The 72089-nt window shown below is 46.0% G+C and overlaps 1 protein-coding gene across 1 annotated transcript; it reads left to right on the top strand.

Annotated features, from left to right (window-relative positions):
- Positions 1-24077: 24077 nt before the first annotated feature.
- LOC148513614 (claudin-8-like) lies at positions 24078-24782 on the top strand. Its single transcript, XM_088481711.1, has one exon. It carries the CDS (start codon positions 24078-24080, stop codon positions 24780-24782), a length of 705 nt encoding a protein of 234 aa, XP_088337837.1.
- Positions 24783-72089: the final 47307 nt, after the last annotated feature.

Consider the following 72089-nt stretch of genomic DNA (forward strand, 5'->3'; position numbering starts at 1 on the left):
TATATAAAGGGGGTCTTCCTTCAGTGGTTGCTGCAGATGCTGTGTCACTTGTAAAGGGGTGCTGTGTTGTCCATGGGGGGTGCTGTGTCAATCATGGGTGCTCTTCCCCAGTGTAAAAAAAAATAAAGTGCTTTTTGTGTGTGTGTGCGTTAGAAACTTAGCTGCGCTATTATTGTTTAGTGAAACTGCAGGCCAGACCGCAGTTTATCGTCCATGTATTTGTGACTCTGCACTGCAGGTGGTCTGTCCACACTCAGCAGGGATGCTCTGTTGTCCATAAAGAAGGGGTGCTGTCTGTGTTGTTCATCAAGTGGCTGCTGCCTCATTCAGGGGTGCTCTTCCCTAGTGTCAAAAAAATAAAAGTGCTTTTTTTGTGTGTGTGCATTAGCAACCTAGCTGCGCTATTATTGTTTGGTGATACTGCCGGCCACACGACAGTTTATCGTCCACATATTGTGACACTATAAGTCATAGCGCAGTGTGTTATTCTTATTCATAAAAAATATTGTTACACTGTAAGTGGTAGCGCAGTGTTTTACTCATAAAATATATTGTGACACTGTAAGTTGTAGCGCAGTCTAATAATTAACTTTTCACTTCTTTCCTCAATTGTGAATAAATGATTAGTCTACACGCTGACTACAAGACCACAACAAAGTGCTAAATAATATGAGTTATTTATAAAACTTTATGACATCACTGTAAGTAGCAGTGCAGTGTGTTATTCTTTTCTTAAAAAAATCTTGTGACACTGTAAGTGGCAATATTCAACTTTTCACTTCTTTCCTCAATCTTGAATAAATGAAAAGTCTACACACCGACTACAAGACCACAACAAAGTGCTAAATAACATGCATTATATATAAAACATAAACAAAAGTGGCAGCGCAGTGTGTTATTCTTTTCTTATTCATAAAAAATCTTGTGACACTGTAAGTGGCAGCGCAGTGTGTTATCCTTATTCATAAATAATCTTGAGACACTGTAAGTGGCAGCGCAGTGTGTTATCCTTATTCATAAATAATCTTGTGACACTGTAAGTGGCAGCGCAGTGTGTTATCCTTATTCATAAATAATCTTGTGACACTGTAAGTGGTATCGCAGCGTGTTATTCTTTTCTTATTCATAAAAAATCTTGTCACACTGTAGGTCATTGATAGCGCAGTGTAATATTTAAAATTGGTACAAGTTGACATGTGTGTTGTACCCCACTTCATTTGTGATATGGAGAACTATCAGTTGAGAGCAGGAACCACATACTAGTGCTGGAGTTGCTGCCAGTGCCACCAGTCATGATGATACTAGTCCATCTACATCATCTACTAAAGCCGATGCCCTGTTGTTGATGAGGATGTTGTTTGTGTAAATCAGGCACCAGTGGAAGAAACAGTTATTGCTCATGACAATAAAAAGGCCATTGTCATGCCTGGACACAAGTAAAAAAAATCCACTTATTATGTGTGAAATTATGTCTACCTAAATTCGGGCAACAATTGTCAAGTCATCAGTACCCTTTGTAATGCCAGAGTAAGCAGAGGTAGGAACCTTAACCAACTAGGAATCTCCTCCCTGTTACATCATCTGCTGTGCATCCATCCAAAAAGTTTTAAAAAATTCAGAAACTTTGGCTAAAAAAAAGTACCAAAAAGCAGTCCAGCGTCAGTTAGCTCCCTTCTCTCTGCTAGATCCAAGCACCTGCCATCTTCAACCCTAACACTTTCATTAACAATATCAATCATGAAGTAATTTTTTTTGTTTCGGCCCCCACAAAACAAGCTACCAATTGGCAGCTGACATTGCTGGCAATGTTCTCTATGTGCACAAACTGGCTTTACAGAGACAAGATGTTGTCGCAATCATCATCCAATTCCTCATCCTCATCAGTGGGTACATCATCTTCACACAATATTAATTTGTCCCCGCTGGAATCCACCATTACAGGTGCCTCTGTCATTTTGGATGTAATTGGCATAGAATTTGTAGTTCATAAACGGCATTTTGGAGGCCACTAATTACGTTTTTTTATGTCCCTGTACAGGTTGGGAATTGCTTTTCTAGTGAAGTGGAATCTTGATGGGATTTGGTAGCGGGGACACAGGACCTCAATTAACTGTCTAAAACCCACTGCATTAATGGCAGATATTGGATGCACATCTAATACCAGCATAGATGTTATGGCGTCAGTGATCCGCTGTGCAACTGGGTGACTGCTGTCATATTTACTCCCCCTTGCAAAGTATTGTTTAACAGTCAATTGTTTTATAAAGTACTACTAGTAGACCTGGTCCCCTTCTGGAATGAAAATTGACTCCCAGCAGCAGACATAGCGCTCAAGGATTCTTCTGTGGCAAGGACTGATGTGAATGATTTAAATATTTATTGCAAATGCCTCCCCTCCTACCCTACCCTCTTCCCTCATAAATTTGCTTTGGAATAAAAAAATTAAATTAAATTTACTACTGATCAAATCTTCCTTTCCCTGACAACTCCCTCAGTCCTCTTGAATAATAAAAACATTTGTTTCCTGATGTGCCATGTTGGAATTTGAACTGCCACAGCTGCTGCAATCTTTTACATGTGGTTGCTGAATGCCAAACATGTCCAGAAATGTTTATGGCCACAGGCAGCATCTCCTGCATGTCCCTTTAATTAAAAAAAATATTATGAAATACCAAGTTGATTTTGTGGGCAAAACATGGGACATATTGTTCACCCAGCTCTCCCCTCCTCCCTCATAAATTTGCTTCGGAATCAACAAATTTAATTAAATTGACTACCAATCAACCCTTCCTGTCCCTGTCATCAACTACATGCATACTCCAACTCCCTCAGGCCTCTTGATTAATGAAAACATATGTTTCTTTATGTGCCATGTTGGAAGTTAAACTGCCACGTGTCTGTGCCACCTACTGCTATTGCTTAGTTTAGTAAGCCAGCTAGCTTGGTGCAAATGTTGGGCTTAAACCGGATGAAAACAATATTGTGAGCTGTGAGGTGGTCAATGTTATTGAGGTTAAAAATACTGTAGGAACAAAAAAGAGCCCAAATTATGTGATTTTAGCTGTTTTTATGATTTCTTTAGAAAAAATACAGATCCAAAACCAAAACCAAAACACGCAAGGGGCGGTTTTGGCGAAACCAAATCCAGATCCAAAACAAGAGGAAATACAGGCCCTGATTCAGAGCCGGACGCTCTGACCAGAGCGCTCACTCTGAATCAGGGCCCACCTCCATTAATATGGAGCGTACTCCTGGACGCTCGTATAGCTGTGGGTCACCACGCGACCATCGAAACTGCAAGCAAAAGCCTGCGGTTGGGTTTTTCAACCGCAAGGCCAGGAGTGATTTTGGCTCTATCAGAGCCAAAATCACTCCCACTGACATCACTAGTGATGTCAGTGTGGCCAGCTTCAGACGGTAGGCGTTCCCTTGGGAACGCCTCCGTCTGGCAGGCATGCCCCCGGTACGCCCACCAAAGGGGCGTGCTGTCAGTCACCATCGACAGCACGCCCCCATTGATGAGACACTCCGAGCGAAGGAAAGTCCGTCGCTTGTCGGGTCTCGCACATGTGCACGTCGGAGCTCCCTCCGTCGTGCGCATGCGCAGTGGGGACCATCGACCCACTTGCGAGCGGACAGCCGCTCGCGAGTGGGTCTGAGTGAGGGCCACAGATCCAAAACCAAAACACGGGGGTCGGTGCACATCCCTAATAACTGATCCTAGTGTAGTGGATATTTTTTGGGCAACGACCGGACAGTAGAGCCCTCTATTCATGTTACATTATGATGTTACAGTATTTCATAGCAGATGATGAAGCTCTCACCTCATGGACAATCTATGACGGAAGGGCAGGCAAGGGCTGTCTGACGTCACACAGTCCTGCCCCTTATCCAGGTTACATCACAGTAGTGCACCTTATTCACATCTTGTCGGTAACTACAGTAGGTACAGTATGCACAAGCGGTGCCCCCTCACGGCCTGTCCTTCTGGCTTGCTGAGTGCCAGGAACGGCACCCTGCATCCAGAATTGCTGCAGTAGTGCCGCCCTTAACGTCTTTTGGCTGCTATAGGCACACTCTGCCGTTTACAGCTTGCTGTAGTATTTTTAAGACTCTCTGGGCACTGCAGTAGTTTCCTGGAAAGGCGAACCCGCCACCTACGCGTGGCATCATAATGTCACATGTAAACGGTGCAGGACCGGCACAGGGCACCGTGAGCCCTAGCTACAGCACTGATTCACATTACTGCACGTCACACAGTAGTGTCCCTTACGCAGGTTACTGTAGTGCTTATTCACATCATGTCACAAGGTACTGTAGTGCACCTTATTCACGTTACAGTATGTCTCTGGGTTTCGGGCTTTAGATAAACAGTGTCTACAGTAGGTCGACATGAATTAGGTGGACACCACATGGTGGACAGACATTAGGTCGACTGGAACAAAAGGTTGACTGGGACTCATGATCGATACATTATTTGCCGACATGGCACAAGATATCAATGGATGAAATGTCAACAAAATACTTTTGCCGACACAATACAGTAATTATTGGCACACATTCTTATTATATTAACACTTATTGATTATCTTGACACATCTATACTTTACACTTCACTATCACCTTTCTTCCATTTGTGTGATGCCCTGGGGATGGTCCTTGGCTGGATTCTTTTGGTCAGCTCTGCGCCTTGGACGTGAACCCCTTAATGTTAGGGACGCCGTTATAGAGTAGCCTTGATGTTGGCCCGGTGCTTAATCATATATTTGCAAATGTATGCAACCAATACCTCTGAATTTCTATTATCATGTAGGATTCAAGTACTTTTGCTAATATTGCTGCAGTGTGCTGGAGGGAATCTCCTTTTTTTTCTGTGGTTCAGTGTGAACCCCGCTCTTTACAAGCACCTGAGCAATATCATTAAGCTGATGTGAGCGACCACCATACTTTCTATTTGCAGTTTTGAGAGGCATGAAAGGAGCCAGCATTGGGAGGATGTGCTGGTCCATATAGTGCCATTTGGAGGTTTTTGGGGTACCTCGTAGGTGAGTCAGCTCTCAGCTTATATATGTGCTGTTATTATGCAGTACATTATTTGTAATTATATGACCTAGAGTGGGTGCTACTATTTTGTAGCAATAATTATTTTGGGGTGAGCGTTTGGGCATGAGGCCCCCGGAGTGGCTCTGGCTGGGCCTTTTTCAGGGCATCACCACTTAATTCACATAGATTTTTTTTTTTATTTCCATTTGTTTGTTTATTATTTATGTAATTTTAATTCTTTCTTATTGTATTAACACTTATTGATTATCTTGACACATCTATACTTTACATTTCACTATCACCTTTCTTCCATTTTTCGTGTGATGCCCTGGGAGTGGTCCTTGGCTGGATTCATTTGGGCTGTTCTGTGCCTCGGACATGAACCCCTTAATGTTAGGGGCGCAGGTATAGAGGAGCCTTGACGTTGGCCCGGCGCTTAATCATATATTTGCAAATGTATGCAACCAATACCTCTGAATTTCTATTATCATGTAGGATTCAAGTATTTTTGCTAATATTGCTGCAGTGTGCTGGAGGGAATCTCCTTTTTTTTCTGTGGTTCAGTGTAAACCCCGCCCTTTACAAGCACCTGAGCAATATCATTAAGCTGACCACCATACTTTCTATTCACACATATAGTGAGTCAACTTGCCTTTGTTTGGGTTTACTGTAGGTTTGTTATGTTAGGTTAGGCACTTATCGCATGGTTAGGGTTAGGCACTAGAAGGGGCAGTTAGGGTTAGACAACAAGGGCAGGGTTAGGGTTCTGTAGAGGGTCATACTGTATTACAAATTGTGACCACGTCGACCATTTTTGTGTTGACCGTTACTACTTTATGTTGACCTAATGAATTTAAATGTGACCATGGCAAACAAGCCCCACGTCGACCAATAGTGTGTCGGCCATGAGTCCATGTCAACCTAATGTCTGTTGACCATGTGGGTACGACATAACGACTGTCAGTCATTGTCTGTCAGTTATCCCATACCCTACAGTACAGTATGTCACAGTAGTGCATTATATTTATGTTACTGTACTGTATACTGTAGTTACTATTCAGGAGGCGCCTTCTCAGCCTCTCTAGCCGCGGGGCGTCCCTGTGACCATCCTCTGATACTGTGCCTCTATGAGTCCCTGAACCACAATACCTGTGAGTACGTGTGACCGGTCTGACCCCCTGACGCTGAAAGTACATCTGAAACCCTATGGGTACATGTCAGTGCAGGGTGTGGGGGAGTTGTGGAGCAATGTACATACAGTAGTGTCATCAGTACAGTACTGCAATATTATTGAACAGGAAATCATGTGCTCTTATTTAAAACCGAGGTTGTGTTTGAAACCCTGAGACCCCAATACCTATATGTATGGCTAAAACTCCATTGGTGCGCATGGACCCTCCCCACCTCTCTACTTTATAAAAAATATATATATGAATCTAAAATATTCAGGATTACGAAATAATAACAGGTTGGGTGGTAATTGAACCCTGGTCCACAGCAATGTAACACCTCCACTCTACCACTAGGCCAAGAAAGCTAACCCATCCATCTACTGTATCCTTATGCTCTCCACCCACCTGCCATTATTCTTTTCAGCTTACTGAAGGTGGAGGGCGCAGTGAGGGAAGGGCCGAATGGAAAGCACGGTACGGCGCTGGCTGCCGAGATACCTACAGAGGATGGGGGAGGGTATTATTGGTGTGGTGTGTGTGGGGTGGTGAGGGAAGTGCAAAGCCAACCCTGAAGTTACACGATATGTAGCCTATTGTAAATGGATCTGAGAAGCGCCTGGGGTGAGGGTGGGGGAAGATTAAAAAAAATGTACCTACAATACAGATACTTTTATTAAAAAATATATATATTTGCATCCCTTTTACAGCAAGTTACAGTATTATACTGTACGTACACTTCTGTAAATGAATCGCCATTTTGTGTTGTGACGCACTAATGTAAACTCATTAGCTGCTGATGTATCGGTTATAGCAACACACCATGACAATTACAGTATGTACACTATTGCACAGTCCTGCAATGTGTGTTGATTTGCGTCCCGTGCAACGAGCTTCTGCAATATTATCAATAAGATTGGTTATGCGAACATGATTGGCCCGCTTGTCAGGGATATCCATCTACTTCTACAGTATGGATCGACAGGTACAACTTGGCCAATTTGGTCAAATGGTCAACAGAAAAATGAATGACTCTAAAATGGTCGACACATGATAAAAAATTTTGCAGTTATTTTTATTCAGTTAGGGATTGATCAAAATGTTGACAGAAAAATGGTTGACACATGATTATTCTTTTATTAGTATTTTTACAGTTAGTATTTGGTCAAAAGGTCAACACAAAAATGGTTAACGCATCACACATTTCCAAAAATAATTTTTATTAGGTTAGGGATTGGTCAAAATGTCGACAGAAACATTTTTTAAGCACTTTTTTTTTCCTTTCATTATTATTACTTTTAGGGTTATGGTTTGGACAAAAGGTCGACACATAAATGGTTGACACATGATTATTTTTTAAATTAGTACTGTATCTGTATTTTTCACAGTTAGTGTTTGGTCACAAGGTTGACACAAAAATGGTCGACAGAAAAAATTGTCGACACAAGGTACTTTTTTTTTCTTTAGGGCTTGGGTTATGGTTTAAGGACAATTCACCTCATTAGAAGCTGTGCGTGCCCCTCTATCCCAACAGGCTATACAGTAGGTGCATCTGATACCTTTTTGAGTCCCTGAACCCCAATAATTGTGGGAGTGTCTGACCCGGCTGAATCCCTGACGCTGAGGATGCATCTGAAACCCGATGCTGACGCCCATGCACCCGATGACTGTATGGGTGTGTCATTGGAGCTCATGTGGTCTTATTTAAAACTGAGGGTGCATTTGAGTTCCGGATCCTCAACACATATGTGCATCTGAAAACTGATTGGTGCGAATGGACTCACTCCACCACTGTACTGTATTAGAAAAAAAATATATATATAGAGGAATGAATCTAAAGTAATCATGATTAATAATATTGGGTTGTGGTGGGATTTGAACTCTGTACCTTGACAATGTAAAACCAATGCTCTACCACTAGGCCAAAAAAGATTCCTTGGGTGCTCTACCCACCCGCTGGCATTAGGGAGGGAGCAGTGAGGGAAGCATAATAATAATAAAAATGTGTCTACCGTTCAAAATATTATACTAGTACATGTAAACACATACTGTAACCTCACCATTAGTGAATAATAATTCACCCCATCTCATTGAAAGGTGTGTGTGCGTCTCGTTAATGTATCGGTTATACCATCATAAGAACAAGGCAATTACACAACTGTAGTTATGTATGTGTACTGATTTGCATCCTGTTCAAAGAGCTTCTGCAATATTATCAAAAGATTGGTTGTGCGAACATGCAACATGCAAATATACTGTGTGAATGTGATTGGCCCGCTCGTCAGGGATATCTAATCACTTCTACAGCATGGCATTCAGTAGTACAAATTTCATCAGTGGCGCACTCACCACCCAGAGGTTTCGTTATAGAACGCCACGGTGCGCCACAGTACAGCCATCACGCAACGTTCCAAGGCGCGACTCAGAAGCCTGAATGTCGTGCTATGAGCAACAAACTAGCTGGGCCCATCTGTGCTACTGTGATCTCGTACGTAGAAAACGTGGCACCAGTGTCTCAGTTCCCTTGGCCATTCTCCCAGACCACAGGGTTACTCAGATGATTGGTGAGGCTTTTAGACAAAGGAAGGGGGTTGGGTATGATATCCCGGCAGTGACAATTCCGATGGTCACAATACCGACAGCAGAATCCTGATGATCAAAATGCAGACAAATTTTAGTGAGTATTCTAACCCTAACCCACCCATCCTGCAGCCTAACCCTAACCTCGTCCATCGACAGTCTAACCGTAACTGTCTCCTACCGTAGCCTACCCCTATCCCTCCCCCTAGTGCCTAACCCTAATACACACCATCGGGATTTGTCTGTATTTTGACCATCGAGATTCTGCTGCCAGAATTGTGACAGTCGGGATGATCACCACCGGGATCCTGACTACATCCTACAGAAGGCTATAAATCCGTGCATGCCATAGAACTGTAAGGATATGGATAATAACTATCATTCATGTTGGGCAAGAGTTTTCCTTCCTTTACGACATTGGTTGGTGGATCCCAAGATACCTGGCAGTCAGACAAGTGCAAGAGTGTCTGTTGGTCCTATAATGAAGATCAGTGTAATCAGGTCTCTCTCATCACTTCTGGTGGAGTCTCCATTCTGCAGGGATATCGTCACTTGCTTCCAGGCCTTTGGGGCCTATTCATCATTACTAAAAATTCTCTGGAGGTAATTAGGTTTAGAGCTTGCATGGAGTTCTACCTAATTACCGGAGGAATTTATCATTCCTCCTCCCCATCAGTATCTATTCCAAAAAGCTGTAATTTTTGCGATGACCGCTTTTCAGGAAATAGATATTTTTCCCCATCTACTCTAACATACCGCATTTGTAATCAAAATAAGACAAAAACGAGTGGTCCAAAGAGCGCTGTCCCTCTTATATCCAATCTTCTCTTATCCAATCATGAATGATACAGTGATCCCAACATGAGGAGAGAAGATAATATATAGTTATGTTCCAAATGATGAATAATATATCCAATAATCAACAGCAGATGATAACGCCACTCACCTAAAATAGGTGGGATGCGTTCACATATAGGTATCTTTTGACACTTTTATTCTTGTTATAGACAGAACACTTCTCAGCACTTGTTCCCCTCTGGGAGTACACTCACCTGAAATCAGGTATAGGCGTTCACATAAAGGTATCTTTTTCCACAAGACAATTAACCTCCATCCTCAGCGGGGATAACTTTGGTAATAATCAGAACCAAAAACTAATAATCCAACTTCCAAGGGATAAAATAGTACTTGTTTTTAATCCAAAAATAAAAGTATATGTCCTTGGGTTACATACAACCCAATAGTAGTGATGAGCGGTTCGGATTCTGAGGAATCCGAACCGCTCCGAACAGGTGGAATCCGAGTCCACCCGAACGCAAGTTCGGGTGTTCCCGCCTGACTCGGATTCCACCTCGAGGCCGAACGTCACCCGTCCGGCGTCGGATTCTCGCGAGAGCCGAGTGACGTTCGGCCTCTATAAAAAGGCGCAGCACCCGGCAGTCGGAGCCATTTCTCGCGTGACGCGTAGTTAGGTAGTTAGCTAGTGCGCTGTCTGTTCTAGTGTTAGATAGATTAGAGTAGGCAGTGCTCTGTGACTTTACTGGGCATAAGCCCTTGTGTGTACTCCGTGACTGGGCATAATAAGCCCACTGTGTGTATGTGTACTCTACTACTCACTGTATTATACAAGCTCCGTGACAACTGACAGGGCATAAGCCCACTGAGTGTATTATACAAGCTCCGTGACTGGGCTTAGCCCACTGAGTGTATACAAGCTCCGTGACAGGGCATAGCCCACTGAGTGTTTTGTACAAGCTCCGTGACAGGGCATAAGCCCACTGTGTCTATTATACAAGCTCTGTGACAGGGCATAGCCCACTGTGTCTATTATACAAGCTCCGTGACAGGGCATAAGCCCACTGAGTGTATTATACAAGCTCCGTGACAGGGCATAAGCCCACTGAGTATTATACAAGCTCCGTGACAGGGCATAGCCCACTGGGTCTATTATACAAGCTCCGTGACAGGGCATAGCCCACTGAGTGAATTATACAAGCTCCGTGACAGGGCATAGCCCACTGTGTCTATTATACAAGCTCCGTGACAGGGTATAAGCCCACTGAGTATTATACAAGCTCCGTGACAGGGCATAGCCTACTGTGTCTATTATACAAGCTCCGTGACAGGGCATAGCCCACTGAGTGTATTATACAAGCTCCGTAACAGGGCATAAGCCCACTGAGTATTATACAAGCTCCGTGACAGGGCATAAGCCCACTGAGTATTATACAAGCTCCGTGACAGGGCATAAGCCCACTGTGTCTATTATACAAGCTCTGTGACAGGGCATAAGCCCACTGTGTCTATTATACAAGCTCCGTGACAGGGCATAGCCCACTGAGTCTATTATACAAGCTCCGTGACAGGGCATAAGCCCACTGAGTATTATACAAGCTTCGTGACAGGGCATAGCCCACTGAGTGTATTATACAAGCTCCGTGAAAGGGCATAGCCCACTGTGTCTATTATACAAGCTCCGTGACAGGGCATAAGCCCACTGAGTATTATACAAGCTCCGTGACAGGGCATAGCCCACTGAGTGTATTATACAAGCTCCGTGACAGGGCATAGCCCACTGTGTCTATTATACAAGCTCCGTGACAGGGCATAAGCCCACTGAGTATTATACAAGCTCCGTGACAGGGCATAAGCCCACTGTGTCTATTATACAAGCTCTGTGACAGGGCATAAGCCCACTGTGTCTATTATACAAGCTCCGTGACAGGGCATAGCCCACTGAGTCTATTATACAAGCTCCGTGACAGGGCATAAGCCCACTGAATATTATACAAGCTTCGTGACAGGGCATAGCCCACTGTGTGTATTATACAAGCTCCGTGACAGGGCATAAGCCCACTGAGTATTATACAAGCTTCGTGACAGGGCATAGCCCACTGAGTGTATTATACAAGCTCCGTGACAGGGCATAGCCCACTGTGTCTATTATACAAGCTCCGTGACAGGGCATAAGCCCACTGAGTATTATACAAGCTCCGTGACAGGGCATAGCCCACTGAGTGTATTATACAAGCTCCGTGACAGGGCATAGCCCACTGTGTCTATTATACAAGCTTCGTAACAGGGCATAAGCCCACTGAGTATTATACAAGCTCCGTGACAGGGCATAGCCTACTGTGTCTATTATACAAGCTCCGTGACAGGGCATAGCCCACTGAGTGTATTATACAAGCTCCGTGACAGGGCATAAGCCCACTGAGTATTATACAAGCTCCGTGACAGGGCATAAGCCCACTGTGTCTATTATACAAGCTCTGTGACAGGGCATAAGCCCACTGTGTCTATTATACAAGCTCCATGACAGGGCATAGCCCACTGAGTCTATTATACAAGCTCCGTGACAGGGCATAGCCCACTGTGTCTATTATACAAGCTCCGTGACAGGGCATAGCCCACTGAGTGTATTATACAAGCTCCGTGACAGGGCATAGCCCACTGTGTCTATTATACAAGCTCCGTGACAGGGCATAGCCCACTGAGTGTATTATACAAGCTCCGTGACAGGCTATAGCCCACTGAGTGTATTATAGAAGCTCCGTGACAGGGCATAGCCCACTGAGTGTATTATACAAGCTCCGTGACAGGGCATAAGCCCACTGAGTGTATTATACAAGCTCCGTGACAGGCTATAGCCCACTGTGTGTATTATACAAGCTCCGTGACAGGGCATAGCCCACTGAGTGTATTATACAAGCTCCGTGACAGGGCATAAGCCCACTGTGTCTATTATACAAGCTCTGCGACAGGGCATAAGCCCACTGTGTGTATTATACAAGCTTCGTGACAGGGCATAGCCCACTGAGTGTATTATACAAGCTCCGTGACAGGGCATAAGCCCACTGAGTATTATACAAGCTCCGTGACAGGGCATAGCCCACTGTGTCTATTATACAAGCTCCGTGAAAGGGCATAGCCCACTGTGTGTATACAAGCTCTGTGACTCCACTTCATAGTGATAAAGTAATATGGATCACGAGAATGAACTGAGAGGAGAGCAGAAACAACATGTAAATGCTAGCATTGCAGCGGCTGGAAGTCCATCACTTTTATCTAAAGCTGATGCTCAAGGGCGTAGAGGCTTTCAAACCTTAGGGAACCTGAAATCAAAAAATGTAGATTTTACAGGGGTAAAGACAAAAAAAACCCTCTAAAGACTACTACTATTGCAGAGAAACAGAAAATTGGCAACATACCATTCACCACACGTAGCGGCAAGGAAAGACTCAGGCTTTGCCCTTTATTTCTGAGTGGTGGTTCTGCAGCTGTCAGTGAGGCATCTTGTGCCTCTCGTGATGATAAAAGACCTTTTCAATCAGACTATAGAAGTGTGAAAAAATTTAAAACCAATAAGGCAGTCGAACAAACTGTGTTTTTTGAAACACAAATGTCAGAAATCCCTGAGGAGAGTCAAAGTGGGTCCACAAGTGGCATTTCTATGTGTAAGCCTGACCTTTCAGAGAAGCCGCCCTCCACAGTTTCTTTTCCATCTGTAGTTGTGGGGATGAGCAGTATTGCCGAGGACATAGAAATTGAGGATGCCACCGTCGAATTGCAAGAGGATGAGAGGAATATATGTGCAGCTGACGCTGGCACTAATGAGGATGTTGAGGATGAGGATATTATTTGTATAAGTCAGGCACCAGTGGAAGCAGCTCTTGGCCAAGATAAGAAGGCCATTGCCATGCCTGGGCATAGAACCAACAAATCCACATCTTTTGTGTGGAATTACTTTTACCCAAACCCTGACAACGTTTGTCAAGCCATTTGTAGCCTCTGTGAGACCACAGTTAGTAGAGGTAGGGACGTTAAACATCTAGGAACCTCTACGCTATTACGTCATCTGCAGCGAGCTCATGACAGGTGTTTGATAACAGAAACTACTGCAAAAAAAATAACAACAAAGCAGTCCAGCATTAGCTAGATGCCTTCTCTCTACTAAATCCCAGCACCTGCAATCTCCGCCGACAACACCTTCCTCCTCAATATCCTCAGGAATGATCAGTGGTAGTACAACATCCAATTTGTTAGTGCTAAGTCACGGTGACTCCTCCAATTTCCAGGACACCTCAGAAGAAACTGAATCTTTGAGCACTAGGCCTGCTGCTGCTGCTGCTGGTGGATCTTCATCCCAGAAGTGGACCAAGAAGACTACTAGTAGTATACCAAAAAAACAATTGACTGTTAAAGAATCTCTTGCAAGGGGAAGCAAGTATGACAGCTCTCACCCTGTCGCACAGCGGATCACTGACGCCATGACAGCTATGCTAATATTAGATCTGCGTCCAATATCCTCAATTAATGCAGTGGGATTTACACAGCTAGTTGAGGTCATGTGTCCCCGGTACCAAATTCCATCTCGGTTTCATTTTACCCGAAAAGCCATTCCTCGGCTGTACCAGGACGTTAAACAGAACCTAATTATTGGTCTGCAAAATGCTATTGTACCCACTGTCCACTTAACCACAGATATGTGGACAAGCGGTAGTGGACAAACTAAAGATTACATGACTGTGACGGCCCACTGGGTGGGTGAATCGCCTTCAGCAGCAGCAGTATCTAACAAACAACACCAGCTCATTCAGAGGCAGGCAACTCTGTGCATCACCGGATTCAATAAGAGGCATACCGCTGACAACCTCTTAGAAAAACTAAGAGATGTCATAGAAACATGGCTTACCCCACTTGGACTCTCCTCAGGATTTGTGATTTCTGACAATGCTACAAATATCGTGAAAGCATTACAGCTGGGTGAATTCCAACACATCCCCTGTTTTGCTCACACAATCAACTTAGTGGTGCAGGGTTTTTTAAAAAACGACAGGGGCGTGCAGGAGATGCTGTCTGTGGCCCGAAAAAATTCGCGACATTTTCGGCATTCAGCAGCAGCGTGCAGGAGATTGCAGCACCTGCAAGAGCAGTTTAATTTGCCCTGCCATCAACTGAAGCAAGAAGTGGTAACGAGGTGGAACTCAACCCTGTATATGCTTCAGCGGATGGAGGAGCAGCAAAAAGCCATCCATAGCTATACGACAAGCCATGACATTGGGAGAGGAGGGGGAATGTACCTTACCCCAGCACAGTGGAGAGTACTTTCTGTCTTGTGCAAGGTGCTCAAACCATTTGAAGTTGCCACTTGTGAAGTGAGTGCTGACACTGCTAGCTTGAGTAAGGTGATTCCCCTGATGATATTAAACAAAGTGATTCCGCAAAGTATGCTGGACTGATAGATCAAGTCCTTTGTTTGCTTCGCCAGGATCCACGGGTGGCCAAGATCTTGAAATCTGATCATTATATTTTAGCAACCATTCTTGATCCTAGGTTCAAGTCATATGCTGTGTTTACAACTGACCCAGATCTTAAAAGAACCAAAGCGCTCCTGGTGAGCAAGTTGGCAGCTGAAGTGACACATGGCACTACGATGACGTCTCCTCCTTCGGTTTCTCCAGCAGCAGCCAGAAAAAAATGCCCCTTTTCCAAAAGACCCAGTGGTGATGCAGATAAGTCAAGTCAACATTTTGACATCTGGTCGGGTCTAAAAGATTTGCCCAACACCAGTGACACCTCTACCGCAACTCCATCTAATACGATTACCATCCAAAGAATGGTGGAGGATTATTTTCAGGACACCGTACACGTAGACATGTCACAGAGTCCCTTCGAATATTGGAAGAAAAAAAAGGCAATTTGGAGACCCTTGTATAAACTGGCTTTGCATTATTTAAGCTGCCCACCCTCCAGTGTGTACTCGGAGAGAGTTTTCAGTACAGCCGGGAAACTTGTGAGTGAACGACGAAGGAGGCTACTTCCACAAAATGTAGAAAAAATGATGTTCATTAAAATGAACTGGAAATTTCACGAGGAAAACCTTTCCCACCAATCACGTCACAGTGCAGATACTTCTGTAATGGTAGATTCCAGCGGGGATGAACTGATATTGTGTGAGGAATCGGATGATGTACACACTGATGAGGGTGAGGATGGCAATGATGGTGACATCATGCCACTGTAGACCTGTTGCCTTTTGTAGATTGGAAGATTTTTTTGTGGGGGCCCAAACAAACCAAGCACTTCAGCCACAAAGTGGCAGTACCTGTCGCTGAAATGCTTCGTTTGTTAAAGTGTGCATGTCCTTTTTAAGATCCAACATAAAGGGTGGGTGGGAGGGCCCAAGGACAATTCCATCTAGCACTACCTTTCATTTCTGCCACTGTTGTGTGGCATAGTTTCATAGATGTGCTTTAAACTGTGGTGTCTGTGCCACTGCGCCGCTGCTCTGACGCTTGGTCACCAGTCAGCTCACTGCAACCTTTGGCCAATAATGGTGAAAACAATAATTTAAGCTGTGAGGTGGTCTAAATTGACTGTAAATTACTGGAAATTAATGTTATTGAGGTAAATAACACTCTAGGAAAAAAAAAAGCCCAATTTATGTAATTTTAGCTTTTTTTGCCAATTTTGGCAAAAAATCCAAATCCAAATCCAAAGCCAGTCACCGCAGTTTGGCAAATCCAAATCCAAATCCAAAGCCGGACGACGAATTAGAACCAAATCCAAATCCGGCAAAAATGGTCCGGCGCACATCCCTACCCAATAAGAATCCCAAACATAAAAATACATACAAAAAATCTACATAAAAACTAAAGAGGGCTCCACAGTGAAAAGGCAAAAATACCAACCCAACCGACACCAAAAATTATCCGGAATAATTAAGGATATTGGTAAGGTGCACCAGCTGTCAAAAGTGACCAGGTAAGTTCCAATCCAACCGTGGAATAACCCTCACTTCAAAGATTGTTTTTTGTACTCTTTGCATTCTGCACATATTAGATTGTTTTTTGTACTCTTTGCATTTGTAATCAGTGCTGTGCATGCGCCCTTACATTCACAAAATCGGCGCATGCGCAGCACTGCCTACAGCTGCGGTAATTCTATGAAAGAGCTCGGCCTCTCGATCTCTTGATTGGCTGTGCCATGTGTTTGTTTTTTTTCCTTTTCAATTGGATTATGGGCCTAATTCAGATGTGGACACAATGGCGATATTATTACGCAGTTGAGCGGTTTTCGGCCCACTGTGCATGTGCCACGGTCGCACTGCGTGCACGCGAAGATACCTTAGCTATGCCTTTCGCAGTGTGTATCTCTTTGCAAAGCGATTGACATTCACAGACCGTTCGGAGGCAGTTACGGACATGTCGCAGCCATTTTTGGGGCATGAGTCAGCATACTTCTGTGATCTCGTAAGCAGAAAACGTGGCACCAGTGTCACCAGTGTCTGCGTTCCCACTCTGCAAGACCATAGGGTTACTCACATGATCGTTGAAGGATCTGCGACCACCGTTGTGTGATTGTACGCACTTGCTTGGATCTCCGAAGCTGCGTGTGGGCATCTCAATAAATTTCCTGGTGGCTACAGCATTAGCATATTTGCGCACAGCAGCTGCATACGGGATCGCATTAGCGCACATCTCTGAATCAGTCCCTACAGTATGTTAGGAGAAGTCAGGAATGAGAAGACGTAATTATTATGGAATATTTTTTTTTTTGTGGCATTTTAAAAAAAAATGCATTTACACCCTTTGCATTGCAACATGGTTTTGCCCAGGTACACAGTTAAGTGCTATCTCTCGCTCTATTCCCAACTCTGAATCAGGCACACAGTGCGGGATACTTTGTGGGTTGGATACAGTGCAGGTTATTATATAGTGTTTGGATACAGTGCAGGTTGGATACAGTGTGGTATACAGTGTGGGTTGGATATAGTGCAGGTTGGATATAGTGTTGGATACAGTGCGGGACACAGTGTGGGTTGGATGCAGTGCGGGTCGGATACAATGCGGGATACTTTGTGGGTTGGATACAGTGCAGGTCGGATATAGTGTTTGGATACAGTGCAGGTTGGATACAGTGTGGTATACAGTGTGGGTTGGATACAGTGCAGGTCGGATTCAGTGTAGGTTACAATGCAGGTTGGATACAGTGTGGGTTGGATACACCAATAGTGCACTTACGGTGCCAGCTGTGTCCATGCCGGTGGTGTCCTCAGTGCAGGGGGTGCTGGCTGTGTTGGCAGTGTGGAGGTGTTGGCAGAGTGGGGTGCCAACGGTGTTCCCTCGGTGCAGGGGTGCTGGTGGTATGGCAGTGCGAGGATGTCGGTGGTGTCCACAGTGCGGTAGTTCTGGCGGTGTCGGCAGTGCGCGAGTGCTGATGGTGTCCTCAGTACATGGGGCGGTGTCTTCAGTGAAGGGTACCAGCAGTGTTGGCAGAGTGGGGATTCTAGCAGTGTCCTCAGTGTGGGGGTGCTGGTGGTGTCAGCAATGCAGGGGTGACAGCGGTGTCCTCAGTGCGCGGGTGCTGGCAGTGTCCTCAGAGCAGGGTGCCAGCGGAGTTGGCAGAGCAAGGGTGCCAGTGGTGTCCTCACTGCGGGGGAGCTGGCGGTGTTGGCAGTGCAGGGGTACCGGTGGTGTCCTCAGTGTGGGGGTGCTGACAGTGTCTTGTGTGGGGGTGCTGACGCTATCCTCAGTACGGAAAGGCGGCAGTGCAGGGGTGCTGGCAGTGTCCTCAGTGCAGGGTGTCACTAGCACAGGGGTGCCGGCGGTGTCGGCAGCAGTGCCAGTGCAGGGAAGCCCTGCATCTTACTTCCTTCCTGTGCCCATTGAAGTCTATGGGCAGGCGCTTATTGGCTGAGAACCCTGACAGACGGCTCTTTCAGCCAATCAGCGGTAAGCCCATTGAAAATTGACGCTTGAGGCAAGACCTTGAGATCAGACAGCAGTATCTGGAGGTTTTGCCTCGAATAGGGATCAGGGGATGGTGTGGCCCGCTCATCTCTAATTTATATATTGTTGTTGAACTGAGAATGTATATAGTTAGTATGATATGGTAGCACCACTGTTTCAGTGTTTCTCATATTTGCTGTGTAAAGTGCTGCGTAATATGTAAAGTTATACAGTAACTTAATACCTGCATGTAATAGTGTCGGAGAGCAGGGAAGTCCTAACAGAATTTCCCTTCACTATAGAACCTCCCCAAGCTTTCAAAAAGTTATAAAAAGTTTTTAAAAGTAATACAAATAAGAAGAATAAATAAAGCCAAGGATTCTTTTTTTTATTTTAAATAAACTCTGAAATTCCTCCCTATAACACCTGGGACCTCATTCAGAGCTGCTAGCAAAATGCGAGCGCTCGCTCTGAATGAGGGCGGCTGCTTCTTCTTTAAAATCCGGCCTCCTAGCCGCTGGCTAAGATGTGGGTGACCACCCACAGCTTTAGCGAATGACCAGGTGATGGTCGCGATGGTCGAGACCATCGCGACCATCGTGGCTTGCGATGAGACCCTTGGGGTCGGGTCTCATTTCCCGCAAGCCCCAGGTATCTTCCTGCTCTAACAGAGCAGGAAGCTACATACTGACATCACTGCTGATGTCAGTAGGGCCGCCTACAAACGGCAGGCGTTCCTTCAGGAACGCCTCCGTTTGCCCGGCCACCCCCCCTCCGCGCTTACAAAACGGGGCGAGCTGTCGATCAACATCGACAGCCGCCCCTTTTGGAACCAGGCCCGGGAGCGAGTGAATTTGTCACTCACTCCGGGGCTAGCGCACGCGCACTGCAGCCGCTGCGTGTGCGCAGGGCCTCACCATCGACCCGCTTGGGAGCGCATAGGCGCTTGTGAGCGGGTCTGAATGAGGTCCTTAGACCATATCGTAAATTTTTGTGTCAGGCACTCTTCCAAAAATGTGTGAATGTCCCAAGAAAGAAGGTAGTTCAAAAACATCCCTAGTTAAAGTGAGACGCAGTTATCTGAGCATTCCATAATCATGACTGTAGGTGTCTCCACATATTTATCCAGTTCGTCTTCACCCCGAGCACATATACAGTATGTCTCTTTTCAGAGCAGGTGACAACTGTCCAGGATTCACTAAACTGAAACTGTGAGGAGATGAGTAGGAAAACAAACGTGCTAGATGACATAAGGCCAGATGATCATTAGTCACCTGAGGACAAAACGTGACAAATCTTCTGCCAGCTAATGATATGTATAATAGTTGTAGATAACTAGCTTCAGCATATCTGGCACCATTTAGCAATGAGTGACTGTATATACAGTATTTATATGATGTTTATTTTCTACAGAAGTGTTCTTATACCCCAAGCCTCAATACGCCACATGGTGCAAGATGCCCATCGCAACTGAACCGCGCAGAGTGGTGTATTGTAGCAACTTTTTCTTAAAATTTGCGCACATATTCATTCGCACACATATGTCAAAATGTCACACATTAAATTGATCCAGGGCTGTAACTAGGGATGTGCGAGTGGTACTGCCGCATAGAGTTCTGTTGGTGGCACCGTCGCTGCCCCATGAACCTTCCTCCTGGCTAGCAGGGGGCCTGGAATGGTACCCTGCAGCCAGGATAGCTGCTGTAGTCCTTTGGATGCACGAGATGGGCACCCTGTAGTCTGAACAGCAAATCGGAGCGTCCTAAGGAGACTCCGGACACTGCTGCTCTTACCGGTGCTTGTGGCCCCACCCCTCTGCACGTCGCAATGATGTAATGTTCGCAAGGTCATTATGCCATATGCTCAAGGGGCGGGTCCAGCACAGGGCGCAGTAGAGCTCGGTCGCGGCACTGGACTGGTCAGTGTAATCTAGAAAAGTAGTTTTGTCACAAGTTGTGTTATTAGTGTGAATAGCTGCACATTTCGAGCTAATAAGATGCTTAGCGAAGTTGCGTGAGACCTGGCACGCTAAGAGGGGCTGTTGCATCAGTGTATGAGGACACATCTGTACAGTATGTTTGTGACCAGTCACCAGACAGTGGAATTTTATAACTGCTTTGTGTATGCTGCTGAATGTTGAATCACCTTTTTGTTGAGACGGATGGGGTATTCTTTTGGTAGCATAGCAAAAATAAAATATATTTTTCTAAGAGCATGACACGGGTAAATTATGCCAAAAAAAGAGATGGACGTTTGAGTGGGGGTGAGAAGCCGTGGCATGACAAATTGGGTCATCAAGACCAGGTCCTGAGTGGATGACGTCACTGGGGTGGTGCTGAAATACATTATTCATTGTGGGAGATGGATTCGGAAGAGTTGCCGGGAGACTCTCCCCCAATTTCATGAGTTTCTGGGAGATAGATGGATCCAACATACTCACTGGATCTATCAGTGCTGACGTGCAGGGAAGATCTAACACAAATCTCCTTTTAAATGAATGAGCTTCATTTACTGATGACGTTCCCCGATGACATTGATAATGTAACATCACATGATCTGTGATAAATGAGTCTACACCTCCCCGGTAACACATGCTGTAGTGAACCATATGTAACATTTTGTTCACCCGGCACCCACATAGCTTTAGAAGAGAATAATGATGATTCTGTAGGTGGGAAGGGGTTAAACACTGACTCTCTCCATTTCCCTAAATAGTTAGGGTTTTAAGTTTTCCTCTTTTTGTAACAAAGGGCTTTAAAAAATATAGAACAGCAAGAGCAGCAAAGTATGAATAATACTACTGAGGCCCCTTATGCCATCGGGAGAAAGTAAACATCACTGAAGCTCAGGAAAAGAGGATTATTATAAGTTGTGAAGTTAGACAGAGAAAAGTATGTAAGTTTTTTTTATGCTTGTGTGTATTTATATATATATATATATATATATATATATATTAGTATGAGTATGACGGACCCAGGTCACCTTAGTATTTGCTCCCAATTGGACTCTCTGCTGTCTACCTTCTCCCCGCGCACGTGCACACACGCTATGTAGCGACTCCATCTCGACACACCTGCCCATCGATCCAACTCCCCTATGGCTTTGTCCTGATCTCCCCTTCCTCGTTCCTATACTTACCCCGATGGGGGGCCCGGCCGCTGGGATGTGCTAGGAAGGGCAGGAGGATCATGGATGAGAGATTTGTATTGCAGCTACCATAAGCATTATCAGCAGCATGTCCCTGGGGCAGGGGTACCTGTGCTACGCAGCCCTCCCCAGCTGCCGAACGTGGCGATAAGCAATGTCCTGTTTGCACAATGTACCCTGTATTTCCTGGGCTTACTGTTGAGCTTTCTCGCCATGGTGCCCCTGTCCGAGAACAGCGCGTTGACTTCCATGAGAGGTACCTTCTGTTCACCGAGGATGTGTGGCTGGAACATCACGCTGGAGAATGAGCATTTCATGGTGGAGGAGTGGTGGCCGGATTCCGCCTGCAGGTTCAGTGTAGGGATGGACATCGGAAACCGAAGGTTACTAACCATCAATGTTTTTGTTCTGATGATAGTGTTTTTACCATTTGATGGTGGCAGTCCGATGTTTACCGCCATCGAATTAAGATCATACATTGGTGTTATGATGGTTGTTGTTTTTTTTATTTTTAAAAAGTCCTTATAGCTATGCCTCCCCTGGCTACTTCCTAGCTACTGTGTCTGCATCAGGGGATCTTCAAGGGTTCGTTGGAGACTGTCTCTCACTCTCTGTCTGTCTCAGACATGACTCTGATCAGTCCATGAATCCCTTCCTTCTCTAGGTTGCTGCAAAGCAACAGGGCACATTGAGACAGTGAGAGCCAATCAGAAATATCAGAGAGACAATCAGAGCGCAGCCCTCGCCCCTGCAGAAACAGCAGTCAGTCACACACACAGCACTTTTTATTTCTATGACTTGCTGCATTCCAAACCTCAATTTCAAATGCTCTATTGCTGTTTCAGCATCATGGCCAGCTCATGTACAGCAGCTTGGTGCAAGATTTATTTTCTGTGACTTGCTTCACTAAAATCGTCACTGCTCAACTCCCACCTGTCATAGATGAATGGTTTATACACCTAAACCTTCCCCGTCCAATGCTGTATAGAATAGTTAAATACCCCATCAAAATCCGTCCAGTGGTTTAAGAGATTAGCCCAAACGAACAGACAGACCCCTAAAGTGGGGACTTTATTTTATATATATATATATGTATATACTTATACAGTATATATACTGTATATATATATATAGAGAGAGAGAGAAAGAGAGAGAGAGAGAGAGATTTGTCTGAGCTATTTAACAAATAACTATCATGATGCTCAGCTCCCTAGGAATACTGCCTGGCACTAGTAAACATAGACTTAGCAATATGTATGTACCAGCTCCCTTCTATACACCTGCACTGCACCTGGAGACTGGATGTGTGCTCTGGGTACTGTTTCATAAAAAAAATATAAATATAAAAACAAACAAATAACTGAAAAAAAATGCTTTAGTGGAATAATAAAGATGTTTTACCATCCTTTGATAGCATAGTAGGACAGTGGTGGTACACAAAGAATGAGAGCCCTCAATACATGTCATCACAGCTCGTGGGGAATGATAACTAGGGTGTGTCCCTATGTCTGGCGAAAACTTACAACACTTGATAGGAAACCCGGGATCTTATGTTTTTTTGGGCCATGAGCCAAATGATGTCTGTAACCTGATGTTCAGCTATTAATTACAATTTGCTACTTTAAATAGATTACTGTTAAAATTATGAAAAGGAAATTGGGGATCCACTCAATAAAGTAGTAGCAAAACATGACTAGTAATTAGTATATTAGTTTATAGTTGTAGTACATATGGAATTGGTAGATTTAATTAGTATGTCTTCCAGGATGATGGTGTTTGGGAAGAAATCTGTAAAAATAATTTAAAATTGTATCGGGAAATCATAGGACTTCTAAAGAAAGATTACATACATAAATATAAATGCATTACTATTATAATGAATGATTAAACTCATGTTGGCAATTCTTAATAGCTTTAGCAAAAAATAGTTACAAAACTTGTCCTCTATGGATGAACTATTTTTTACTAGGGAACTAAAAGTGACATTCTTGTTAATTTATTTTTTATGTTGCCTTAGGCTTTTAGGTGTGGTTATAATAATTACTATACTGATATCAGTAGTACATAGAGACAGAAGATTTTTTTTAACTTATATTTGATGTTCACCATATCCCTGCAGTCAAACCTTATCAATAGCTGCAGGCTAACAACAATATAGATCAAGTAATTTTTTGTTCTGAATTACAAAGCACATTAACTTCCACTGAATGCTATAATTAGTAGCTTCCGTATGTAATTATGACATACTTCAGCCATTCATCCTCGTGTGCAGCACGTGAGTGGATTAATATATATGTCAGCTCTAGGCTGCTCTTCTCACACTGTAACACAACCTGGAGGCCAGTCCTTAGCCTCACATTTGATCAGCAGCAGAGTGCTGGTGCCCTTACTTCTTGGAAGAAACATGGCTTGGTTCCTGGTGCAGATCATTGGGATCATCTGTGGAGGCATCGGTATGATACTGACGTGGATCATCACAATAATGCCTCAGTGGAGGGTGTCCATCTTGGCCGAAAACAATGGGCTTGGACATGGTCGCATTGATGGCCACTGGATCAGTCGCTGGGACGGTTTATGGACCACCTGTGTCAACCACGCCAGGATCTCCTTAGACTGCAAAGGCTACGAATCCATGGTGTCGTTGACCACAGACCTAAAATCTGGGAGGGTTCTGATGAGCTTTGCTCTCTCAATGTCCACCATTGCCTTCATTTTTTCACTCGTGGGTGTCCTGTTGACCAGGTGTCACGAAGAGGGCCGCCAGACACGGCACTGCATGATCGTCACATCTGGAGTCCTGTATGTTATAAGCGCTGTACTCATGATTATCCCTGTGGGCTGGACAACAAGCAACATTCTCCGACAGGCCTACGATGCCTCCGTATGCAGGGGGGCTGTGAGGATAGAGATGGGAGAAGCACTCTTCCTGGCATGGCCCACTCTAGTGTTCATCCTCATCGGAGGAATAATAATGTGCTGGCTATGCTCCTGTAAGTACACCAAGGACAGCTGTTACTATAGGCCACCTCCACCTCTAGAACATGAGATGGTGTGCATGAACCAACCAGAGGAACGGACAAACTGCAGCCGCAGAAGCGAATACATATAAATACATATGAAAGCCAAGGGCTGGCTCTACTCAGTCAAAGGACTTTAATTTTGAGAACAGACTTGACATGTACATATAAAACAAGAAGAAGTTTGAGAATGGACATGATACGCATATTTAATATGAGGTTTGTTTGACCTGAATTTCCATAAAATGTGAACGCGACCAGTTATACAATATACACTTGTTATATATTTAAAATTGTTACTTTGAAATAGGTCTGAATCAATGCTATCCATGTTGACCATGGGGATGAAGGGATTCATATACGTCTGTATTGCTTGTTTATGGTCCAAAAGCTGTGTAAAATGTTCAATTGTATGATACAGTATATTAAATGTAAATATGTTAAACACTGTACAGAATTGTAACTTATAGAGACCAATCAGATGTCCTCTTTAACTAGAGATGAGCAGTTTAGTTTTACTTGGATCTTTCCGCCAAATTTGCGCAATTTCGGATTCATCTTTTTGGCTATCCAAAACACGTGACAGCCGGATAGCCAATAAGATTCGGTTTTCAGATCAGAACTTAACCGAGCCAAAGCCGAACTGCCCATCTCTACCTTTAACTAGCCTAATACTGTAACTGAGGGTTGCTATGGGTTACAGCTATTTGCACCATGTTACTTTTAAATGCACCTTATGATATTGTACATCAGTGTTCAAATTGCATCCGCCTAAGGAGTTAAAAACATTGTTTATAACTGTTCAAAATATTTGTTTGAGATAACTATCAGCAATTTATTTCTTGTATTAAAAACTTGCTTGAATTCAATTAAAAAACTTAGTGTTTTCATTTAATAATTAGGTAATGGCATTCATAGCAGTAATCAGACGGGGAGTGATTAAAAACACAGTGTTAATAAAGGTTGGACAATCTGAAAGGTATCATAAGTGCAAAAAAGATATAAACAATAGGTCACGGGTTCACGGAAACTGCATTACCTAGACATGCGTGAAGTGATGCTAGGCCAGGTGTTCTGGGCAATTAAAACTAAATAAAATAGATTGAACAGCTGGTCTCCTAGTTATAGATAAAGGCTCCTGGGCCCTGATGCCAAGTCTGAGCCAGGACCCCCCAGACATACAGTAAAAAGTGGCGGAGTGAAGAAAATGGCATGAGCGTACTAAAAGGCTGATTCAGAGGTGGACGCTCTGGCGATATCGGCCGTAGGTGGTCGATGGTTTTTGGGTTTGCATATGCACAGGAGCTGCACTGGCACATGTGCAGATCTGGTCCTGCGTCTTCGGACGCAGTGCGACTGCAGAAGTTGGATGAGTAACAGCCTGCAGCTAATTAGGGGTGGGGAGGCTGACTTTTTTCACAAAACTGGGGTGCGTTGACCGATTTGTAAGGCGTGCCGCGGTCACTGTCTGCGACATTCACTCAGGGCTGCCAAGAGCCGTGCCAGGCCCGGGTGAAGGCCTAATCGCGGGAGGCGTGGGCATGCCCCCTTACGAAAAGAAAAAAAGAAAAAGCGGCGCTGTACGCTGGGGAGGGGGCACTGTGAGCCCCTCAGCCCGGCGCATACCCAGGGGGGGCGCGATCAGGATAATCGCTCCCCCACACAGGCAGAGGAGACTGCTGCTACTGCACCTCTGCAGCACCAAGCAATCTCCCTTTGCAGCCTATCACACAGCAGCGTGTGGTGGGCTGATCAGCTGACAGAGAGGTGGGGGCAGCATCAAACATGGGCCCCCATCGAGCCCCTCCAGCAAGCCCCGGCCCGAGTAATAAGTACCCCCTCCCCCATCCCTCTCAGCGCCCCTGAACTCACTGGCCTCAGCAGCTGCACATTCTGAGTAATCCAAAGGTTGGATAGGAGAGGAGGGAGCCCATGTGTAGCCTCCGTGGGGACTCCATCCTCTCTCCGCGAGTAGACTCTATGTCAGAGTCTACAGTGCATGAACAGGTCACCGGGAATGTGGCCTCTCCGCCATGTTCCCGGAGATTTCTGTACTGCACATGCGCTAATCTCTGGGATAATTGTAGCCACGTTATTTTACTGGTGAATTAGGCAGCACCGAAGCCGGAATACTTAGCGTTAAGTATAATTAATGGTTGCAGGGTGTGTGGTGTGTGAGGCCCCCTGGACACAGGGGTCTGGTCTTGCAGCCATTATAGATACGCCACTGGAAGGGGGGGGGGGGGGGGCGGCAAAAAAGCCATTTCCATCAAAGGGTTTTCGCCTTCCCCATGTGACTTACATCGCTGGCATCATCTTTCTGAAGATGTCAATGGAAATATAGCACTTGCGCGGAAGATAGCAAAGGGTCTGACACTGTGCTGGAGCCTTTGGTATATTGTGCGTCTGCGCCAGGCACCATAATAGTGCCCCTGCTGTCACTTTTTTCCATATCCGCCCCTAGCAGTACATCTACCACCGCAATACCTGTTCTGTTACTGCTGCTCAGGCAATATGAGCCAGTGCTGTCTGCTCGCCTGCCATGCTCATTTCCCAGCCAGCCCCTGCTGAAAGCTGCTTGGTGATGACATCACCGCTAATACGAGGGACTTCGCTGACAGTACAGTATGCAGATCATCTCCGCAGGGAGAGGGATAGCGATGGGGCCATAAAATCCATCATGTGATCATAGACAGAGTAATCCCCAACTAACTGTGAAGTAGAGAAGGTCAGTGAGCACTGGCAATGTGTGGATATCCATTACCTGTGAATTATAGCACATGCACTGTATCATTGTTTGGCAGAATAACTATGAAAACTGCTTCACCCCCGCCCCCCTCTGTAAAACTTGTGTCAATGTCTGTCTATAGCTGCTATATCCACCTTTACACCCCCCACACTCTTCCCTCCAACTGGCTATGCACCCCCACATCACAGACGCCATTGCCGGTTCTCCATTGGTCTAAAATGGCCTTTTCCCTCCATCCTCTAATGCCAGACATTTTTCCATTCTAAATGACTTGGGGGTCTATTTACTAAGCAGTGTTAGGAGACAGAGTGAAAAGTGATAAGAAAGTGATAAGATGCCAGCCAATCAGCTCCCAACTGCCATTTTTCAAACACATCCTGTGAGATGGCAGTTGGGAGCTGATTGGCTGGCACCTTATCAGTTTCTTATCACTTTTCACTCTGTCTCCTAAGACTGCTTAGTAAATACACCCCATGATCACAATAGCAGGTCTCCCCCATTCCCACCGGTCCTAATACACTCATGACCTCTCGCGTAAGGGTTTTCATCTGCAGGCCAAGATCCATATTCCTAAATGTGCAACTAACATGGGTGCATGTAATTTCTCATACGTGACTGTAATACGATAGAACTTCTTGATCGACCACCCATGCCAGTTTTAAAAAGCTTCACCGAAACATATGTGGACTACCAGATCTTGCACCTGTCCTTTCTCAGCCCCCTTCTGAGGTAAAGTACAGAAATCCAATCCAAGGTAGCTCTATTCTCTGACACCACTTTCTCACCTCTCTTAGGGGTCTATTTACTAAGCAGTGTTAGGAGGCAGAGTGAAAAGTGATAAGAAAGTGATAAGGTGCCAGCCAATCAGCTCCCAACTGTCATTTTTCAAACACAGCCTATGAGATGACAGTTGGGAGCTGATTGGCTGGCACCTTATCATTTTCTTATCACTTTTCACTCTGTCTCCTAACACTGCTTAGTAAATAGACCCCTTTGGGACCTGCAGTATTTATCATACTACAAAATGGATGTTTTGAAAGGATTTCCCACTTTTTTAGTGTCAGGGCTATTTAACAAGGGAGTACTGTAACAGGTATCGGAGATATCTACCGCATTCACTCTCTTAATGAACGTAAAAACAGTCCCCATAACTGTCTACAGCCACCCTATTTGCCAAGCTCTGAAAAGCTTTCCAGAGCTTGACCCTGTCAGCAGTAGTGGACAGACCCTATTAAATTTAGTAAGCAGAAGAGCATCACGCCCCCCTCCACTTTCTTGGCATAAGATTCAGCAGTAGTATATTGCACCCCCCGCCATCAGCAGCAGTACATCGCTCCCCACTTACTCTGATGCTGAGGGGTGTCCCGAGATCAGCTGGGAGCAGGGTGGAGGGAAAGCCAGGATCCTTCCTCATTGGTCTGTTGGATGTGTGCTCACAGGGGGCTGAGTTGTGGCACGGCCGGGCTGCTTGATCTCTGTGCCCAATGCTGGCTGCCGCTCTACACGCCACAGTAATTTTGATATGGGTCGGGTCGGCCCTGCCTGTTAGCAAACACCATTCCTCTCCGGTAATCACTGCTTCTGCGTGCACAGCTAGATGGCCACGCACAAGCAGTAGCTAAACCGATTCCAAACCCGGAAGTAACGTGATCAAATGAGAACCATTTATTATTTTATGGCTTTATAAATGGTGCACACATCATAAAATAATAAATCTTGCCCTTGTCATAAAAACATTTATACCAATTAACAATCAATTAATACTGTATCACCCCTTTAATATAATAAATAAATAATATTGCTCTCTTAATAAAATGAAATATTAGTTTTGCCCTTTAATATATTAATTAAATAATATTGCCCCAAAAGAGAATTTGTCATGTTATTTGCTTATTTATTCAGTACATAATGATTGCCCTCATTGTAAGTGTACTGTGATGCCTCCCCTCCTGATTGGCCAGGTAGCTCATACAGCTGCTCTTTCAGCTATCTCGCCTGTTGCAACCACCTAAGTTCTTTCAAACAGCGTTTTTCCAAACAGCTTGAAAATTACGGCTTGTAAATTTGGTGGTTTCTATTCTTCACATGTAAAAAAAATAGGGATAGCAATGTGTTTAGTGGGGTTGGGTATGAAATCCCGGCTGTCGGGATGCCGCTGGTCAGAATACTGACAGCGGCCTTCCGACAGCCAGAATCGCTACACCCATAGGAACTAATGGTAAGTTTTTCCTAACCCCTACCCTACCCATAACCTTCCCTCCCCGGTGCCTAACCCTAACCTCCCCCCCAGTGCCTAAGCATAACCTCCCCCTCCCCGCACCCTAAACCTAACACCCCTTCCACGGTGCCTAAACCTAACCTCCCCCCCAAGTGCCTAAACCTAACCACTCCCTCCCCGCACCCAAATCCTAACAATCCCTCCCCGGTACCTAAACCTACCACTTGTGCCTAACCCTAAACCCGCACCCTAACCTCCACCCTAACACCCATATACTTACCTTCAGAATGCCGACGGTCGGGATACTGTTGGGATTTCGGTGCCGGTATTTAGACTGTCAGCATCCCGCACGCTGGGATCCAGACTACATCTTCTAAACTGGTGGTTTTTCAGGCAGATTTGCCTTTTGTAAATGTGATGTTTTAAAAAATGCTGAGAAAAACACCAAAAAACATTTTTTTTTTAATAAAAAAGGACATTTAGTAAATTTAGCCCTTAGTACGTTTTGTTGTTGTTTTTGCCACTTTCTAACATTGTTATATTTTGTATTTACCTCTGCAAATCGTGTTTTAGCTGCAACACATATTTCCTTTGTTAAATAAATAACAATGAAAAAAAAATGAATAAACCTTCAGTCTGACATGTTTAAAGGACATATTCCACTCCCACCCTCAACCCCACATTTACATTACATTAAAAGGTTCCAATTCAAAGCGTTCTAAAAGTTTGCTTTCAGGTTTTGTTACGCTGTAAGTTTCTGATTGTCATGCTGTATGTTTGATACACATTTCAGTAGTTATCCTTATTCTGTATTAATGAATCCCTGAACCGTGAGAGGAATTCTGAGTTTTATGCAAACAGTTATTTAAAATACAGAAATCGGAACAGCGTACACTGGACAGTTCATGTTGAGCTGCGTGGTCTATGTAAGGTCTGTAATGAGAGCTGCATATTATGTATATTAAGGTTCCTCTCCTCAGCAGAAAAAAAATCCACTTTATTTGTGTATGTGCAGCAAAACAACGTGGAATGGAGATATTGGCGTGAATTTCAGTTGTGGTCCCCTGCCCCAGGGGGAGTAGATCAGGGGAGTGGAAGTGCCCCTGACGTACAGTAAGTCAGGGTGTTCAAATGTACGTGTGTCACACCCTCTAGAAACAGGAGCTATGATGAGTACGCTATATATGCAGATATGTCTGTCTCCGAATGTATAACTGCGGGTGCTCGGCCCAAGGTGCTAAGGGTCTGATTCAGAGCCGCTCGCAAAAAACGAGCTCTTGCTCTGAATCAGGGCGGCCGCATTTTTAAAAAAAAACCCCGGCCTCCTGGCCGCTCGCTAAGCTGTGGGTGACCACCCACAGCTTTTGCGAGCGGCCAGGTGATGGTCGTGACCATCGGGCTTGCAACGAGACCCTTGTGGTAGGGTCTCGTCTGCCGCAAGCCCCAGTGAGCTTCCTGCTCTAATAGAGCCGGAAACTCATTACTGACATCACTGCTGATGTCAGTAGGGCTGCCCAAAAACGGCAGGCGTTCCTTCAGGAACGCCTCCGTTTGTCCAGCCACCCCGCCTACAAAAACGGGGCGAGCTGTCGATCAACATCGACAGCCACCTCATTTGTAGCGAACCCCGGAGCGAGTGAATTTCTCACTCGCTACAGGGCTTGCGCACGTGGATTGCGCACACTGCGCATGCGCAATGCACAACCATCGACCCGCTTGCGAACGGGTCTGAATCAGGTCCTAAGTTCTGTGCTTTTGATGGTGACCATTATGATGAAGTCCATAAATGCCGATCTTTCCAATGGTAAGAATAAAAAGAAAAGAAATGATCAGTGTAACTTGATGTGCTTTTGCGTTATCTTTTGGTCAATGGGTTCAACTAGGTAAAAATAAAACACACGTAAACCTTCCTGTACCCCACTTAGCCCATCTCAAATAAAACACACACAATATAGGAGGTAAAGGTGGTTTTGAGTAGAAAAAGGAAACGCTCTTTTTGGGGGCACGCTATTATAAAGATATATGTCAATTAAAAAGTAACTTTTATTTAAATATGTATTAAAAATGATACCCGCCACATTGCTCACATCCAGAGCGGATCATGACAAACAACATCAAAAACAAGAACAAAAACATGAAATTGAAAAAATAAAGATTAATTAAAAGTTATATCACAAGTGTTTAGAAAGCCAAGTGAAATATTATAAGGCGGTACGGAAAATAGCAAATATGCAGTAATGGTGTAATCACCAATTAACTTATTGAATATATCATCATGTGGTATTGTAACCACAACAATGTACAGTTGTCATGGTACAGAGACCAACAAAATACTATTATTAGGGTACAGTGACCAATCCAAGTATCAGCAGACACAGAGGTGTCAGTAATCCCTCTTAATAGTTATATAACAACAAGGATAGGTAATGAGAATTGGTATATATTTATGGAACTCTCCATGTTCACATGATTATTGTTGTGTGTATATGTTAGATAGGTGATGTGAAAAAAGAGAAATCAGCACAGCAATTGTGACATCCAATAATAACGCCGTCATACATATGTGAACATCCTAGTTATGAAAAGCGGAACCTCAGATGGTCGCGTATGTCCAATACCACAGGTACCTATGCTGGGCAGAGAGTATAGGCAGAGATATAAATAAGACTACTCCCTTTTAACTGGTGGCTCAACAGCAGCTGCTGCATGTCATTTTGTAACATCAGTGAATGACATGTGAGCGTGCTGTTGGCTCACCCAAGGGTGGGAATAAGTATACTGAGCATCTGCTGTTAGACCCAGTTCACAAGGGGTCCTGGTATAGATAGAGTAGGAGCCTATTATGACCGGGCTCTAATGAGAGTGCCCATAGATAAGGAGACAATAGGTAGTACATGTAATGAGAGTATATAACACGGTATAAACTCAAGGTCCACGCTGCTGCCAATCACATACCCACAGGTCTGTGGTGAGTGGTGAGAAGCCGAACTCTGTATACAGTGATAGAAAAAGGGTAGAGAAAGCTGGGGATGTAGTTTGGAAGCTGACGGTCTAAATCCAGACCGCCGGCTTCCAGACGTTCTAATCCCGGCGTGGTACTAATGACAAGCGTCTAAATCTAGACGCCTGTCATTAACCAGACGCCGGAAGACCGACGCCCGGCATCCCGATCGAAGTGATGCCGGGCGCGGACAGCTGCGGGGGGGGTTAGGTTTAGGGCTCCCGGGGGGGGACTTAGGGTTATCCACCCCCCTGGGAGGTTAGGGTTAGGCTAGGGGGAGGATGGGTTAGGGTTAGGCACCCCCGGGGGAGGTTAGGGTTAGGCACCCCCCCGGGGGACTTAAGTTTAGGCATTGGGGAAGGGGGGGTTAGGTTTAGTCACTTAGAGGGGGGATTAGGGTTAGGCACTTGGGGGGAGGTTAGGGTTAGGCACCCCTAAGGGAGGGTTAGGGTTAGGGGGGAATTAGGTTAGTGATACTTACCTTAGGGATGATCAGGATTTTCACCCTTGCCGGGCTGCCGCTGTCGGGATTTGAACCGCTGGACATGCATCCAGCGGTAATATCTACTACACCCGAAAGCTGCACTGTAACTGTAACAGGGTGATTAAGCTCTGTGCACTAGCGGGATTTTCATCAGCAGCACACTTTCAAGCTCGCCCTATGGCGAATCTCACTTGATGCTGGTTCAGTGTATGCTTACCCAGGTACCCTCTACTTATCTCCCTTCCTAAGCGCACTCAGCGACTGTATTTGCAGGAGAGAGTACAAGACCCTGCAATACCTGCTGGCAAACAGAGCTTTACTCACCCTATTACAGTTACAGAGCAGCTTTCTCTACCCTTTTTCTATCACTGTATACAGGGTTCAGCTTCTCACCACTCACCACAGACCTGTGGGTATGTGATTGGCAGCAGCACAGACCTTGAGTTATATACTCTCATTACATGTACTACCTATTGTCTCCTTATCTATGGGCACTCTCATTAGAGCCCGGTCATAATAGGCTCCTACTCTATCTATACCAGGACCCCTTGTAAACTGGGTCTAACAGCAGATGCTCAGTATACTTATTCCCACCCTTGGGTGAGCCAACAGCACGCTCACATGTCATTCACTAATGTTACAAAATGACATGCACAGCTGCTGTTGAGCCACCAGCTAAAAGGGAGGTTTTTTTTGTTCTGTTGTGTTTTTGTTCTTGTTTTTGTTGTTTTTGGTCATGATCCGCACTGGATGTGTGCAATGTGGCGGGTATCATTTTTAATACATATTTAAATAAAAGTTACTTTTTAATTGACTTATATCTTTATATTAGAGTGCCCCCAAAAAGAGAGTTTCCTTCTCAAAACCACTGTTACATACACCCATACTCTCAGGGGAGCACCTCCACACCTAGATAGGGTTATACTCTGACAATTGTGGATTGACTCACATACCTTAATATCATCCAATAATATCTTATGATCCTGTGCTCAAATTATATCTCCCGACTCCCCCCTCCCACGTGAGACAAGTAAGGGGGCAGGAACTCCAAATGGGAAAGAGGAAGAGACCTCCTCCTATCAATTATCTAATAGGCTGGCTTGATCACAACAGTCAATCGCAAATACAAGCTAACCCTCCCTCTAGTGCCTAACCCTAAACCTCTTCCTGGTGCCTAACTCTAACCCTCACCCTAGTGCCTAACACTCTTCCTGGTGCCTTACTCTAACCCTCACCCTAGTGCCTAACACTCTTCCTGGTGCTAACTCTAACCCTCCCTCTAGTGCATACCCCTAACCCTCTTCTTGGTGCTTAACTCTAACCCTCACCCTAGTGCCTAACCCTCTTCCTGGTGCCTAACTCTAACCCTCCACCTAGTGCTTAAACCTAACTGTCCCCCTGTTAGCCAAAGTCTAACCCTCCCTCACGTGCTTAACCCTCACTCTAACCCTAACCTTAAAACTTTTGGAAAACCATGGAAAAAAAATATGTGTCGACCGTTTTTTTGAGTTGACAATTTGAAACTATCGAAATGTTAAACCTGTCAATCTTCTGCACTGTCAACCATTTGTTAGTCAACCTTTTGACCCTGCTGACCTGTTCACCATGTCGACCTATTGCATGTCGACCCATTGACTGTCGATCTATTGACTGTCGATATTCCATCCGGATAGCGTCATGCATTATGGTCTTCAGATGTGTTCACCAACATATCGCGGGTACACACTGTCCAACGGGCAGCAGATACATTGGCCAATCAATTGATCGGCCAATGTATCTGTCAGTGTGCACCCAGCTTAAGATGTGACCAGAAGTCTGTGTCCTAATGACTAGTTGTTATTAATAAGGTACCATGATGATAATGACACATCTCTAAAGGGTTTAGGCCCTTATTCAGAGATGGACGGATTTGCAGAGCCGCACACAAGCGGTGGTGCAAATCCGTCCATCTCTCATGCAAATGCAGAAGGAGGTGGGGAGCTGGATGGCGTGCCAGGTCACTGTTCTCTGGAAATGGAGACATGTCGCCCTCGTTTTCCGGGAGGGACAATGCCAGGGTCTGCTACACGCCTCCACTTCCGGGAACAGCGACCAGGCACGCCCTGGGTCTGGTAGAAATATGTCAATCATACTGCGGTTTAGAGGGGTCTGCGAGCGTAATCATAGGACGCGTTCTGCACATGCATAGATTGGACCAGCACGGGCGCAGACCTGGAAACATCGGAGATGTACGTTCGTCATTAGATGAACGTACATCTCTAAATCAGGCCCTTAATGCTAATGTATAAGATGTGCTACAGTCAGACTTTTAAATCCCTGCTGCGCTGATACACTTTCATTTAATTCAGCAGCTAAAGTCTGCACACAGTTTGTACAATATATAACTAATCAGTAGATATTGCAATGTACATGATTGCCTGAAAGTCAATTACAGAAGTGGTGGAACACTGCTTCTGATTCAGTGCTGTGGATTCTCCAAGCATGATTAGAAAAAACAGGAGACGCTGTTTGAATCTAATTTCTAGTATATCTATGTATTACCCGGCTAAAGCCGAGGGACTGGTAATTTATGAATCTAATATCAGATCTCAAAAACTAGCAGCGTGCTGTTGTAATGGACAGTATTGCAGGCGGAGAGGACTGTAGGCCTAATTGTGTAGGTGTCACAATTATGTTATGTCACCTCTGTGAGCCAATCTTCAACGTTAATGGGAGTGTAATGTTTATCAGGACACATTTTCGATGAAGGCCTCTATTTTATGGGCTGAATTCAGGAATTAGCATATCAAAGCGCTATTCATTTGCCTGTCATCCGTGAGTTCACATTTTTTTTGAAGGGGGTAAAAATAGAACAAGATGTGGCAGGGGCGTTTCTAGAGAGGAGGGGGCCCGTGTGCAGTCTCCGACACGGGCCCCCTCCTCTCCGCCCGGCGGCCGGCAGCGCACTGAACTGTGCGCGGGTAGCGACGCAGTTATAGACTCTGTGCAATAGAGTGTGCCCAGAGTCTATAGTGTATGCACAAACCACCGGGAAAATGGCCGCGACAGCCATTTTCCATGTACTGCGCATGCGCAAACGACGGGAAAATGGCCGCCGTGGCCATTTTCCAGTTGTTTTACAGCGCCGACGTGGGACTCCAGAGAGGTAAGTAATATTATGGGTGCAGGGTGTGCGATGCAGGATCCCGCACACCCTGCACCCATTATAGATACGCCCCTGAGATGTGGCCAATCAAATCACTGGAAAGTTCACAGCAGCACAGGATTTTTAGGAGATGAGGGTGCTGTTCTTGTGGAAGGCAGTGACCTGTGACAGGGGCAGTGTCATAAGGTGAGGAAACAAGCTGGAAAGCCTCCATGAGAAACGTCAGACCCAGGTATGGCCAAGGATAACGGCCAAGCATATAGGTGTGTCAATGGCCCGTTATGAGTATTTGGCACCGTCTGCTGAAGCTCTGAAGGAAATCATGGCAAACCCCTCTTGGGGGCGTGCTGCAGCTATGGTAAGCCTAGGCTCCATGACCCTGCAGCCTCGGCACCCCTGACCGTAATGCACTGACTGAGACTTAGATAGAGGATGGAGCAGCATCCCCAACAGCACAGAATAGTGTTGAATATGGAGTGTCCTACTGCGCTGTCTCCTTAACTGAAACATTCTCCTGTACCTAGATGGCCACCGTCAGGTCTTCTGTGCATTCGCAGGGCCATCTTGTCACTGTGATAGAGTACCGCAGTGGCATATGGATGCCTTCCACTTAGCTCCAGAGACCCGGTGTATATACAGCATGTATCCTGCAGAGATCCTACATATACCTGCACTGCTACCATCATACATGACCGCGTGGTCCCCTGTATGTTCTGCTCAAGCTCCGCTCCATCAAGATCCACTAAATGTGTAACTGTAGGCCTGATTCAGCAAGGAACGTAGTTGCTAACATGTACACAATCGGCCGATTGTTGCGTACAGCACATGCGTATGCGTCGCAGTGCGCAAACCGGCCACTACACAGACCCATCACAGAGTGATTGATAGGAAGTGCTGTTTGGGGGTGGTGATGGGGGGGTGGTTGGGGAAACTCAGGCGTGCCAGTGCGTTTGAACGCTGTTGCATGGACATGCATAAATTAGCCACTGCGATACCCTACGCAATTTCTGAGTAAGGTCAGAGCTTGTGCAAGTGTGCGTGAGGCTGTGATGGTACTCAATTGTACCGATGTTTTCGCAGTCTTGCTAAACATTACGGATGTGTGTAAGGTAAAGTGGGCGTCCTTATGTAGTGCATAGCGATCACAATGAATTAGCTTACATGCGTAATCGCTATTGCATACAGCTCTACAAACATCTCTACTATACTTAAATAAACCAAACTCTTGGTTAAGTACTAAGGCTGCCTGCTGTATCTGGATTCCACTTTTGTCTAGTATTATAACGTACATTCCAGCACAAATAGTAAACACATATCAACAAATAGAAATATAAGGAACATTGGGCCTGATTCAGAGCCGCTCGTAAGCGGCCGCTCGTTCGTTCCGAGCGATGTTTGCCCAACTGCACATGCGTACGGATCGTAATACGCATGCGCGAACCAGTCAGTGCGGCCGAAAATCGTTTCTTCGCTAAATAGCAAATGCTTGCTATTTTGAGTGACAGGAGGAGGCGTATGTGGGTGGTAACAGGGGAAGGTGCTTGAAAACGGGGAGTGGAAATCTGAACGCAGGCGTGCTTAAAGGTCAAAACGGGCGTTTTATGGGTGTGCATAATTAATACAGCAGCGTCATTGACCACATCACTGGGTTATTTTATAGTCAGAACTGCTCGCAAGATTGTGGTAGGAAAAACCAACCACAAGAATAGCGAGCAGTTCATACGCTGGTCGATGTACTCGATTAATCTAATAAATAGCGGACATGACGTAGGATGCGAGCGGCCAGGGGGTGTAGTTATCCAAAAAACGACCGCAAGTTTTGTTCGCTCGTTCAGACATAGAGGCGTGAACAGACCGCATAGAGCGAACGGTTCATTTGAATAGCCACCCCTTTTTTCTGAACGAACGACCGCAAATAGCGTCCGGCTCTGAATGAGGTCCTAGGTGTTGTTCTTGGCACTGCATGTAGTTTTTCTCTTCCTCTTTCCTACTGTCTCTCTCTTTCCTCTTCTGTTATTCACTATCCCCAGTCTTTTTCTCCTTTTCTCCTCCCCCTTACTCCTTCTCTCTCTTCCCTTTCATCTATCTATTTATTTTATCAACACTTGATTTTATTATAAAGATTTCATCTTTACTATTGTTCTCTTTAGGATCTCCTGCTTTTTCTCCTTTGCAGCAGTGCTCGAAGTGGGACGGTATGTGGCGGTATGACATACCTCCACTTGAAGTAGTGTCCCACTACTGGAACCGAGTATGCACCGCAAAAGCAGCAACAGTGGCAGCATTGCGTGGAAATGTGTCCCGCTGGGGACACATCTCTGATGGATGTGGGGATGGATCATTGGGTCCCGGCGCCGGGGCTGATGTGGTGGCAGTTTAAACTTGGCACCGGCCGCGAGCCAATCTACACTCACCAACCAGCAGCAAATAAAAAAAAAGTGGCGGCCTTATGAAATTGACGCTGCTCGCGAGCCAATCTTGGCTCGTGGATCAGCAGCCAATCAGAAGTAGCTGGAGCAAGCTGGTCCACGAGCCGTGATTGGCTCACGGCTGGTGGCAAGTTTAAACTGCCACTGCTTCTGCCTTGGCACTGGGACTGGATGCTCCATCCCAGCACCGATCAGATATGTGTCTCCACACAATGCCACCGATGCAGGGGGATGACAGAGGAAAGCATTTAGTGAGGGGTGCAGGGGGTGAGAGAGGGAAGCAGTTAGTGAGAAATGCAGGGGGTGAAAGAGGGAAGCAGGCAGTGAGAGGTGCAGGTGGTTAGAGAGAGAAGCAGGCAGTGAGATGTGCAGGGGGTGAGATAGGGAAGCAGGCAGTGAAAGGAGCATGGGGTGAGAGGGAAGCAGGCAGTGAGGGGTGCAGGGGGTTAGAGAGGGAAGCAGGCAGTGAGAGGTGCAGGGGGTGAGATATGGAAGCAGGCAGTGAAAGGTGCAGGGGGTTAGAGAGGGAAGCAGGCAGTGAGAGGTGCAGGGGGTTAGACAAGGAAGCAGGCAGTGAGAGGTGCAGGGGGTGAGAGAGGGAAGCAGACAGTGAGAGGTGCAGGGAGTTAGAGAGGGAAGCAGGCTGTGAGAGGTGCAGGGGGTGAGATAGGGAAGCAGGCAGTGAGAGGAGCATGGGGTGAGAGAGGGAAGCAGACAGTGAGGGGTGCAGAGGGTTAGAGAGGGAAGCAGGCAGTGAGAGGTGCAGGGAGTGAGCGAAGGAAGCATGCAGTGAGAAGTGTGGGGGTATAAAATGGAAGCAAACAGTGAGATGTGCAAGGCCTGAGAGGGAAGCAGACAGTGAGAGGTGTAGGAATGAGATGGAAGCAGGGGCTAAAAGGGTAGCAGAGAGTGAGAGGTGAAGGGGGAAAGCAGAAGGGACACATGTAAGACATGAGAGGTGAGCAAAGTTTGTTTAACATTTTCTACTAAATAAAAACATCTGAAATTAAACATTAATCTCATATTATCAAAATCTCTGAAGCTTTTGGGGGGGAATAACACAATGCCAAAGAGGAGGGCGCCCGCACGGAGTCTGCACATGCCCCCTCCTCTTTTAAACTGCCCCTTCATTCCAGAGCTTGGCCTCGATAGCTATGGCCAACTGAAGATGGTGTTAGCCTACGATAGCCTATGGGCTACTGTATCAGGGACACTTTCGGAGAGGGATCCATTTGGAGAAAGATCCTCTGAATCACTTTCCATCACCCTTCACTGACACATCTGAAGGCTGTGCATGCGCAGTACCCAGTCTGGAGCCAAGCTAGGAAGCAGAGAGATAGCGTAAGCTCCATATAGGGACGGGCTCTTTGCTAAGTTCACACTAAAATGTACATTTTTACAATGCGAATTTAGGTGAAAAATATTTTTCACATACACATTAAAAATGTGGATTCCAATAAATATACCACCAAGCCCCTCCTCAATATTGGCCTTGTAGAGTCCGCATGGACTACTGCAGTAGTTAGACCACTGACTAATATATGTTATTAAACTAGTAAACCTGTGTGTAAGGACCATATTAGTCGTCCTCCCGCATCAGATGTGCAGTATGGGCAGCAAGAGAGCGGAGCCAAGTCTATACCGATGCGGTATGGACTATTACATTTTACTCTATGCCTGTCCTCCTACAATTATACATTTCTTATTTCCAACAACAAATAGTTGGTGTAGAATGGGCTCCAAAGGGCCCCCTGGTTTGGGAGCTCTTGTGTACTACACACCCAGCACCCATTGTTAGTACTGCCTCCAAGGTTGTGATAGACAAGTTCTTCACACCTATGTGGCCTTTATTCATAACTAGCTTCCCCCCCAGCTTCGCACGGGAGCAATTTCATCTCGCCACAGTCTCCTGCATCTCATAACAACCTATGTCATGTCACCACAGCCCCCTGCATCTCATAACAACCTACGCCATGTCACCACAGCCCCCTGAGTCTTACAACAGCCTCCTTACTTCTCACTACTGTCCCCTGCATCTCACCAGCGTCACCACAACCCCCACTGCTGCTGCCCTGCAGCTGGCTGAGGAACAACCACTGGGATGTGCTGGGAAGGGCAGGAGGATCATGGATGAGAGATTTGTATTGCAGCTACTGTAAGCACTATCAGCAGCATGGGGCACCTGTGCATATTTCCGCAGCCTCCATGCGCTCCCCTCCCCAGCTGCCTAACATGGCGATGAGCAATGTCCTATTTTCACAATGTACCCTGTATATTCTGGGCCAATTGTTGAGCTTCCTCGCCATGATGTCCCTGACCGAGAACAGCTCTGACTTCCATGTGAGGTACCTCCTGTTCACCGAGGGCATGTGGCTGAGCAGGAACATCACACTGGAGAGAGAGCACCTCACAGTTGAGGAGAGGTGACCGGAGTCCGTCTGCAGGTTCAGCTTAAAAATTTTTGTTCCGATGGTAGCGCTTTTACTATTTCATGGTGGTGGTCCGATGCTTGTCACCATTGAATGGAAATCATTCAATGGTGTTCTGATGGTTGTTTGTTTTTATTAAATTCCTCATAGCTATGCCTCCCATGGCTACTTCCTGGCTACTGTTTCTGCATCAGGACATTTCCATGGGTTTGTTGGAGGCTGTCTCTCACTCTTTGTCTGCCTCGAACGTGACCCTGCTCATTCTCTGACTCCCTCCCCTCACATTTCTATCTCTGATTGGCTCAGTTTCAGATGCTCTCTTGCTATTTCAGCGGAATTGGTATGATTTCCCGCCGGACCCATGCCCGGCGGTTGGAATCCCGACAGTGGCATCCCGGCAGAGGAGGAAATCCCGCTCGTCAAACCTATTTCTACCCCCTAACCCTCCCTTAGGGGTGCCTAACCCTAACTTTCCCCCCCAGTGCCTAAACCTAACCCCCACTTCCCCGCTGCCGAAACCTAAGTCCATCGGGGGGTGCCTAACCATAAGTCCCCACCGGGGGTACCTAACGCTAACCTCCCCTTCTCCTAGCCTAAACCTAACCTCCCAGGGGGGTGCCTAACCCTAAGTGCCCCCCGGCAACCATAAACCTAACCCTCCCCCCCGTGGCGATCCACGATCGGTGCCCGGCATCCCTTTGATCGGGATGCCGGGCGTCGGGCTCCCGGCGTATGTCTAATGACAGGCGTCAGCATATCGACAGCTGTCTTTAGACTACACCCTTGCCAGGATATGACAGTCAGGAAGCCGGTTGTCGGTATTAGGTCAGACGGCTTCCTGACTGCATACCGTTTCAGCACCCTGGTCAGCTCTTATACAGCAGCTTGGTGCAAGATTTTTTCTCTGACTTGCTTCACTAAAATCATGACTGCTCAGCTCCCTTTTGTCACAGATGAGTGGTTCATACACCTAAACCTTCCAAGCCCAATGTTGTATAGAATAGTGAAGACCTCATCAAAATCCATTCAGTGGTTAAACTGGGGACTTTGGGGCTGATTCAGACCCGCTCGCGAGCGCAGGACGCTCGCAAGCGGTTCGATGGTGCCGAATTGCGCATGCGCACGACGGAGGGAGCTCCGTCGTGCGCATGCGCGAGACCCGAATAACGACGGCCAAGCCGTCGTTAGGGGTCTCGCACCAAAGGCGTGCTGTCGATGGTGAGTGACAGCACGCCCCCTTTGGTGGGCGTGCCGGGGGCGTGGCTGCCAGACGGAGGCGTTCCCATGGGAACGCCTACCGTCTGAGTCCGGCCCCACTGACATCAGTAGTGATGTCAGTGGGAGTGATTTTGGCTCTGATAGAGCCAAAATCACTCCAGGGCTTACGATCACCGAGACCCTACCGCAGGGTCTCGTCGCAAGCCCGATGGTCGCGATGGTCTTGACCATCGCGACCATCATCATGGACGCTCACTATAGCTGTGGGTGGTAACCCACGGCTATGCGAGCGTCCATGAGGCCGCTCCAAGTTGAGGGAGGAGGGCCCTGATTCAGAGCGAGCGCTCTGGTCAGAGTGTCCGGCTCTGAATCAGGCCCTTTATTTTATAAATATAGAGATAAAAATAAATTGTTGCTTATACAGTTGGAAGTGATTCTCATACAGTATCTGTTTGTATGTTTCCATGTACTAATTTGAATGAAAACTCATTTAATTCACACAAAACCGATCTAGAAGTGAACATCCCTCTGTGTAATAACTATATGCTAATAGACAGTCAATACTCGTAAAGAAATTAAAAAAAAACATATGTCTATTTGTTTTGCTTTGTGGGAAAGATTAAAAAAAAAGTCTGTGTTTTTTTATCTTACAACAAATCCTGAGCGTCTTATAACTGTCAAAAGCGCAGCCGCGTCTTGTTGGACAACGGTGATCATGGCGGTTCTCTCAGACCGGTTGCTGGGAGACAGAGGCGCCACACTGTCAACTCATGAAGTCCTTCCATTCGGCTGTACGTCATCTCTGCCGGTACTGGATTGGTGCTTCCTCCTATTTCTGTCCTGATGATGCGTTGCTCAGGTGCCGGTTATAGCGTTTCACGTGTTTCCGGTTCTGCTGTTTGTATCGTGTCCAAGTCGTGTGTCTTGTACCTCTGCCAGTCTCGAGTGTGTCCTGCTGCTTGTGTCATCTCAGCGGTACAGGTCACAATCCAGCGTCCTGCCGCTTGTGTCATCCCGGCGGCACAGGCCGCATTCCAGTGTACCCTGCCGCTTGTGTTATCCCAGCGGCACAAGTCGCACTCCAGTGGCTGCTGCCATTTGTGTCATCCCAGCGGCACAGGCCGCATTCCAGTGTACCTTGCCGCTTGTGTCATCTCGGCAGCACAAGTCGCACTCCAGTGGCTCCTGCCGTTTGTGTCATCCCGGCGGCACAGACCACCATCCAACGTCTCCGATCCACACCATCTAGTGTACTGCCGCTTGTGTCACCTCGGTCGCACTCCAGTGCCTCCTGCCACTTGTGTCATCTCGCCGGCACAAGTCGCACTCATGCATCTTTTGCCGACGCAACTTTGCGTCCTGCTACACAGCCCAAAGACTGCTTTCTGCCAGGTCTATAAGGCCTCAAGGCTGCTCCACAGCCCAAAGGCTGCTTCCTGCATAGTTTTACCAGCCCTTAAGGCTGCTACATGGCCCAAAGGCCGCACCTGGTCAGGCACTTCCAGCCCTCAAGGCTGCTATTCGGCCAAGGCCGCACCAAGCCAAGCACCACCAGCCCTCAAGGCTGCTACACGGCCCGAGGGCCACACCGAGTCAGAGGCTTCCAGCCCTCAAGGCTGTTACTCGGCCAAGGCCACACCAAGCCAAGCACCACCCCTTAAGGCTACTACTCTGTCCTAACCAACTCTTTCTATTCTACCAGCCCTCAAAGCTGTTGCTGGACTTCATCCTAAAGGGAATCCTTGCAAGTCATCCTTGCAAAATCCTCAGCACTGTTGCTACTCTGTGGTGAATCCACTCAAGGTTCATAGCGTCCCCTAAGTTCATAACAATAACTTTGGAAATGCAAAGAAACTTTTTCATCATTAAAATGTGTCAGGGGGAATAAAACCTGACTTTTACTACTAACAGAATGTAACATTTGGTTTCTCTGAAAAACTTAAATTTTTACACCATTGGATGTATCTCTCGTTTCAAAGACTGTATCGGTAATCGGTTAAGAGACATTAGAATGTTAATTCCCCCGCCAACTTCACAACTAGGCCAGACAGATTCCCTGGGGAACAACATGAAAAGATCTCTCTTGAATAAAAGTACAAAGCAACCTGTAAAAAAATAAAAAGTACACTGCGATGCTGAATTATATGCTGAATCTATTTACTCCTGGCTGGATATCAAATAGTGCTGATGCACCAAAGCCTCAAAGGGCTCTGTGTTTTGGCCTGCCAGTAAACATAAAATGGTCACTGGCCTTTCATTTCAAGAGGCATCTCCCGATGGGTTCTGTTTTAAGTGAACATAACATAACTTTCAGACAAACCGTAAATATATGGTTGTTGCTTTCAGACATATCTGTGCCTTGTAGTTTCTCTTAAGAAAGTGCAAAAAGCCCTATTGCCTCAAAATTGGAGTTGTACCAGGTGCTGGGGCTTATTTTGTTACTCCCAATCCATCAAAGGGGTTACAACAGGTGATGGCTCCTGCTGGCTGCACAATTTGCATGGGGAAGCTTATTTAACAAGTCTATTTTACAATTATGATGATGGTCATTGCACTGCTGCAATACAAGGTCTGGTACAGCCGTTAACCTTTTAATATTTTGAATAAGTGAACATTATTTAATACGTTGATTTGAAAAAAATAGAATTACATCCCAATACTGATCACATGCATACAGGGGCTGGCTGGCAACTTTTAGCCTGGGGGGCAAATGCATGCAGGCGGCCCTAGCAGAGGAGTAGTGTGTAGCCAGGGTGTCCAAAGAATATGCGGAGCTACGGCGCCCCCCCCCTCAAGTGTTCCAGGGAGGAGGCGGGTCCATATGGGATTAATGTAAGGTAAAAATAAAGATTGGGGCAGCACCCTGTCGTAGTGCCCATATGCAGTGCCCCCGTGTGCCACAGGAGAGAACACCCTTATGCAGGCCTCCAGTAGTAGTCCCCCCCCCTTGTAGTGCCCCCAGTAGTAGTACTCCCCCCCTTGTAGTGCCCCCAGTAGTAGTAGTCCCCCCCTTGTAGTGTCCCCAGTAGTAGTAGTCCCCCCTTGTAGTGTCCCCAGTAGTAGTAGTCCCCCACCCCCCTTGTAGTGCCCCCAGTAGTAGTAGTAGTAGTTCCCTTATAGTGCCCCCAGTAGTAGTAGTCCCCAGTAGTAGTAGTCCCCTCCCCCTTGTAGTGCCCTCAGTAGTAGTCCCCACTTGTAGTGCCCCCAGTAGTAGTAGTCCCCCCCTTGTAGTGCCCCCGGAAGTTGTAGTCCCCCACCCCCCTTGTAATGCCCCCAGTAGTAGTAGTCCCCCCCTTTGTAGTGCCCCCAGTAGTCACACATAATATAAAACACAAAATAAATAAAAACACTTACCTGAATCCCCGCTCCCGCCGCCGCCATCTGCTCCTCCGTCTGTCCTCCCGGGCCGGGCCGCTCTGCATTATGGGAGAGACGTCACATGACATCATGATGTCTCTCCCATTGCCCACTGCGGGAGCCGGAAGATGGAGCGGCTCCCGCAGTGGGCGCTGCAGCAGCTAATGAGAGTCTGACAGACTCTCATTGGCTGCTGCTTACAACAAACACACAGCTGCCGGAGCCGGCGGCTGTGTGTTTGTCAGTGTAGCGCTGACCGAACTCCGTCCGGTCAGCACTACACACGCAGTGCAGTCTGTGTCACAGTGACACAGACTGCACCGGCCCACGGCCCGCATGACGCTGCGGCCCAGGGGGCACATGGCACCCTGCCCCCCGGCCCAGCCTGCCACTGCATGCATAGCAGCGTTAATTAACGCCGTATACATGAAGATATGTGGTTCAAACCACAAAGGACAGCTATCCCTAGCAGTGCCAGGACCTCCGAGTTTATGTGCATGCTTTGCCTTTGGCCAGCACATGAGTGAGCCGTGGGGGACACTGGGAGGGATCCTATTGGATCCCTCTCGGTGTAGTCTCCAGTAGGAAGTCTACAGGTTTCTATTAGGCAATGCCAGGGGTTAAAGTGGGCTGGAACAGGGTGGAACTGAGTTCCTTCACCGCTAATGGTAGGTCAAACTAGTTCCACCTCCACCATGTCCCTGCGCAGAAGTCCCACAGACAGAGAGCCACTCTGTCTGGCGGCGGCTGCTACCCCCCCCCTGGTTTCCGGCTCCATGTTCCACCTCCTCCTCTGCCGGCCGCAGCTGGCCACGAAGAGGAGCAGGGACCAGGGCAGACATGAAGATGCAGGCATGAAGGTAAATGCTGATGTAGGGACACGGGGGAAGAATAAACTGCTGGTGGGAGAGGAGACACAAGCAGAGAGCTGCTGCTAGAGGGACACAGGATAAGCTGCTGATGGGAGAGGAGACACAGGCAGGGAGCTGATGCTAGAGGTGGGCATAAGCTGCTGGTGGGAGAGAAGACACAGGGGCAGGGAGCTGCTGTTGGGGGATACAGGTGCAGAGAGCTGCTGGTGGGGGACACAGGGGCAGGGAGCTGATGGTCGGGGATGCAGATTAAGGGAGTTGCTGGAAAGACACAAGGGGATAAGCTGGAGAGACACAAAGGGATGGTGTTGGAGTGAAGACATGGGAATTGTGCTGGTGAGATGCAGCGGGGGGCTGATGCTTGTGAAACACAGGTAGATGGTGCTGAAGAGACGGGGGATGGTGATGGAGAGATGCATGGAGGATGAAGCTGGTGAGACTCAGGGGGATGATGCTGGTTAGAAGCAAGGTGGATGAAGCTAGTGAGACTCAGAGGGGATGGCGCTGATGAGTAGCAGGGGAGTGGCACTGTAGAGATTCAGGGGGATGATGCTGGAGAGACATAGGAGGATGTTGTCTCTCCAGGATGTTTGATATGGGAAGTTCACAATTTGCCCTACCCAAAACATATATTACTATTTATTATCTAGTTGAACCTCTTGAAGGAAGATGAAATATTATTCCTACCCAAACAGGTGGCAACATACCATGTGATCTCCTATATGCATACTGATTATTGGCTCAAGATGCTGTCTGCCTAGGGAGGCCCAATTTCTTCAGCAGTCCCTCATTGCAGAGAAACCAGCATATAGGTAAGGAAAGGATCAAGCGAAGGCAATACATAGGGGTTGCAAAAAAAAATGGGGCACCCAAGTGACATAGACTAGTTTGTGGGGACTCCATAAAAATCTCAGAGGCAGAAAAATAATTAAGAGTTACACTGATAATATAGAACTTTTTTTTTCTTTTTAAGTGACTTAACATTGTAGTATCAGCTGATGGCAGGGGTGTTAAAAAAGCATCTAAAATATATTTCACTGTCAGATCACCCAAAGCTTTTGGGGGCCTGGGCTGCCCCCTGGCCATTCACTTTACACTTTCCTATACACAATAATGTGTGTGTGTGTGTGTGTAAAAAACAGTTTTCACACTTGTTTTGGGCTCTCAGACTAGCTCCACCTAACATGGCAGGAGGGGTGTAGGCAGCTGGGGAGATGAGTTTCACCACCTCTCCAGGACCACTTTAAGCCCTGGACAACGTCATCTACAGCTGGTAAAAGGTCTTTGATAGAGCTCTTTGCTTTTACCCATCATGAGATGTTTCTTGTGTGATACCTTGGTAATGAAACACCTTTTTATAGGCCATCAGTTGGGACTAAACCAGCTTATATTAATTTGAACTGATAAGGGGCAGGATTGCTTTCTAATTACTGATAGATTTCAGCTAGTTTGTTGGTTTTCAGGGGTGGATTGGAAATTTAAAGTGGCCCTGGAAAAAAACGTAGATAGCGGCACCATGTGCGTGTGTGGCAGGCGCACTCCTGAAAACTGGATATGGCCTTGTGGCAGGGGTGTGGCCTAATGTGAAATGTTATGCACGCAAGACACTCCCCTCATTTTCTTCATGCTGGGGGCATGCCCACCGATCCAGGAGCTGATAGCCATGCCCACAGTCCCTCTCTCTAGTGAATAAGCACAGCAAGCATGTGAATGACAATGAATATTTCTTACCTATAAGATTTCTCCCTGGACATGTAGTGTCTCTAGCCGGTATTTACTATTCATGCAGAAGATCACATGGTCTGAAAGCCGTCAGTTTGTGTTGTAATAAAGCCAATGTCATTATCTTTCAACATAGGCTCAACCAGATAGTAACAGAGGTTTTGGGGCAGGACCAAATGTGAGTTTCCCATATCAAACAATTTTATGTTAATGAAATATATTTGCTCATTTGGTTCCATTTGCATCAGTAATATGGTTTCATTAGAATTGTTGTCTTACTGAAGATTATTGTCCCCCAGTCTTTTCTTATAATAGTACAGGTGGTTCTACCATCCTCTATGTGTGTCTCCAGCACCATCGCCTTGGGTGTCCCCAGTGCCTTTATCCTGCATCTCCCCAGCGCCAGCATCCTGCGTCTCCCCAGCGCCAGCCTCCTGCGTCTCCCCAGTGCCAGCATCCTGCGTCTCCCCAGCGCCAGCCTCCTGCATCTCCCCAGCGCCAGCATCCTGCATCTCCCCAGCGCCAGCCTCCTGCCCTAGCACATAATACCCCCCTCCCCCAAACACAAATCATATTCCCTTAGCACAGAATACCCCCCTCCTCACAGACAGATCATCTCCCTTTAGCACAGAGTAGCCCCCCTCAGCAGATCATCTCCCCTTAGCACAGTATAACCCCCCCAGACAGATCATCATCTCCCCTTAGCACAGAATTACCCCTCCCCACAGACAGATCATCATCACCCCTAGTACAGCAGATCCCCCCTCCCCCCTCAGACAGATCATTATCTCCCTTTAGCGAAATATAGCTCCCTCCCCCACAGACAGATCATCTTCCCTTATTACAGAATAACTCCCCCCTCTCAGATCATCATTAATTCCCCCCCACACACACACACCGTTTCCCTATCAGCCACTCTAAAAAAATGCAGCAGGTGCCGATGGAAGTCTCAGGCTGCCAGCCAGCCCAGCCCCATTTGTCTTCATTGCACTGCTGCTTCCCTGGGGCTCTCATCTTCACTCTGCCCCTCCCCAGGCTGTGAAGTTAAACCTTAACTTCACACTTCACAGCCTCAGCAGGGGACAGAGTGGAGAGGAGACAATCAGGCTGGCTGTGTGGGCCCTGTAACTTACCGGCCAGCCGTTGACCAGCACATCTGATGTAGCTCTTCTAAGAAAGCCTCTTCTCACGATAGAGGTGGGCCGCGGGCAGCTGGCAGCTCTAGGTCTGACAGGCTGCCTGTCATGCTAGAAGAAAAAATAATGACAGCCGGGAGACGTGATTCGAGGGGCGGAGCCAAGGTTGAGAAGTGGCCCCACAGACCAATCGGCCCACCGGGATTTCCCCCGCTAAAGGTAAGGGCCAATCAGCCCCTGTTCTCTTTCCATGCCTTTATGCACCTCCCTTTCTTCATGTGTACAATACTTTTTCCCTTTGTCATTTCACATTATTACACATAACTTAATTTATGGACATCTATGGTTTGATTTCTTTGCATGTGTGGATTGCATGGGTTGTTGCTGACATGTGGTGAATATTTCATTACAATAGCCCCATTACAAATATATTTACTGAGAAAAATGTTGATGTGTTCAATACTTATTTTTACCCCCTGTATATCTATGTCTATCAGGAACATCCTCCGGAATGTTTTGCTTCCCGGACCTTGATGCATTTGGGGGAATGTGGTCAAACCTCCCAAATTGGAATTTTCCGAGATTTGAACGCATTTTTGTGGATAGTGCATCCTCCTTTTGTTTGAATCTTTTTATTACATACAATGTGTCCTAATAAAAGTTTAGGGTGAGAGCGTTTTTGCAAATGAAAATGACTGTGCACCTGTACGCACTGCAGGACATGGATCTTAGAATGCAGCCCCTTGGCATGTTATGGTAGTGTCTCCAATGGTGGCGTGTCCATAATCACCGGCGATATTACAGCGTGCAGAGATACAGAAAGTAGGTGCCTCAGGGCTTGCACAGTCAGGCTCAGGCTACTACACCAGGAGAAAGCCTGATACTAGCGTTTATATGTATGGATCAGCTACATAGAGGCAGGTAAACTACACAGCTGCAGCTACTGGAATGCGAAGGACACAGACAAATTAAATCTCAGATCTGAGTGAGGACACATTTAAAAGGGGGAAACTGTGCATCCTGGTAGATGTGTTTCACTGTAGCTTTTGCTCGGCAAAGTTGGCCTTCACGTGTTTCATTCTATAGCAGATGTATTCCATTGGCACTACTTACCATTACTTGTTATTATAATATGGCTGCATCATTAGATATCCTGTGCATTCCCTTTGTACTACTAGTCTGTCTGTGTTATGCTGCTTTATCCATTACGTCAGGCGGAATGTGGTACCATATTATCTACATATATCACGCCAACGTTATTTATATATAAAGTACACCGCATAAAACTGTATTATGTGAGGCTACTGCAGAAAATAATGGAAAAACATGGCTGGAGATATAAAATGTAACAAGAGGCTGTAAGTTGCTGCCAGCATTTATGAACTACCAGGGAAGCACAGTGGTAAGATAGACACATCTGCACTACAGATGGAAGAACCGGTTTGGGAAATTTTATTATGGAATTACTGTGTGAACTGGTGACAGATAAATAATGCTCTTTGGAGAATCAGGCCAATCACAGCGCAAAAAAGATGAATAAGCCAATCAGTGAGAATCATAACCCTGTTTGCTTTACGCCTACCAAGGCTGTCCTATGCTTTTGTACTTGTACTGCTGCGATTTCGGTCCTGTGTCAATCTTTGTAAAATTAACTATGGACACGGGCGTAGTGGGATGTAGTTATGAGACCGGCGCCAGCGATGCCGCCGGTCTCAATACCAACAAGGAAATCCCGACAAGGGATTTAAGATAAACATTGAAATACCGACGCCAATCTTAATCCTGGCGTGGAACGCCGAAAGACGCCAGGTGGAGGTTAGGGTTAGGCACTAGAAGGGGAGGTTAGGGTTAGGAACCACTAAGGGAGGGTTGGGGGGGGAGAGGGGTAGGGATAAAGTACTTAACTGCCCTGATGGGATTTTCTCCTTTCTGGCTGCTGGCATCGGCATATGACCTGGTGGCTATTTAGCCAAAGGGACTTCATACCCATTCCGGCATAGCTATAGTATGTGCAGGGGGTACAGCTGCTATGGGGGCTTAGGGTTGCCATACATCCCTGTTTTCCCGGGAACATACCAGAAGTGAACTCTGTGTCCCGGCGTCCGGAAGACAGTCTTCAGGATGCCCAATTGTCCCAGTTTCGCAAGAAGCCAGATGGCAGCTGGTTGGGCGGCAGTGGTGGGCAATAGGGCAGCGGTGTCAGTTTCAATTTAATGCCGGTCATGAGCCGGCAGCCAATGAGAAATATACGAGACAAGTCAATCACGGCTCGCCATGTCATAGCTCCGTCCGCTCTCAGCGGCTGATGTCAGACATCTCAGAGCGAAGCCTTCAGTTCTGCGTGGTAGTCAAGCAAAAAAGAAAGGCGAATGAAGAAGGAAGATTGGTGTCAGATGAAGAAGGAAGATTGGTGTCAGATGAAGAAGGAAGATTGGTGGCAGATGAAGAAGGAAGATTGGTGGCAGATGAAGAAGGAAGACTGGTGGCAGATGAAGAAAGAAGATTGGTGGCAGATGAAGGAAGATTGGTGGCAGATGAAGAAGGAAGATTGGTGGCAGATGAAGAAGGAAGATTCGTGGCAGATGAAGAAGGAAGATTGGTGGCAGATGAAGAAGGAAGATTGGTGGCGAATGAAGAAGGAAGATTTGTGGCAGATGAAGAAGGAAGATTGGTGGCGCCAGCCTAGCAGAAGAAAGAAGATGAGGACCGGAGAGTGCTGCAGGTGATGGGATGGACAGAGCTAAATGAAGCTCCACACTGCAGCCTCTGCCAGCTTACGGGTAGGCAGCCTTGGACACCAGTAATTTACCACCACAGACCACCAGGTGCAGGTTTTGGGCATTAGGCCCATGGGTGCAATCAAGCCTCAGGCCTGTGGGGCATGTTAGGTGGGAAGAGGGCCCGTGCCACAAGTATAAGTGACTCTGGGCATTAGCCCTGGTCACTTTATACAGTATGCTCTATAGTAGGCAGGCAATAGCCTGAGCCTCTGGCGAGTGGCTGGGCATAGGCCCAGTCCACTCTTTAGTGGCAGATAGGTGGGGGGGGGGTCTCTACTGTGTAAAGCTGGGTAAAGCTCCTTAATCACATTATGCCACCCAGTAGGGCCCGCAATTACCTACAGAACAATGTCTGCACATGTGAATAAGGAGCTAAACTGTGTGGCATAATGTGTATAAAGGGCACTGCTACTATGTGCCATAATGTGTATAAAGGGCATTACTACTGTGTGGCATACTGTGTAAAAAGGGCACTATTACTGTGTAGCATACTGTGTAAAAAGGGCACTATTACTGTGTGGCATACTGTGTATAAAGGGCACTTCTACTGTGTGGTATACTGTGTATTTAGGGCGGAACTACTGTGCCGTTGCCCTGAGGGCTTACATAGGGGCCCCGGTGCCAGCTCCTGTGCTAAGTTTGCGCTGCATATTGTATTTTTCAAAATGTTTTGTGGAGCGGAGCATGGCTACGCCTCCCTGATTTGGTCATGCCCCCAGTGTGTCCCTTTTTTATTTTTAAAATATAGTAACCCTACAGGGGCTCGGCCCTCCCCCTGCACCCAGTTACACCGCCAGTGGGCGGTTGCTCACCTCCTGAGCCCCATGAGCGGCGTTTCATTTCTTAGCAGTGTGCTGTAGCGCTGTCCCGGCTGGCTCCTTCTCTCCTTACTGAGAGACATAGACTAACCCTAACCACAGTATTAAAGGCCTGATTCGGCAAGGATCGCTAATACTATTGCGGCAGCAAGCGCGTACGCAGTTCTGCAGCGAAATTATGCAAATGAGTGCGATCACAATGCCGCCGCAGCACAACATAAAGACACTCACTTCCCTTTACTCACATCCGTAATACCTTGCAAGTCTTACGGAAACATCGGTACCATCGAGTACCATCGCAGCCTCACGCACAATTAAGGCAGGTCAGACCTCACTCACAAACTGCTAAACTTCCTGTCAGTGTCTAGAGCTCGGGCTGCATATGCCGTCGCAGGGGCTTAATTATGCATGCCCCTGCAATGGCGTTTTAACACACTGGCACGCCTGCGTTCGCTCGACCACCCCCCCCATCACCACCCACAAACGGTACTACCTTAAAATCACTCAGTGAAGGGTCTGCGTACACACTGCGATTGTAGTTCCGATCGCAGTGGCAGTTGACTTCAATGAGTCTGTTCAATTTCACCCCCACCAATTACTGATTATTATTATTCTAAACAAGTTTCATAAGAAGTGTGTTTTTATTTTTTTGCATCACTGGTACCATCTTAAATCACTAAAACGATTTGAAGTTATAAATACAGCGCACAGGGGTGTGGTCATCCGTGCCAGTCTTGCTGTTAGTACACCCTGCAGTAGACATCCCTTATAACAGGGCTGTAACCGGCTTGTCATCAGGTAGTCAGGAGACAGGAATTCCCCTCCCGTAGTGCAGCACAGGACAGAATGTGAATTAAATCACACGTGTTGGGAATTATACGTGACAAGTGTATTTATTCTTTTCCTTCTGGTATGTGTGAAATCAACGTACAGACAACCAGTAGTTACAGTTCTGACTGGCAAATATAATTCAAGACTAAACCAGCTAAAATACATCAAAAAAGGAGCTGCTAATAACATTTACAAACACAGATATGTAATGCATGAGCAGAGCTAGAGATATTCGAGATAAAGGGGTTTAATTATGAAAGATAAAAAGCCCTACAGTAAATCCTGCAAAAACATGAGTTTTAGCAAGATTTAAGGCTTCTGCTATATGTATCAAACTAATCAAAGCCCTCTCCTAGTGCTGACTGTCACTGGCTATCGCAAATCATAACCTTCACCGGGGGACTTCTGTGGTGCTTCCCCATGTAAACAGGAACCTTATTTATCATAGGCAACAACTTTACACCTTCTGCTGCTTTTAATTTATTTTTATTTTTTATTTCAATTAAATATGTACATTTTTTTTTTGTGGGATCTGGAACTAGAAAGTGAGAGTCGAGCTTCCAGTTCCAACTGACATATGGAAGCCAATAATTGCCTTTAAAATGTTACTTTAAATTTCACGCCAAAATCACCACCATCTGCTAGCAGGTGATTTTTGAAGTTGAAAACCTTTTTAATTAATATTTATATTATTACGTTATAGATATAGGACCCTAGTATTTTTGAAATATTTAATCAATTAAAGCCATACAATATAAAATGTATTCATAATGATATTATTGCACCTGGCAGTACTCTTTTGTTAAATACAGTATATTAAGTTTCTGTAGCAGAATAAAAAGCAGCCCTTTGCCATCCCACATCAGTCCATGCTGCCACTTGTGGGGGACAGGGCATAGTAAGAACTGCAACTAGAATGTAGCCCGAGCTAATTAGCATGTAAGCCAAATTAAACAGTATACTATAAAGCCCAAGGTACGGGGTATGTAGAGTAATTGTCAGCCATCCAGTGAATTATTGGCATTCTGTGGGGCTCATGTAGGGTCATAAGGCCTTTTTCTGCTGTGAAATAAGTATTTCCAATGGAGCGACTTTTTGCCACTGCGTATGCGTCTGGTTGCACTGCTCATGTATCAAGGTTCATCACCGTAGTCACATGGTGCGAGTCTTTATTCGCAAGTGTGAATGACAGTCCAGAGACATTTGTGAGTGTCGGCTAAAACGCAGACGCGTCTTGAACGTTTTGGGTGCATCTGCGGCAGCCATACTTTGTGACCATAGCCTCACTCAAGGAGTGACGGCTGGGGGCAGCTCTATCACATTGGTGCATACCACTCCGAATACTAGCAAATGTTTGCTGTAGTCGTCCGAAATTGAACCGCATTACGTGTGACTCAGAATGAGGCCCATTGCATTCTCCACTCAGTGACACTTTTTTTTGTTAAATGTTTTATATACATAAAGTTTGTTAGAGAAGTAAGTTATTGAGCAAAGTTTCAAGTCGTAAGTTTGAAAAACCAGCTCTTGGAAAGTCACGATCCAATGTCATTATAAGTGCATGGAATGAGTGGCTTCTGTTTGTCACCCAACTAGTATACACGATGAATGCTGAACACATCCCACCTTGAATAGTCTGGAGACCGCATAAAAATTCACACGAGGTGCAGATATTTGCAAAACTCAAAAACGAGGAGAGAAACTGGAAAACTTTGCAAAGCCCATGCACATTAATGATACAATTTTGTTTGTTCAGCAAAAAACAAAAACAGTTCTGCCTGGTTTGTATTCGAGCTCCAATTGCAAGTGCTTGTTAGAGGGAAACTTTACTCGTGCAGGTCAATTTGTTAGGTGGTCTCCATCATCGCATGGGAAGTGATAGTCCGTCCTACAGTAGAGCTGGAGCAATATTTTGTATTGTTATAAAAATTATATTTTTGAAAATGAAACTTGTCTGTAAATATATTATCAAAGGTTATCATATATTGATGTAATAATAATAATAATACATATTTTATGAATGTTTCTATGGGGAAAAACAATTAATGGGAGCTGTAGATGGTTAAAGTGCAGAAAATCATAAGTTGCAGTATGTCGGATGCTTGGTATCTAGAGAACATGCAGATCAGAGCCTCACTGGTTTACTAGGTAAGTGGGAGTAGGATTTTATGGGACACGGAGGCTCAAATAAAAGTAAATGACAACATTAATTTCCTTACCACGAAGAATTGCCAACTCCACCTGCAGAAATAAAGTATAAAATATAGAGAAATATAGAGAGCTAACAGCAACTGACTGAAGAAACTGATAAAGCTTAGATTACTATTCATCAATATTGCAAACACTAAAATATTAACTAGGGGTGTGCACCGGGCCACTTTTCGTGTTTTGTGTTTTGGTTTTGGATTTGGATCTTTCTTCGTATTTTGGATCTGGATTGGTTTTGCCAAAACCACCCTTCCGTGTTTTGGGTTCTGGGTTTTGTGTTTTGGATCTGTATTTTTTTTTTAAAAAGCATTAAAACAGCTAAAATCACAGAATTTGTGGGTTTTTCTGCTCCTATGCTATTATTAACCCCAATAACCTTAATTTGCTCTAATTTCTGAACACCTCAAACCTCACAATAGTGTTTTTATGTCCAAAAGGTTGCACCGAGGTAGCTGGATAACTATGCTAAGCGACACGAGTGGGCGGCACAAACACGTGGCCCATCTAGGAGTGACACTGCAGGGGCAGACAGGATGACAGTTTGAAAAACTAGGCCCCAAACAGTACATGATGCAAAGAAAAAAAAGAGGTGCAAGATGGAATTGTCCTTGGGCCCTCCCACCCACCCTTATGTTGTGTAAACAGGACATGCACACTTTAACAAACCAATCATTTCAGCGTCAGGGTCTGCCACACGACTGTGGCTGAAATGATTGGTTCGTTTCTGCCCCCACAAAAAAAGCTGGCAATTAATCTGTCCCTGCACAAACTGGCTCTATGGAGGCAAGATGTCATCCTCATCCTCCTCATCCACCGATTCTTCACCCTCTTCAATGTTGTGTACATCCTCATCCTCACAGAGTATTAATTCGTCCCCGCTAGAATCCACCTCCACAGGTCCCTCTGTACGTTCTGGAGGGTGGTCTCCCTGGAAGAGTTGATAATTCATTTTTATGAACATCATCTTTTCCGCATTTTCTGGAAGCAACCTCCTACGCCTTTCGCTGACAAGGTTCCCGGCTGCACTAAACACTCTTTCGGAGTACACACTGGAGGGGGGGCAACTCAGGTAAAATAGAGCCAGTTTGTACAGGGGCCTCCAAATTGCCTCTTTTTCCTGCCAGTACAGGTATGAACTGTCTGACATGCCTACTTGGATGCTGTCACCGATGTAATCCTCCACCATTCTGTCAGTGGTGATAGTATAATATGCAGTGACAGTAGACATGTCAGAAATTGTTGCCATGTCCTTCAGTCCGGACCAGATGTCCAAACCGGCCCTTGAGTCATGACACAGGCGCACGCTTGGCGCTGCTGCTGTGTTGATGCACGTGCAGCTATTACGCATACATTTTGCACACAAACACAGAAAAAAAAGAATTGTTTCTTTTTTGTGGAGCGCACTTTGGGGGTTACACCACCCTTTAACAGACTTATGGGACACAGGCGCACTCTTGGCGCTGCTCCTTTATTGATGCACGTACAGTGCACACAATTCACAAACACAGAAGAAAATGTTTTATTTTTGTTGGAGTGCACTTTGGGGGTTACACCACCCTTTAACAGACAGAGGTACGCTTGGCGCTGCTGCTTTGAGGATGCAGGTGCAGCTACAGCCCACACAATTCACAAAGACAGAAAAAAAAGAATAATTTTTTATTTTTTGTGGAGCGCACTTTGGGGGTTACACCACCCTTTAACAGACAGATGCATGCTTGGCGCTGCTGCTTTGAGGATGCAGGTGCGACTACAGCCCACACAATTCACAAAGACAAAAAAAAAAGAAGAATATTTTATTTTGTTGGAGCGCACATTGACGGTTACACCACCCTTTAACAAACAGACGCACGCTTGGCGCTGCTCCTTTGAGAATGCACGTACAGTGCACACAATTCAGAAACACAGAAGAAAATGTTTTATTTTTGTTGGAGGGCACTTTGTGGGTTACACCACCCTTTAACGGACAGACGCACGCTTGGCGCTGCTGCTTTGAGGATGCACGTACAGTGCACACAATTCGCAAACACAGAAAATTATTTTTTATTTTTGTTGGAGTGCACTTTGGGGGTTACACCACCCTTTAAGAGATGAGCCAGCTGGCCCCTTACTTATGGGACACAGGCGCACGCTTGGCGCTGCTCCTTTGTTGATACACGTGCAGCCACAGTGCACACAATTCACAAACACAGAAAATTATTTTTTATTTTGTTTGGAGTGCACTTTGGGGGTTGCACCACCCTTTAACAGACGAGCCAGCCGGCCCTTTACTTCTGACACAGGCGCACGCTTGGCGCTACTTTGCTGATGCACGTGAGGCTACTGCGCACACAATTCACAAACACAAAAAAATATATACATATATCTTTTTGGGAGTGTGCTTTTGGGGTTACAGCACCCTTTAACGGACAAGCCAGCCGGCCCTTGATTCATGACACAGGCGCACGCTTGGCGCTACTTTGTTGATGCACGTTCGGCTACTGCATACACAATTCACAAACAGAAAAAAAAATAATTTGTTTTTTGGAGTGCACTTTGGGGGAGCACCCCTGATGCACTGATCACCCCCTGGACAACACTACAGCACCCCTCTAGGACTACAGCCTTTATGAGACACTACACAACACAGTCCAGCCAGCCCCTATAGACTTTGGAGTGGACACATCCCCTATGGACAACTGACTGCACAACACAGCCAAGCCAGCCCCTATGGACAACAGCAGCACAACACAGCCCAGCCAGCCCCTATGGACAACAGCAGCACAACACAGCCCAGCCTGCCCTAGCTCCCACCCTCCCTCTTCATTGTCCACAGCCAATGAGAACTGGCGCCGATGCGGGGACCTTTTATAGAATCCAAAACCCGCAAGATCCGGAAGGCGGGATGATGTTTTGCCTCAAATTCAGATCCGAGTCAGGCGGGAAAAGTCGAGCCTGACTCGGATACGACTCGGATCGGGGGGGCTCGGGGGGGTTCGGATTTCAGAGATCCGGACCAGCTCATCCCTAATAGTAACATTAAAATATATATATATATATATATATATATATCCAGCGAATGTCCATATCCAAAGGACCAGGCGGCACTCCAACGGACTTATCAAATATACAAAAGTGGTTTATTAAGCCGACGTTTCAAAGCCACAAAGGCTTTTTGCTCAGGGTGTATATTTGATAAGTCCGTTGGAGTGCCGCCTGGTCCTTTGGTTATGGACATTCGCTGGATATACTCATTTTAGGAAGGCACCACGGCTATTACAACCATCGGATTCGTGAGTGCCCCTCTACATGTCTGTATATATATATATATATATATATATATATATATATATATATACATGTAGAGGCGCACTCTTGGATCAAACAGGATATAGTTTCCGGGGTGCCTTCCTTAGATGATATACAACCAGCAGGTGTTCATAATCACAGACCAGGCGGCACTTACATGGACTTCATATAGACAAATGGTAAAAATGCCTACCTTATATAAGGGGATATAATCCCAGAAGAGGCCAAACAGTGGGCTATTGGTGGGCTATTGCTTTAGTCCTTATTGTGTAGGCACCTGGTCATTTTTTCAAACAATGTGCACACCTGGTAAGGTGTATATCTCAGAGTGATTCAACAGATTTTTCTCTATTTTTTTGCAGTTTGCACTTTACACTAGTGCACTTTCTGTATCTATTTTTTGCACTATCAGCTTTTTGCACAATTCAATTTTTGTATAGATTATTAGTAGTTTAACCAACTATGGAAGCAGACAACAGAGGACTGGACCCTTTATCTTTTATTAACCTGGATTTACCAAAAGGAGAAACTTTCAGCTATACGGAAGCACAGATTTCTAATATACTGTTTGCCATGGATGATGACCCCATATTAGAATCCCATACTGCTGATGATATTTACAACCAGCTGATTAAAATGAAAAAAGGGAAATAGACTATCTGCTACATGGTAGCACCCTTTCTGATTATTTCAGATCCAAACTCATACCAAGGGGATTCAGGGTAAAGAATTGCCCGACCATAGGCAGAAATAATGCGGAATTCTGCCGTCGCTGGATAGCGATCTTAAATAAATGCAGCCTGGACCTCATGATCTTGGTCATTGAGGAGGCTGGTAAGGAATTGTCATCCACTAGATCTAAAATTGAGACATTTACACAACAGCACAGCGATATATTACGTGATTCCAATCATCAACATCTGTGGTCTCACTTAAATTCCCAGTGCGAACAATATAAAAAAGAAGTACTTAAATACAAGAAAAACAAGTTTCATACCGTAACTGCAGATTTTGACAATAATCAAGTATACAGATGGCTGAATGGCTCTAATAGAGGATCTGGAGCAATGTCCAACGTAGATTCCCTTCACAAACCTGGCAAAATAAAAATTTCTAAATCAAAAAGAGACTCCCTCTTCTAATAGTGATAGCGATTTTCAAGTACAAGAAAGTGATGACCCATCTACTCCCAGGTCAGTAGGTCAGTCCCTTTTAGGGTTTCCTCCTATGCCTGCAGGCATTCCTCCCTCAGGCCCAAACAGCGCGGTGGCCAAACCAAGAGGCTCCTCCCGATCATACAGGAAGAAAACGTAATTCACAATATTTCTTCAAGATCTTTTACAGATTTGGAATTAAAAGCGCTTAACAAAGGGTTATCTTTTGTACCTACCAACAAGCACAAAGACTTTGATTGGAAAATTAATAATTACCGATTTGCACGTTCGTTGCGTTGAAAAGAATTCTACGAACATAAATCGCAAAAGGAAGCACCTGAAGGACTTATGCCATCTACTTTTAAATGCAATATCTCTACTTTTGACCCTTCACCACAAAATCCGTCTATTAAAACTTATTCCCGTTTGGTGGATGTCTCAGTACAAAAATCTATGTGGGACAATTAAAAACATACCACAATTTATCTCCGGGGGAACAGAAAGCTCTCAAAGACCTTGCCCAATACTCTGACATCATCATTCACCCTGCCGATAAGGGCAGGGCAATAGTGATCCAGAATTTTCAAGATTATAAACAAGAATTGGACACACAACTACTTGACCATCATACATATGAGAAGTTACCGCAGGACCCTACGGAACTCTAAGTGGACTTTTGGACTCAAATATAGTTAAAAAATTGTTGCAACCACACCCCAGGAGACCGGTCATCTACAGTGTCCCTAAAATTCATAAAAATGAAACTAGGCCCCCTGGTAGGCCTATTATTTTAGCCATTGGTTCCCTATACCAACCCATAGCTCAATTTCTAGACACTCTCATTCAACCGTATGTGGTCACACACCCCACTTACCTAAAAGATACAACTTCTCTACTTTTAAAGATTCAAAATCTAGGCACAATTCCTGATAATACTACCCTGTGTACTTTAGATGTACACAGTTTGTACACGGTATGAATTCCTAATGACCTATACACCCTAAATGTTGCTATTTAGCATTATAGGTCGCACAAGAAATAATTGCTTTCCAGACTTGGATTGTGGTTCCAAAGCATATTATTCACCAAAAAGCAGATAGTTACACGCTGTGATCTAAATACAATTAGCGCAAACAAATTATACAATCGCAAGGTACAGTCGAATACATATGCATGCGCTCTGGATCCAGATTCCCGGCATCAAACGTGAAGCCTCCGTCAAAGAAAGAAAGAAGATGACTGACTATCAGATTCAGAGGGCTTGCTTATGTACTCTTACAGAGATAGGCAATACAATAGAACAGGTTGGCATAATCCCATTGGTTCTTCTTCCTGGTTCTTCTGTTATGATATAGTTCATAGGTCAGTTCGTATTGTAATAGTCCAGCCTCCAACAGCTCTTTGTGTCCATTTTCCCACTGAAGAACAAGTCTAAACTGGCTAGTTAACATTACATCACAGAATACATTTCAATGCCTAACTCTCTATGATCCATAACTTGTAGACACATGTTGCGATCTCCCTGCCGATGAAACCGGAGAACTTCAAATACACAGTGGTTTAGAATAGCACCAAACATGGTCTGCTTATCATGTACTAAACCTGAGATCTTAAATACAGTCGCTTTATTACATAATTAATAATGAATATAATCTTGAATTTTAACCTTAATGCTAGGCAGTGGCGTAAGTTCATCCCAGACGCCCGGAGGCAAGTTATCATTTAGTGCCCCCCTATCTCCCATATTGATAGCCCTAAGTGGGATGAATATATTGTGGGTGATGGTGGAGGTGCCCTTTCAGTGCTGGTGCCCTGCGGCAGGTGCCTCCATTGTCTCCCATAGTTCTGCCCCTGATGCTAGGGAACCTTTCTATGTGAGTGTGCACTGTGTAAGTGTAAGGATATTAAGAAAAGACACTAGTTAGCGTTGTGCGTCTACGTGTCTGTGGAGTACACCGTGGTACATGTTTTGCAGGGTTGTTCATATTATATGTTTTAGTAAATGTATGTATTTATATAATGAGGACTTTTAACATTGTTCTATTGCGTGGGAATCGCATGACGCTAAATAATAACATCGCCGTATGTACTGATATTGTGGGATTTGCTAAAATGGCGTTGAGCGGGCATTTGAAAAATGGCGTCTTGTTGCCATTCGCAAAATGGCGTCGTGCAGATTTAAATTTTAACAGATTCTGGGCCTGATTCAGAGCCGCTCGTAAGCGACAGTACGCTCGTTCCGAGCGATGTTCGCACTTCTGCGCATGCGTACGGTTTATAATACGCATGCGCGAACCAGTCAGTGCGTCCGAAAATCGTTTGTTCGCTATATAGTGAATGCCTGCTACTTTGAGTGACAGGATGAGGCATATGTGGGTGGTAACAGGGGAAGGTGCTTGAAAACGGGGAGTGGAATTAAGAACGCAGGCGTGCTTAAAGGTCAAAACAGGCGTTTTATGGGTGTGCATAATTACAACAGCAGCGTCATTGACCATGTCACTGGGTTATTTTATAGTCAAAACTGCTCGCAATCAGGGCTGCCATCAGAAATCGTGGGGCACGGTACTGACAAAGAAGGCAGGGCCCCCCCGGGGGATGGCGCAGAGGTGGGAGGAGCTGTATATAATGTGGGTGGAGCTACACAGGGGGGGGACAGGGTGACACACAGGGGTTAGGGTGGGGGGTACAGGGTGACACACAGGGGTCAGGGTGGGGGGTACAGGGTGACACACAGGGGTCGGGGTGGGGGGTACAGGGTGACACACAGGGGTCGGGGTGGGGGGTACAGGGTGACACACAGGGGTCGGGGAGGGGGGTACTGGGTGACACGCAGGGGTCGGGGTGGGGAGGTACAGGATGACACACAGGGGTCGGGGTGGGGGGGTACAGGGTGACACACACAGGGGTAGGGGGTACAGGGTGACACACAGGGCTTCCCAGGTAGTCACTGTTCTGCTCCTATCCACCTCGGGGTGAGCTGCAGGGTGTCGGTGGGGGGAGGGCCACATCCCAGACCCATGGCAACAGCCGAGTTATCAGAGGACACACTGGGGAACTGTGCCCGAGAGAAGAAGGCCGACGCTGCTTACCTCACACAGGACGGCTGCTGGGGCGGGAGGGTGCCGACCCTGCTGCGGGAAGTGCCGCTCAGATCTCGGGCTTCACCTGCTCTCTCCCCGGTAAAGGGTCCTCTGGGGGTGGCGCTCCAGGGCCGCTCAGCGGGAGGGGGCGGTGGGGGCCCTTCTCTCAACTCTCAGGCCTTGTATATCCCCGGAGTCTCCACTGTCATCGCTAGCACCTCCCAGAGTTCAAATCATTCCCGCCCCGGCAAGCCGCGCCCCGAAAAATACGTCACACTCCAAACCACGCCGCAGCCGGGTAGACACAGCGCCGCTGGCGGTAATTGAAATACGACGCTGCCCGCGAGCCAATCACAGCTCGCGGACCAGCAGCCAATCAGGAGCGGCCGCAAAGGCTGCTCCTGATTGTCTGCCGGTCCGCGAGCTGTAAGGTCTTGCGGCCGGCACCATATATTAAATACCGTCGGCGGCGCTGTATTTCCCCGGCTGCTGATTCATATACTCTGCACTGCTGTCTCCCGGGCCCCCGCTCTCTCCGGGCCCGGCAGTCCCCCCCTGACGGCGGCCCTGCTCGCAATATAGTGGTAGGAAAAACCAACCACAAGAATAGCGAGCAGTTCATACGCTGTTCGATGTACTCGATTAATCTAATAAATAGCAGACATGACGTATGATGTGAGCGGCCAGGGGGCGTATTTTTCAAATAAACGTCCGCAAGTTTTGTTCGCTCGTTCAGACATGGAGGCGTCAACAGACCGCACAGAGCGAACGGATCATTTGAATAGCCACCCCCTTTTTCTGAACGAGCGAGCGCTAATTGCGTCCGGCTCTGAATCAGGCCCTCTGTCTCAGCCAATTATCCGGCTTCGACGCGGTTATACCTCATCAGGAGGGGTTGGAAGTAGTTGAACAATTCCTGCGAGATAAATCCTTTGATAAACTAGACATTCCACTTTTCATTAAACTTCTAGTATTAACTCTGAAACTTAACTATTTTCTACACAATGGATCATATTATTTACAAACAAGTGGTTGCATAATGGGTTCAAATGTCTCTCCGTCATTCGCCAGTATCTACATGTTTTCAAAAGAAAGTAATTTCTTCTTTACCAACAAACAGATCTATTCTGATATTCTTCTAAATACTAGGTACATAGATGATCTGCTACTTTTGTGGATAGGAGGAGTTGAAATACTACAAGCCGTCATAACTGACGTTAATGCACAATATTCCACCATTAAGTTTACTTCAACATGCAGTAACTTAAGTGTCAATTTTTTAGATGTCACCTTAACTATAAAAGATAATAGGATATGCACTACAGCAGGGGTTCTCAAACTTTATTGCTCTGGGACCCCGTCTAACAATAAAAATTATTACAGGACCCCAGCAAGTTACTGCAGAATGACTGCCACACAAGCGTGGTCAGCAGACCACTCATGCACAGTAGCACTATGGAGACGCAGTAGACTATGGAAACTGAAGTGAGGTATCTGCTAATGCAGGGGCAGAACTATGGGAGATAATGGAGGCGCCTCCTCTATTGCCCACAATATAGTCACCCCACTTAAGGCTATTCTATATTAGTGTTTTTGTGCATAAGAGATAGATAGATAGATAGATAGATAGATAGATAGATAGATAGATAGATAGATAGATAGATAGATATGCACCACATTTATTTTCCATTTTGTTTTAGGGGGCACAAAAATAATAACTTGCCTCCTGGCATCTGGTATGAACTTACACCACTGCGCTAATGCGATCATTTCATTTAGACATTGCAGGGACGAGCTCCTTTCAAAGTCCCTGTCCCTGCAAGGTGAGGCAGAGAGTGACTGGGGAGACAGTGGGTTACTGGGGAGGCAAAGGGTGACGTAGGAGGCAGTGGATAACAGGAAGAAGCTGTGGGTGATAGGGTGAAACAGTGGGTGATGGTGGCAGAGGGTGACTGGGGAGGCAATAGGTGACATAGGAGGCAGTGGGTAATAGGGAGAAGCAGTGGTGACAGGGGGTAGGCAGAGGGTGTCGGGTGATGGAGAGGCAGTGGGTGGCAGGGAGAAGCAAAGGATGGCAGTGGGTGAGGGGGAGGCAGTGGGTGGCAGCAAGAAGCAGTGGGTGACAGGGGGGGAGTGGGTGAAAGAGAGAAGCAGTGGGTTGCAAGGAGCCCCATAGGGTGTCAGGAAAGACAGTGGGTGACTGGGGAGGCAAAGGGTGACATAGGAGGCAGTGGGTAACAGGGAGAACGAGTGGCTCACATGGGGAGGCAGAGGGTGACAGGGAAAGACAGGGTGACAAGGGGTGACTGGATGACAGGTAGAGACAGGGTGATAGGGGGGAGACAGATCATGGCATGGAAAGGCAGAGAGTGACTGGGGAGGCAATAGGTGACATAGGAGGCAGTGAGTAATAGGGAGAAGCAGTGGGTGACAGGGGGAGGCAGAGGGTGATGGAGAGGCAGTGGGTGGCAGGGAGAAGCAGAGGATGGCAGCAGGTGACAGGAGGCGGCAGTGGGTGGCAAGGAGCAGCAAAGGGTGGCAGGGAAGACAGTGAGTGACCGGGGAGGTAGTGGGAGGCTAAGGGTAACATAGGACACAGTGGGTAACAGGGAGAACCAGTGGGTGACAGGGGGAGGTAGTAGATGAGAAAGACAGAGGGTGCAGTGCGTTTCAAGGGGGAGGCAGTGGATGACAGGGGGGAGGCAATAGGTTTTTAATAAATTTGTTTTTTTCTGTCCCCCCCCCCTCCAGTTCCCACACTGTGTGCTCTCCTGTTCCCCCATAGGGTCTGTGCTCAACACTCCCCTCATTCCTCCTCCTGTTTAAGTTTGTTCTCCCTAAACAGCAATCAACACACATTCTGTGTCCTCCCACCCTGGCAGCAGTGGTCCCCCAGGCTGCACTTACTTAACAACATCTGCACAGACTGCAGAGAGAGTGTGGCAGCTGGCTCCTCTGAGTCTGCTGCTGAGGCTTGCTGCCTGTGTGTCAGTTTTTGCTGCTGGGCAGGAGGACAAGAGAAGCTGAGCACTGGGGTGGTGCGGGGCTGCCTGATGACTCCTCGGATCTCTCAGCCAGTGATCCGAGGAGTCTGAAATAACAGACAGTTCAACTGGTTTCACTCTCCTCAGAGGGGTCATCAACTCCACCCCATTTGAGTCGCGACCCCAAGCTGTGATGGCCGCGCCCCACTTTGGGGTCACGACCCACAGTTTGAGAACTGCTGCACTACAGTATTCTTTTTAAAAAAAAAAACAGATCGAAATACCCTTTTGAAAGCCAGCAGTTTTTATCCTCCATCTTTAAAAAGAGGTTTAGCCAAGTCCCAAATGCTGAGGGTAGCCCGTATTACGAGTTACACCAGTGAGGTTGACTCTCAAATTGACACAATAGTTTTTCCAACGAGGATACAATACCCACCTTCTTTTGAAACAAAAAGCTGATGTTATGTCTTTGCACAGGGAATCCCTTCTAACTCCCCGAGAAAAAGAACCATTTAAGTACCTAGTTCCATTTGTCACTGAATTTACTCTGGCCAGTTCAATTATCTCTAAAGCTACTAAATCTGTATGGCCTATCATTACCTCTGACAAAGACCTTCCAGTGTTTAAGAATAGTAAACCTCTTATTAGTTATACCAGAGGTCGGAACCTTAGGGACATCCTTGTAAAAACAGACATCACTCCACTTACACAAAAAAGCAGTAACATTTCTTACAAAAAACCAGGGTGCTATAAGTGCATTTCCTGTGTTACATGTAGTTACTTAGAGACAGGATCAATTTTTCATCACCCTCACTCAGGTAAAAAGTTTAATATATCATGTACTCACTTGTTCATCCAGATATGTAATCTATCTTATTACATGCCCATGTGGCTTAAGTTATGTTGGCCAAATTACTCAAATGTTTAAGGAACGAATGGCCATGCACCGATCGTCCATTAGAACAGCTATTGCAGGCAAAGATTCAGACCAGCCAGTGGCCCGTCATTTCAAAGAAGCTAAACATTCTCTAGCCACCTTACGTTACAAAATCACCGCTACGTTACGTCCCACCGCTTAGTCGGGGTGGAGATCGGGCCAGACGGTTACTTCAAATAGAGTCCAGATGGATTCACACTTTAGACACAATATACCCAGAAGGGTTAAATTATAAAACCATGTGGAGCACATTTATCCCATAATAATTTATTATTTAAATATTTAAGTAAATAATTAATTCAAGATTTTCAAATTTAATATTCAGTTGTTGATATATTTTTCTTTTTTCATTTTTTTCTTATTTTTTCTTATTTTTATTTTGTTTTTGATTTTTTTACATTGCCATTTTCTTATGTCCCTGTCGTTGACTGTTGATTTTTATATATTTCTTGCTTGCATTAATATTGTGGTAATCATTTTTTATGCATATTTTGATATTTAATTTTTATATGTAGTCTTTATATGCAGGTAACAATTTGTTATCCTTATCACATTGCACTGTTTTACACTGTCAGTGTGCGTGATAGCTGTCATATGCTAATCTTTTAATGACTCATTCATATGTTTTTTCACTATGTCAGGTCTGCGTTTCTCCTCTCCCTCTCCCCCTTTGTGCTGGATGCCGCAGCGCACGGATCATTACACGCTTCAGTCTGGTTTCCTTGGCAACTTTGCCAGCACAGCTGTGCAACTTTACTCTCTTTGATGACATCACGGCACACGCGACACCCGCTCTGGCGGTGTGAAACGGAGAACCGTTTGGCCTTTACTGGGATTATATCCCCTTATATAAGGTAGGCATTTTTACCATTTGCACTTTATTCACCCTGACGAAAAGGCCTACGGGGTCTTGAAACGTTGGTAATAAAAGCACGTTAGCCATCTATATGAAGTCCGTGTGAGTGCTGCCTGGTCCGTAATTGTGGACTTGTGGACACCTGCTTGTTTTATATATATATATATATATATATATATATTAGGGGTGAGCGGGTTCGGATTTCTGAAATCCGAACCCCCCCGAGCACCCCCGATCCGAGTCAGGCCCGACTTTTCCCTCCTGACTCGGATCTGAAATCGAGGCAAAACGTCATCATCCCGCCTTCCGAGTCTCGCGGGTTTTGGATCCTATATAAGGTACCCGCGTCGGCGCCATTTTCTCACTCAGCTGTGGACAGTGAAGAGGGAGGGTGGGAGTTAGGGCTGGCTGGGCTGTGTAGTGTAGTGTAGTGCAGAGTAGTGTTGTGCTGTGCTGCTGTTGTCCACTACTTCAAAGTCCATAGGGGCTGGCTGTGTTGTGCTGTGCTGCTGTTGTAAATAGGGGCTGTGTCCACTACTTCAAAGTCAATAGGGGCTGGCTGGACTGTGTTGTGCAGTCAGTTCTCCATAGGGGCTGTGTCCACTCCAAAGTCCTGTCAGTGTCCCAGTCCTAAAGGGGTGCTGTAGTGTTGTCCAGGGGGTGCTCTTTCCATCAGGGGTGCTCCCCCCAAGTGCTAAAAAAATAATATTTTTTGTGTGTTTGTGAATTGTGTGCGCAGTAGCAGCATGTGCATCAACAAAGTAGTGCCAAGCGTGCACCTGTGTCATAAGTAAAGGGCCGGCTGGCTTGACTGTTAAAGGGTGCTGTAACCCCCAAAGTACACTCCAAACCAAAAAAATATATATTTTCTGTGTTTGTGAATTGTGTGCGCAGTAGCCGCACGTGCATCAACAAAGTAGTGCCAAGCGTGCGCCTGTGTCATAAGTAAAGGGCCAGCTGGCTTGACCGTTAAAGGGTGCTGTAACCCCCAAAGTACACTCCAGTCCAAACCAAAAAAAAAATTATTTTCTGTGTTTGTGAATTGTGTGCGCAGTAGCCGCACGTGCATCAACAAAGTAGTGCCAAGCATGCGCCTGTGTCATCAGTAAAGGGCCGGCTGGCTTGACCGTTAAAGGGTGCTGTAACCCCCAAAGTACACTCCAAACCAAAAAAAAATTATTTTCTGTGTTTGTGAATTGTGTGCGCAGTAGCCGCACGTGCATCAACAAAGTAGTGCCAAGCGTGCGCCTGTGTCATAAGTAAAGGGCCAGCTGGCTTGACCGTTAAAGGGTGCTGTAACCCCCAAAGTACACTCCAGTCCAAACCAAAAAAAAAATTATTATCTGTGTTTGTGAATTGTGTGCGCTGTGGCTGCATGTGCATCAACAAAGGAGCAGCGCCAAGCGTGCGCCTGTGTCCCATAAGTAAAGAGCCGGCTGGCTCATTTCTTAAAGGGTGGTGTAACCCACAAAGTGCACTACTCTCCAGCAAAAATAAAAAAATATTTTCTGTGTTTGTGTGCGCTTTAGCCGCACGTATATATCAATATAACATAAATGGAGGACCAAACTTTCTCCAATAAAAATAAAATAGGGAAAGATCAAGAGCCACTTCCTCCTAGTGCTGTTGCTGCTGCTGGGAGTTGTTCATCATCCCAGAGAGGAAGTAGGAACATCACTACTTTTACTAAACAATTGACCCTCCAACAGTCCCTAGCGATGAGGATGAAGTACAACAGCACTCATCCTGAAGCAAAACGTATAACTGAGGCCTTGACTGCTATGTTGGCGTGAGACGTGCGTCCGGTATCCGCCATTAGTGCAGTGGGATTTAGACAATTGATGGAGGTAGTGTGTCCCCGGTTCCAAATCCCGTCTAGATTCCACCTGCATCCTCAAAGCAGCAGCGACAAGCGTGCGTCTGTCTGTTAAAGGATGGTGTAATCCTCAAAGTGCGCTCCACAAACAATAAAAATATTCTTCTTCTTTTTTCTGTCTTTGTGAATTGTGTGGGCTGTAGCCGCACTTGCATCCTCAAAGCAGCAGCGACAAGTGTGCGTCTGTCTGTTAAAGGGTGGTGTAACCCTCAAAGTGCGCTCCACAAACAATAAAAATATTCTTCTTTTTTTTTCTGTCTTTGTGAAATGTGTGGGCTGTAGCTGCACCTGCATCCTTAAAGCAGCAGCGACAAGCGTGCGTCTGTCTGTTAAAGGGTGGTGACACCCTCAAAGTGTGCTACACAAACAATAAAAATATAGTTCTTTTTTTTTCTATCTTTGTGAAATGTGTGGGCTGTAGCCGCACCTGCATCCTTAAAGCAGCAGCGACAAGCGTGCGTCTGTCTGTTAAAGGGTGGTGACACCCTCAAAGTGTGCTACACAAACAATAAAAATATTGTTCTTTTTTTTTGTCTTTGTGAAATGTGTCGGCTGTAGCCGCACCTGCATCCTTAAAGCAGCAGTGACAAGCGTGCGTCTGTCTGTTAAAGGGTGGTGACACCCTCAAAGTGTGCTACACAAACAATAAAAATATTGTTCTTTTTTTTTCTGTCTTTGTGAATTGTGTGGGCTGTAGCCGCACTTGCATCCTCAAAGCAGCAGCGACAAGTGTGCGTCTGTCTGTTAAAGGGTGGTGACACCCTCAAGTGTGCTACACAAACAATAAAAATATTGTTCTTTTATTTTCTGTCTTTGTGAATTGTGTGGGCTGTAGCCGCACTTGCATCCTCAAAGCAGCAGCGACAAGCGTGCGTCTGTCTGTTAAAGGGTGGTGTAACCCTCAAAGTGCGCTCCACAAACAATAAAAATATTCTTCTTTTTTTTTTTGTCTTTGTGAAATGTGTGGGCTGTAGCTGCACCTGCATCCTTATAGCAGCAGCGACAAGCGTGCGTCTGTCTGTTAAAGGGTGGTGACACCCTCAAAGTGTGCTACACAAACAATAAAAATATAGTTCTTTTTTTTCTATCTTTGTGAAATGTGTGGGCTGTAGCCGCACCTGCATCCTTAAAGCAGCAGCGACAAGCGTGCGTCTGTCTGTTAAAGGGTGGTGACACCCTCAAAGTGTGCTCCACAAACAATAAAAATATTGTTCTTTTTTTTTGTCTTTGTGAAATGTGTGGGCTGTAGCCGCACCTGCATCCTTAAAGCAGCAGCGACAAGCGTGCGTCTGTCTGTTAAAGGGTAGTGACACCCTCAAAGTGTGCTACACAAACAATAAAAATATTGTTCTTTTTTTTTCTGTCTTTGTGAATTGTGTGGGCTGTAGCCGCACTTGCATCCTCAAAGCAGCAGCGACAAGTGTGCGTCTGTCTGTTAAAGGGTGGTGACACCCTCAAGTGTGCTACACAAACAATAAAAATATTGTTCTTTTATTTTCTGTCTTTGTGAATTGTGTGGGCTGTAGCCGCACTTGCATCCTCAAAGCAGCAGCGACAAGCGTGCGTCTGTCTGTTAAAGGGTGGTGACACCCTCAAAGTGTGCTACACAAACAATAAAAATATTCTTCTTTTTTCTGTCTTTGTGAATTGTGTGGGCTGTAGCCGGACATGCATCCTCAAAGCAGCAGCGACAAGCGTGCGTCTGTCTGTTAAAGGGCAGTGACACCCTCAAAGTGTGCTACACAAACAATAAAAATATTCTTCTTTTTTCTTTCTTTGTGAATTGTGTGGGCTGTAGCCGCACTTGCATCCTCAAAGCAGCAGCGACAAGCG

Source organism: Taudactylus pleione, unplaced genomic scaffold (genome assembly GCF_031769625.1).
Source record: "Taudactylus pleione unplaced genomic scaffold, aTauple2 ptg000276l, whole genome shotgun sequence".
Taxonomy (NCBI): Eukaryota; Metazoa; Chordata; class Amphibia; order Anura; family Myobatrachidae; genus Taudactylus; species Taudactylus pleione.

Bases quoted from the DNA above. Each gene is read 5' to 3' on its own strand.
- LOC148513614 (XM_088481711.1), top strand. From the start codon at position 24,078: ATGGCTTGGTTCCTGGTGCAGATCATTGGGATCATCTGTGGAGGCATC.